The sequence below is a fragment of the Mesitornis unicolor genome, unplaced genomic scaffold (genome assembly GCF_000695765.1).
Source record: "Mesitornis unicolor isolate BGI_N332 unplaced genomic scaffold, ASM69576v1 scaffold23080, whole genome shotgun sequence".
In the NCBI taxonomy this organism is placed as follows: domain Eukaryota; kingdom Metazoa; phylum Chordata; class Aves; order Mesitornithiformes; family Mesitornithidae; genus Mesitornis; species Mesitornis unicolor.
The window spans coordinates 1-58,609 of NW_010157921.1; the positions used below are offsets into that span (position 1 = coordinate 1).

General features: G+C 39.6%; 1 protein-coding gene across 1 annotated transcript; it reads left to right on the forward strand.

The window, feature by feature from the left end:
* Positions 1-54: 54 nt before the first annotated feature.
* On the forward strand, positions 55-57,308 carry LOC104538634 (SRSF protein kinase 2; the record flags this gene model as incomplete). Its single annotated transcript, XM_010181899.1, has 6 exons — positions 55-282; positions 44,639-44,790; positions 50,660-50,768; positions 51,328-51,415; positions 51,648-51,735; positions 57,202-57,308. Coding segments are annotated over exons 1-6 (582 nt in total), but the record flags the coding sequence as incomplete, so codon positions are not given.
* Positions 57,309-58,609: the final 1,301 nt, after the last annotated feature.

The following is a 58,609-nucleotide window of genomic DNA, read 5'->3' on the forward strand; positions in this document are numbered from 1 at the left end:
CCCGCCGCCGTGCCCAGTCATGTGCGCGGGCCGCCCCGGCCCGCCGCCTCCCGCCTCGTCCCCTCAGAGCGCGGCTGGGCCGGCCCTCGCACAGCACCGCGGGTCCTGCGGCCTCCTCCCGAACAAAAGGGCTTAGGGACAGAACACCGTTTGGTTAAAAAGGCTTTGGAAAGCGAGGGCAGGCGGTCTCGGTTGTGAATATTTTCTGATTTTTCCAGAAATCAAGCAGAAGATTGAGCTGCTGATGTCAGTTAACTCTGAGAAGTCGTCCTCTTCAGAAAGGTACGGCTGCATCTCTTGCATGAACGAGTCATGGTGTAGCATTGCCAAGCAGCGGCGCAGGGCTTTTTTCTTTTCCTTGTCAAGTTTGCTAGCATTGTTTACGTACTGCATGCTAGTTTTTGTACCGTATCCATCGAACCTCTCTTTTTGGTTAAGCTTTGTGCATTTTGGAGAGATTTATTGGTTGTTGTTTGTTTTTTTTTTAATGAAACCTTTTAACGGACTGCAGCATGCAAATCATCCTGTACTTCAGCAGGCTGCTGGTTTGTGTGTGCTGGTGTTGCAGACCTCGCTCCTTTTCAGTGTCATGCAAGCAGCATCTCGGTTTCTAAATTCCTTTTTAAAGACCTCGCGTTTTTGTTGTGTTGCAGGAAACCGTTCCACGGTTGCAAAGGTTTCCTTTCAATCTAGATGCATAGGAAATAGAACTTGGCGAAACGTTTCGTGTCCTGTTATGTGGAAAGGGAGTGTCCTTTGCAAAGTAGCTCAGGAATCGCAAATCCTCCAATTAGTCACATTCTGTAAGATAGATGTGATCCTTGTTCAAGTCTGTGCTAGGAAATGGAGCAGTCGCTGCATGCAGTAATGGTTCATGCCTGCAGGTAAGGACAAAATGACTCAGAAGTGTTTTTAAAGCAATTATTTTATCTGTCAATCAGATTATTGCAATTTGAACTAGCTGTTTTGTTTTAAAGAAATATTTCGAGGTACTAAATGCACGTTAAGTTTTCTGTCGTGAAATAATCGCCTGGTGATTATTTTGTTGATTTTAAATGATCCAGCCCCGCTCACTTCTGTTTTGCTTGCGACTGAATTTTAGGAGATATTTTTATTTTCAAAATCGCTTAAATCCAGAACGACATAATATCTTTTTTTTTTTTTTTCCTTCCCCCGGAATTATTTACAGTAATCATTTCGGCTGTATGCAAAAGGCCATCCGAGTGTTCTGTTTTGTCATTTAATATTAGATGTTGGCAAAAGAAAAAACCCTCCTAATTTTAAGCACTCAAACTGTATGTTTAGCTGAAATTATTTAAAGTGGATTTTGTGGAATGGCTCAGCATAGAAAGAATTGTTAATGCACTGAAAGCTGTCTTAAGGAAACAGGCTAAAAGACATCTTTCAAAATGAATGAGTGCTATGTGGCATGCATAGTTATAAGAAAATGAGCAGTTTTACTTGGTTTATAATTATATTTGTGTAAGATACATGGAAGCAAAGTGCATTGCCTTTCACCAGCCGTAATATAGCAAAATATCAGCAATGAGAGACACAGAAAATGGTGGGGGGGAATGGGTTGTTAAGTCACCTTTCCAAAATGGAGAAATATAAGAAGAGGTTTGAGATATATTTTATTTATTTATTCAGAATTAAGAATCATGAAAGAAGATGTTAAATGTTTATTTGCTTACTTCTGTCCCACCCTGATGCTTAAAATTTTTAAATACAAGACTAATAAAATGGTGTTGATAAGAGAGGATGATGGGGTGAAAACAGTAAAGGAAAACAGGTGTTAACTTGATTTTTGGAAAGGCTTTTGTTGCCATTGCAGTGGGGGAGTTGAATATGTAATACAGGTATTTATTTTATCAATACAAATGTTATGAAGCACCCTAAATCTGATCAGTCTGGTTTTGAGCAGAACATGCTCGTAGTTGAACTAATGGTAGTCCTATATGAATAGGTGTCTGTAAAGGATTATTACACATAATTAGAGAAAGATGCATTTGTCTGAGATCCATTCAAATGCCATTCACTAAAAAGTAAGATTTTATTGCAGCATGATGCGTTATCTTGCAATAGATGAAAATATGAATGTTGTATATGCACATAAATTTCTTTAGAGGATTTAAATCTGTGGTACTGTTTACCTGGAGATTGATTTGACGTATCAGTTGCACAATTTGTGGCCAGTTATAAGCAAAAACAACTTTATATATTATCTGAGATCTTTATAAGTAACCACATTCTTTTCACCTAGCTAAAAATAGATGGAATTTTTTTGCAAGCTGTTATGAAACAGTGCTGTCTATCCTATTAACTGCCAGTTCCTTTCAAGGCCCTTTAAAAATGACTGTGTAAGATGTTTTTAAAAAAAAAATAAAAATATAGTGTTTAGTGTCTGAACTGCTAAACTGTCCTCAGTCTGCTGTATAGCAACATTGCAGTGTGTGTGCTCATACCATACAGACATTAAAATGTGCATGTTTCGGATGGACACAGAAAAGGAATTTGTACTTGCATATTTTTTTATTTCCAGTTTTTCCCCTTGCTCCTAGTGGTTGGACTTTTTGAGAAGCTGAAGTTCTCCGGGTGGAAGATCTGAAGGAGTCTCTGGCTGATTGCTTGTTTTCCGCACTAGCAGAGGCCGCTAGACAGTGCTTGCAGAGCAGGAGGGGAGGGGCAGGAGGTGCTCAGAGCATTTACAGAAACTAAGGAAATGAGGATAGAGAAGGGATGAGAGGGAAGCCCATCACTTGCCCCTTGCTCTGGTTGGTTTTTGCTTTTACAAGAGGCTTTAATGTTTGAAGATTTTCCTGCTCGCTTGGCAAGTTCATCACGTTATCCTATCCTAGAGAAAAAAATGATGAGAAAAAAGCTGGAATATAATGGATGATTTGGCTGTTATGGAAGCTCAACGTGTTAGAAATCCTGCAACGTTCTCTTAGTGTGGTGGTTGTTTTTAAGAGTCTTTTAGGAGACATTAGCAAGAAAGTGAGATTAACCCTTTTGTTGAGCATCCTCTGAGATGTTAAAGACATTGCAGCCCTGAAAAGTAAATGAATACAAACCCAAGACATTTTTCATGGTGAGATTCATCCTTCCTTTCCTCTTCCCTCCCTCCTAGAAAAACTGTAATTGCAGATGAGTGAAGATAAGATACCTGTGTTTTGGTGTGCTGTGGGATATTTCATTAAGCAGAATCAGACAACATCTACAAGCCCTAAATTTCTGAGTAGTTAATGCTGCCCGAGTGCATTCACAGCCTATGGCAAAGTCCTGGTCCCTTGTTGATCAGGTAACCTGGGAGCTGCGAGTGCACGTGTGCACACAGATGTTACGGTGGCTCAGGTAACACCTCCTGTGACTCCCTATGCTGAATTGATTTGTTTGGATATCTGAGCTTTAAGTGTACAGTGGAAATGTTTTCCTCCAGCACACTCACAATGTGATGCACACCTGATTTCTAATAAGTAGTAATTTAACTACTGTGTACCCTCATGTTCTTTATATTTCAGTGGGAGCTGCGTGAGGTTTCTTATCCAAGCCTTGCAAATGTCATTAGAAAGCAAGTAGCAGCAGCCAGACGGAGGAGGATGGTCTTTCAGGAACCCTCCAAGAAAGCAGAAATACTTTAATATCTGTTGTGCGAGTTGCTCAGTCTTCTCATGTACACTCACTCTTCTCATGTACAGTACAGTCAACCTTTTGAGCTGTACAGATTTTCTTTTTTGCCTTTTTAAGGTCTTTGTGGAACTCCTTGCAAGTTTCTGTTTCATTTTAAGAAAAGTAATTTCTTCCACCCGGACGACTTTCTACTCTTTAGACTGCAAACCTAATGTATGTCTTATTTTTCCTTTTCATGCATTTGGACAAATAACTCATTATTTTTTTTAGCTCTGATTTTGTATTCTAAATTTGTCATCTTAGCAATGCAGTTTGACTACTGGTAAAGGTTATCGGCAAGGCTAATAGGTCTGAAGTGTTTGACCTGCTCTTTTCCTGTCTTTCTGCAAAAGCTGCATATGCAAGTTTCTTTAAAAGACTTTCTGCTTCTGTGTTGTTCAGAAAAAATAAATAGAACCCACTCGTGAGCAGTTTTAAAGTAGATAAGCAGTGTGTGTATAACTCGATTTTCATTATTTTTGAGAGGTTTTATAATTAGCAGTAAAGGGAAGATGCTTTCAAATGACTGTAGGACAGCAAAGTTTGTATTATTCAGTATGTAGAAGTATTTGGTGTGGGGCGGTGCAGGCAAGGTTTAAGGACAACTGTTCTGTGGTTTTGTTTGGCTCGTTGTGTTTTTTTTAGCCTTGGGCTATATGTACCCCTCTTTCTTGGTAATTTATCTTTGCAGAGCAAATTAATGTATTTCTCAGTGCTTTTACGTGGTTGCTTCATCAGGCCATTCCAGGAATGCAGTCAGGGATGAAGTAAAGGAGGAAGAAATCTAAAATTAGGAGGAGGAAGAAAAAAGATGGAGAGACTGAGTGCTCTCTGCTTCCTTTTCTAAGAAGAGAACTGATTTTAGTGATGTAAGAGTCTTTGTGAAACAAGTTATGACACTGAAGGATTCCTTCAGGTTAAGGAACTGGGATTTTTTTGTTTTGTTTGGGTTTTTTGTGAGTGTGGTTTTGTTTTGTTGGTTTTGGGGTGGGTTTTTTGTTTTGTTTGTTTTGTTTTATTTTTTAAATTTTTTTAATTTTACTTTAGTTGTGGGTGCACTACTTCTCCTAAGGTGGAAATGTCACTTGTAATGAAGCACAGAAACAAAACACATGTTTAAAAGTAGAAGAACCATCAGCTCACAACATTCAGTATGAGCTGACATTGCCGTGTGTCAGATAAATGGTTTGATATAATTATTAGATAATAAGGCATTATAAGATAATAATTCTATTGTTATTTATGTACCTAACATGGAAACAAATAATTACCAGAATAATGCAACTATTTCATCAGTTCCACTACCTTTTAAACATGTTTTAAAAATACCATCTTTTCTTTAGCTGTGTTCCCTCTTTTTTTTGTTGAATGTAAAAGAAATACTGCTTTTCTATTTCAGGACAGTTCACGTTTATTTTTAGCAGTTATACAACTTTTAATTTTTCAGTTTTGTTTAAAATAAAATATGAAAACAATGAACGGTGTATAGATTTTGGTTTATTTGTTTTTTTATTTTCCTTTAAAAAAAAAACTCGCAAGCTAATACTGCTATTTGTTGTATTTTATCTCATAAGTAGGGAGGAAATCATCCTATCTTAATGGGGGCACTGAGCTATTTGTCCAGCGAGGCACTTCATTCCACCACCAAGCTCTTGTTTGGTGACAGTGTGCCTGTATCTTAGACTAGATACTTAATTTTAGGTTACTAAAATCGGATCAAAACAAATCCTATGTTTTGTGTATTATTCATATTAAAGATTTCTCAGGCTCTTTGTTTTAATGTGCAAGGCTGTTATGTGAAGTATGAAAGTGGTGTAGAGACAAGGAATGCCACAACCTGCCATTGTGCTTGTATAGAAAAAAGGAATGGGAATAGCATATGTTGAAGCAGCCACTTGTGGAGCAGCTTTTTCACTCGAGGTGATACTGTTAAGGGACACTGCACTCATAGAGCTGATAGTGCCTGTATCAGTTCATCAGTAGGCTTTGAAAAGGTTTAGGATTTGAAGTGTATTTTATTTTTCAGTGATAGGCTCTGTTTATTTCTCTGTGTGGAATTTCTGCTATAGGTGAGAAAATCCTCTGCTTTGATGTATCATTAGTATCCCTACTATTCAGACGATCTTCTGTTACCTGTGAGGTATTACAGGGAGGTTTCTCATATACCTTCTGAAAACACACATCTCAGGTTTTGGCACTTCCTGTTGGAACTAAAATGAGAGAACTTTGTTTGGGAAAAGGGTAGGTTGCAGGTCCTGGGGAGTTGTATGAGGTTTTCCTGTATGAGAGCTGTTCACTGGACACTGATTCAAGCATTCCAGTGATGACTATAACACAGTGAATGGCTAAAAACCCATGTATGTAAAAAATGGAAAACTGTGATTTGAACAAGATACTTTCTAAGGTAAACATATGTATTCCAATTCTACTTCAGACTAAAATGCCAGCTAAAAAATAAGGGGTCATTTTAAGCAAAGCCTTTAGTATTACAGATTTAGTCTGTTTCATGACTTAAAACTGTTTGCCTAATCACTGTCTTAATCCTGACTTCACTAAAACGTCCCCTCCAGGCCCCATGACAGATGGTAAAGGAACGTTACCTGGTAGATTGCATAAAGCAGTGCGTACCTATCCCAGATGACTGCATTTCTCTTGTCACTGTGCTGACTTACAAGATAAATTCATTTGTGGTTTTCTGCACCTTAAAAATGCATAATAAAATACTTAGATGTTCGTATAATTCAGTAAATTTACTGTGATGTGATATATGTATTTTCATTGATCCACAATTGGTGTAGTTGCCAAGGGATGCTAAGCAACATGTTAAGCAAATGTATGCCAATTTAAGCATTCCATTTTGTTCCGTATTTTGTGTATTATAAGCATGTTGTCAGGAAATTGTGGCATCTCTCAGCTTGTGAGTTGCTGTGAATCCTGCCATACAGCTTGGGGAATGTCCATCAGTCTTTCCATTTGACTGAAAGTGTCCAGAGGATGTTGTGACCAGAAGGTCTTTTGCTAGTTCTATCTTCAGGAGTTTTACACTCCCGAGCCAGTGTCTGCCTCAGGTGCTTCTGTATTTTCTTCAAGACTCACCTTTTGGCTTGGGTAAACTCTTGACAAAATCCACACAGTCACTGTTACCAAAATCAAATATGAAAGTAATCTAATCTAGGATGGCTACCAAGCTCGTGCTGCTGATTGTGAATAGATGGATAGTGAATTGCTATTTCCCTTTCTTTAGCTTTGCTCTTTTTATTCTTTAAATCTCCAATTACAAAGCAAATGTGTGCAGCTCCAGGTTCTGCCTGTTACATATGCTACACATGAAGGAATGCCAGTTCTTTACCAAGTTTGTCTACACAGCTTTTCTCATCTGATTACAGTTTTAGGTCAGGCTGGCTGGTTTTAAGAATCTGGGCTTTTGTTTTCATGAAGCAACTGCCTATGCCCCAAATCTACTGGGATGTCCACCACCTTCCTAGGGTGGCAAGGACTTGTCCTCACTTGTATTGCTTGGTAGTACTGTGCATAGGGCTAGAGTAGTGTCTATCTTTTGGCTGGGGGTGGGTAAAGAAGGCCATACTGGTGCAGAAACTCTTCTTAAGCTACGTGTTTGTTCTGTGTTGCCAGAGCTTAAATATTAGCAGTAGTTCTGGCAGAAACTGGGGGAATTGTTTTTGTCATTAATGCTCCTATAAAGAGACAGTATCATTTTATTTTTTAACCACTGTATCAGAATATCCAGCAGTGATTTAATTTTTTTTTTTTTGATAGAGGTGGAAAAGGGGTCTGAAATTCCTATGGGTTTCAGTGGACAGGTGTTTTGTTAGTCTGTGTCCAGCATCAGGACCTGCAGATTCTCTTCGTCTGTCATCTTCAGCTGCCGTGGCCACTATCCACAGAAACATTTGGTGTCTGCCATGCCCACATACCAAACAGACGCATCAACCTCTGTTTATTCCATGCCATGAACTAGAATGGAAGATGTTTGGGCTTAGCTCTGTTCTTTATGAATCCTTCTATAAAAGGATTACCTTACCCAAAGGAGACCACGTGTGGTAGTTTTCTCAGAGTGGTGCTTTGTCATCTCCAGTATGAGAGTGTAAAGCTTTTCTGACAGCTCCTGTTGCATATGTGACAAGAATCAGGAATTTCCACTGCTGCTTGGTGTCTTAGCTATGAGAGGTGTCTGCTTCTGAGAAGACTGTAATATGGCTTTGGACCAAGACTTCCCTAAGAAGTATGGAAAAGATGATTGACCACAGTGATTCTGAAATACATTTTTATCAATTAAAACATTTCATTCTAATATAATATAAAGAAGAGTACAGACAATCTTTATAAACTTAGTTTGAAGTCTCACTTGGCTCCTTCCCAGGCAATTTAATGTTTCAGTAGAAAGCCAAATAATAACAACACAGCCTTCCTCAGAATGCTTATGTTTCACAACAGAAGTGAAAGATTGCAGAACTTGCAAAGAAACTACTGGTGATCAAGGAAAAAATCTTCCTCTTTCTCACAAGCACTCTTGATGTCTGTGGGTGAGTTACTGAGATGATGATTTAGCACAGATCCTGTTCCTTGAGCACCCTGCCTGTAGTAAGCTGCCAGAGCATGCATGATTTTTTTGTGCAGACCACTAGGTGCTGTTGCTCTTAATGGAGATCTGTTTATGAGTTTCTCCAAGGCAGGCTTCTTAAATATGTTCCTATAATTTAATTTACATATACTTTGTTTCATCTGTGTTTTTGCTTTATTTGTGCTACCCTTCCATTACAGTGATGTACAGTTGAGTCCTGACTTGGAAAGAAAACACAAACTAAAGATCCAGTCAAGATTCCTTTTGAACGTGTTTAGCACACTGGAACTTCAAGGGCTATTAAAAGAAGGAGAGGACATCCAATTGAAGTAGAATGGTGCCTGAGAATGCCAATACATTTTTCTACTGTCATTTAAATACTCAGTGATTTACAGAATGCCTTAGCAAAACTGAATACCCTGTGTTCCAGTGGATACCAGGAAACCTTAAGCAGGCATAGACTTCCCCGAACTCAAATCTGAGGCAGATTCACTTCACCTTCAAAGCATTGATAGCTGTGCTAAGAAATTTGCTAAAGGAGTGTATCCTTTTAGCCGTGCCAGTTGTTAGAGACAGCCACATGTGAAGGGCTTTGGGTCCCCGGGGCATACCTCCTGTCCCAGCTATTAGGTACGTGCAAGACTGCTGCAGTTCTGTGTCCCCAGGGCCAGCCAGTAATGAGACTGAGCGCTTATTCCCAATAGGTGTGCGTGCATGCACACATGCAGAAAATACATACACAGCTGGCCATACAGATCAACAGGGACTCAAACCAGTGCTTTTATTGGCACCCACATAAACATACACAGAGCACTCAAACAAGAACTGGACGGACAGCCCAGTCCTGTTCCTCCTTTCTAGCGCCTCATGATGGAAGCCCACTGGTGGTATTTCCACACAAACTCACATGCTACATGGGTCCCCCTAGTAGCTGGTTTTAAATGGTTTATGTAGTTGCTGACCTCGACCCACTGAGGTCCCCCCGTTGTTGGCATCTAGACCTGTGAACCTTCATGGTTTGTGTTCTCACTCCAGTTGCTGGTACTTGGACCTCTTACCTTCTTGCTGGACAGTCTGGCTGGGAGTTGAATTGAGTTCACACACACTCAAAATAGAAAGTGCATCCACAAAGAAGTCAGACATAGTCTTTAATGGCAATGTAGGATAGACTGTTGTGACTGAGGGCAGAGCTCAGTCAGACAAGTGCACTGACCAGCCAGCCATTTGAACTGGACCTGCCACATTTATCCTCTTTCCTTGCTGTTTTGCAATGCTTGTTTCTCCCTTATCCACCTTTATCTCTGTCTTTTTTTGCCTCTCGTGCCTTCCCCTAGAAGTTTCATAATGTCTTGCATATTCTCAAAATTCTCTACCTGTTGTTTTTCTGCTGATCCTTGCTGGATCTTTTTCTGTTATGGTTAGCCTTTAATCAGATAGCCTAACACTGGTCCCCAGCACCTGTTAAAACTTGATCTAGGTCTCTTTGGATTTTTGGCAGTCTGACAGGGACGACCAAAAGTTTGAGATCAGCTCACGATAGAAAATGCACAATTCCTTTGCTACTACTTCTCAGTCTCATGAAAATTTAATATTGCAGAGTTTTGTCTACTACTTAACTCCTTTCAGTTTATAGACCTGTATTTCTGGAAAGGAGAAGTGAGGTATCTTCTTACAATGTGTTAAATATATCCTCTATGCTTTGGAGATACACCTGCTGGAGATGTTAGGCTCATACGTCTAATAAAGGCAGAGCTCGGCAATGACCACAAGCAAGTAATGCTACTTGGTGATTGCTGCAAAACCTGTTTGAGGTAAGATAGCACAGGGACAAGTAGTAATAGTAAGGAGTTGTGGAGCACGAACCAATTCAGACCAGACATCCTGCCTCTGTGTGATCTGGTCCAGATAAGAGCTGTCTGATAATAGCAATCAAAAAGTATTTCTTGGACCAGTTTAAAAAAGGCAAAAAGCAATCAGACATTCTTGTTTGGAAGGGAGTAATGTCTCCAAGGTGGACAGGAAGGACAGTTGTTTATTTGACCTGCAAGCATCAAGGGATTGCTCAGTTCCTTTGCAAGGTAGCAGAGCACGCAAAAAACAGACCCACAATGTGTATTAGCCAATATTTGACTATCTGACATCTGTATTCAGAAAACCTGGCATGTATTATTTCTACTGTAAGAGCCCAAGAGCTAGCTAATACTTGAGGCTTTGCCAAGTTGTTTCTCTCAGGAAGAGAAATAGATTATGTGATTTAAGGATTGTGTGATTTTTTTTGTTTGTGTGTATGTGCAGTCCTGTTTATTTACAAAGAATGTCAACAGAGCTCTGTTTACTTGCAGAGTAGAAACAAAGTGCCACAAGCAGCTATTTTGCTGATGTTTTTGAGTCTGCCTGTCTAGCATGTACTGTACTAAACCAAAACCCTGAAACCCCAGTAAACAACACCCAAAAAACCCCACACAGCTTCTTCTCCTGAGATCACAGGCATGGTATTTGTTGCTTGGTTTTTTTTCTGCGTAAAACACAGAGGCATATATGACTGCAACAGTTTACCCTCATCCCTTTAATTTCGTAACTGTTATTTATAAAATTCTTAATTCTTCACACACTTTACAGTCTGACTGGATATGATGTTTCAGTGCTTTGGACAGCATTTTTCTTTTCATTTTTTTTTTCTTACAAATGTTGTGTAAAAGACCTAATGTTCCTTTTTTAGTTAGACTAAAAGGAGGGTATTCAGCCCAACCAGCAGCCTTGGTTGCAGCCAAATATGTGAACTGAATTCTTTAGAGAGCAGCTTGATCACATACACTATTCTTTTAGGATAACAATGCCATACCTAAAATATACCTTTCAAAAAAAAACAAACTTTTGCATGCTACAATACATTTATTCACTTTCTGGACTCTTCAGTTTGTTCCCAGGTCATGTTGCCTGGCATCTGAAGACTTTTGCCCTTTACTGCAAATAGCTCTGGTTGGGCCTTTCTCACGGACAGGTGTGAGCTGCTTTAGGATCTGTCTTCTGGGGCTTCTGCCAGTTCCTCACTGGACTTCTCCAGGGCAAAAAACTTTACATCTAGTTCATCCTCTTGTGGTTTTGGTGGTTTGTTGTTTTTTTTTTTTTCCCCCTTGTAAATGATTGCTTTTCCTCTATAGAAGGCCTGACTCTAGGTTACTGCATGATGGTTGACCACTCTGCTCCGTTGGTCTTAGCCTGCATGAGTCAGCTGGAGCTGACAGATGTGTTGCCTCCCTTAACTCCTGAAATTTTCTGAGACTTACCATTTCCTGGCTCTCCAAGCTTTTTCTAAGGCCTCGTTGTTTTGTCCACAACTGGCAGTTCATGTGTGTACTGTTGCCCACAAAAGGCAATCTGAGATTCAACTGCAGTGGAGTTGCAAGCAGGAGATTTATCCCAGAGCTTTCCCTTTACCCCGCACCCCAGTCCTGATTCTTCTTGTCTCTCTGTGTTCAGGTACCATCTGCTCACAGTCCTCTGTCATCTGTTTGCTTTGTTATTCCCTGCCTTTGCTTGTGTGCTAGCTGTTTGAAAATTTATTTTAAAGTATTGATGCATTGAAAGAGATCTGGATTATGTGAAGTGTAAGTTAGAGAAATTAAAGTATGGTAGTACTTCACTTGCTTCTTCATCTATGCATGTTTGACAAATATTTTATAGTAAGTCAGAGATATCAGCTTGTAAAGGTTAGAGTTCACAAGAGAAGTAATAGGATTTATTGTGATGTAGTAAAAAATTACCCAAGTATGTATTGAAGGACAAAAACGTTAGAGGCTTAAGATACTGATCTGCTTTTCATATGCCAAGTAATACAGAAACTTTTCTTGGGCAATCTCATCTTTTTTCACTGATGATAAAACAATCATTTTGGTTTTTGTGGAAACTGTTGTGAGGTAATAATTGGGCAAACTGTATCAGTTTCTTCATAATTAAACACAAAGTTATTTTAACCTATGACTTCTGGTTTTTAGGTTGGTACCAGTTCATTCTAAGTTATAGAATGCAAGCTGCAAGCAATCAAAATTACAGGAAAAAATGAGACACTCAACTCATTGAGTAACTCATTGATAGGAGTTTGGCAATGAAATTAAAATAAAACTGTTGTGTTTTAATGTTAATAGAGATGGGTGAAAATTGATAATTCTGAATGTAATGCAGTTAACTGACAGCATGGATATGAGTGTACAAGGATTTACTTGTAAAATACATTGCAGTGCATTTTTTGTTAGGACAGACACATTATAGTAATTAGTGGGCTATGGTTATTTTTATACAAATGTAAATCTCAGTGAGTTATATTTTGTGTACTGCAAGCATTCAGTACTATTATCTGCAATGTTGGCTCCTTCCTGCGTGTATTTTGTGTCCCCTGTTGATTTGCTTCTTGCATTGATTAGGTAGGATGATCACAGGCAACACTAGAGCAACTCACGCTGTAGCTTTTCAAGTAGTGCTGGTGGCCTGCTGTATGACCTAGATAGAACCGGTAGGCAATCAAGAAAGGAAATGATTCTTGCTGAGTAAAAGTGATTTTTTTTTTTTTTGGAAGCAAGATTATGCAGAGTTCTCAGGGAAATATATTGACAGGATTTCCATATTCAGTCTGCTTGTCCTCCGAGTTTAGTCACAGACTGCTTTGGGGTATAGTGACAAGTGTTTCTTATTTTGACTGTAATAAAATTTATTTTGTTTAAAAACAGATTTGAGATAGTAAATTAAAAAGTATGTTTTGTGGCATCCCTTTGCTTTAAGTTTCTTGTTAGAAACTATGTAAATGGGTCACAGTGAGTGTTGTAATTGATTACTGGAGGAAAGTATTGCTACATCTAGTTTTAATTATTTTTTTTTTACTTCCTTTCAAGTAATCCAGTCCTTTTTTAATCAAGTTTTCCTGAGCTGGACATCAAAGTTTTGGAATTTGAAATATAATTGAAGATGGAAAATCTTAGAGTTTTAGTTTTTCTTTTGGCATGTTTGTTACTGTTCTTAGCATTCAATCCTATAATTGCATAGTAATGCAAAAGTCTGCCTTCAATTGCAGTTTTGTTTCACTGTATGTAACAGAAGTCACTGGAACTCCAGCAAAATAGAGCACAAAAATGTGCTTCCTTGGGCCGGACAGGAGGACTTAAATTGCTGTTGTGTAGAGGTGTGGGTGATGCCAGTGGAGGTGATGTGCTCTGTGAGTCACTGACTGGGTACTGAGGGGAGAACTTGAGAGCTTAGAAGGCAGTTTTTATTTTATATGTAAATTTGACTTCAAAGTGCAAATCTTAAGAGGCAGTTACTGGAAACCATGAAATGCACTGTTTGTGTTAAACTTAAGGGGCAAAAATTGTAATGAAACATAGGAAAGGGTTAGTAATGTTTATACCATTGTAACAAATACGTCCTTTGTCAGTAACTTCCCCCCCCTCCCAAGTTTTATGGGCTTCATGCTAGTGAAGTTTGGCAAATATGTCTAGATGTCACCAATTACTATTCCAGTGTTGCTGACATGAGTAGTTTAATTTTTCTAAAATTGGTTGAGTATACCGTGTTTTGCTGAAGTCATATTGTGCATTGCTTAGGGTTTCTTTTTTATTTTGTTTTCTCAAAGTCTGTCGATTGTGCATGCCTTTCAGCATAACTTAGAACAGTCCAAGCTCATATTGAACTGGAATCCGTAAACATAACTGAGATAATGGCAGTGTTAGGATGTAATTGGGTTCGTTACCGATATAAACACAAAAGGGAAATGTTTTATTCACATGAGATTATAACATTCATATGATTATGATTTGTCTATTTGGAAGTTTTCTTTCAAGGGATTTGATTTTTCCTAAAGACTGGGATTCTCAGTGTGTAAGATATATCTGTGTGTTTCTTCCAAACAGAGATTGCATAGACATGGCATGTACACTCTGAAGACAAGGATTTTTTTTCCCAGTTTTTGCTTTTTAGAAGAAATGATACTTCAGTTTTGAGAAGTCATGTTTAATGACTTCCTGTAAAGCATAAGTTTAAAGGAACATGTAAATGCAATATATCTTTAAAAAATTGTTACATACTTGACTTAGTTGAGTACTTCTCGCCTTTTTCAACAAAAGATGCTAAATTAAAAAAAACACCTAGGTTTCTCTTGCACTTGTTTGAAGTGTTCTTAACATTTCAGCATTGTTTTGTTGACTTTTTGTTGACTTTTTTTGTCCCTGTTGTTAAACCTGCAGTTTGCAAACATTAAAGCATGAGGGAAACAGATACTGCCTGAGGCTGGTAGAACTCTGATTTCAATGAGCTGTAGTAATTTGTACCCTCATTGGTTGTAAATACCTGTCTCCATCTCCTGCTCTTGTTTCTATCTTACTTTTACCGAGGTTGATGGTTGGAACATCCTTGCCTGAGGAAAGCTTGACGTCTCTCCCTCCAGGACTCATCAATGACTGTACTTGACTTGTCCTGAGGGTTTTAGGCAGAGCATCACAAGTCATTTCTTTCCCCCAGGATTTGACTGTGTTGTATCTGAAATGATGCCAGCCTATGGCTGTCAAAGGAAAAGGCCCATGTTCAATTATCAATGCTGTTGTATTGCTTTAACTTCTAGGCCATTTTGTTCATTCTTGAAACCAGTGTCATTTTTATTTTTCCACGTTGAGTATGGAGTTATGGATCAGAGAGGAACTAAGGCATGGTTGTGATGATTCTTTACTATTTTTAACATGCTTTGATTTACCTTTTGATGTGTGCTCCTTTGGAATTTTTTGATGCTACAATGGGAAGTAACAGTTGTGTTCAAGCTTTTAGCAACAGATGCTTTGCTCTGTGTGTCTGCACACCTGTACCGAGCTGAGGAGGTGAGTGTGAGGAGGATTCGGTTAATGTGGCATTGCTGCTGCCCTGCTTGGGTCTACAGAGACTTTTATTGGGGAATCAGTCTCTGGTAGTGCCTGGATTAAAGATGGATTAATTCTGGGTGTAGTATTAGTTGAGCCTGTCCCCTTTTTGTTCACTTCCCTACAAGGAGGCTGATTCCTGGCACAGAAACAAGTATCTAGAGAGCCAGTGATATCTTACACTGTCCCAGCTGTCTCCTAGGTGGATGTTTCCTGGATTTCCAGTTGGTAAATTCTGTAACAGGATTTTGGTACTGGTGACATGACAAGCTTACTCAGATTCCTTATGCTTCTCATTGAACTACAAGGGATAAATGCCTTTTGTGTATGGTTCTGCAAGAAGGGCTGACCTCAGCCCTTGAGTGGTCCTGCCACAGCTTTTCACTTGCACTGGGCTTCCTCTCCCCTTTGCCCCCAGGTTTTTCACCTCTATGAACTGTGTGAGGTGAGTGCCCAGAGCCTGCAAGCTGGGTGGGCGGAGAGAATGTGTGACCAGGACAGTAACTGCGTATACTGCAAGTTACTGAAGTGCTTTTTCTTTTTTTCCTAACGTAACATTAATGTTTAGTTTTTGAAAATTCATGTAGGACTCTCTTGTGTTTGTTCTAAGTCAGCCTTAACACTTCAGCCTTGTTTTGTGGATTTTTTTTATTGTAGTCCCCACTATTGATTCGCAGTTTGCAAATATTAAAGCGCTAGCTGAAAGAAAATGTTGCAACTAAAATTTTAGGAGTTAACAGAAATTCTGACAAAAAAAAGAAAGTGCTGATCTAGATGAATGCTCATTTATTTTATACAGTAAAAATATGGTGTCTTTCAGTGCACTTAGTAATCAAATGTCTAATAGAGTTAAAGTATAATTTCACATAACGGAGTTATTTACTAATTCTTCTCATGTCTGCCTGCTATGTAGGCAGACATTTATTTCCTTAATGATTGAAATGTCTAGCGTAATGCTTGGGTATTTGGGGTTTAATGTACATTAAAATGAAAGACTAGTAAGAAAAAGTCATCAAGATTATTGGTTGTATGGTTCCCACTCAAAAATTACAATTAGTCACTACTTGAAGGTCAGTGTGGAAGAAGAGCTCACCTCCAAAGCACAGGCTCATATGCTCTTGTAGAGCCTTGTCACCTACCTCCTACAGTTTGGGAGGGTGAAAATCGAGACTTTCATGGTTGGTTTTTTGGTGTTTTTTTTTCTGGATCCTAGCTGTCTGATAGCATCATGAGCATGAAATTTTACTACCTCTCTCCAAAAGTGGCTGTCCTTGCATTTTGGCAGTTTTTCATTTTACAGTCTCTCTTTAGCATTAATTAATCCAGCATCTTTCTCATCTTGTATTTCACAGATCAACAGCAACAATTAATCTGTGTTATAAGGCATTTAATTTCTTGTCTTGGGCATTTTTACTAGCAGCAGTGGAGCTGTTAGGCTTTTAAAGCGTTCTGGTTCTGTTTGACAAAGTTTTGAGAGTATAGGCATCGGTATTTCAGAAAATTGTGTAAGGTGCAACAGTGCTACCACTGTTTGGGAACACCTCACGTATTTGGGGAACAGTAATTCTAATCCTCCAGAACAAGCTCTTCGTTCTTGAGAGGGGAAGGAGGCAGGAAGGCTGATGTTAAGGTGTGTGGTCCCATGTTGGCTATGGATTTCAAATGAGGTTACCACTGGTGGTTTAGTTTAGCTATAGGTTAGTTACCAGTGTAGCATTTTCACCTGTGCAGACTGCACGTACAGCACGCCTTCTGTGATGCATTGCCTCTGTTTCTAAAAATTAAAATATTGGTAAGGCAAGGCATTGGTAGCCCTGTTAGAATTCATAGCAAGTAATGATGTATTCTCAGTATAACATCCTCCTTAGCGTATCCTGCATGGAAACAGGTAGTTATTTGTGGAATAAGAAAAGGTTTTCCCATCTGTAATCAATACTATGGCTTTTTTAGACCAATACTGGAGCAGAAAATTCTTCTAAATGTTACTGGGAGACAGGGTTAGCATTTTAAGAAAAGTTTTCTGAATTGAAAGGAGGGGCGTGGGAACCCACCAAAAAAGCTCTAGAAAATTATCTTGTGTGTGTGTTTGCCCATTTTGGTGATCTGGGTACATCAGCTGGGAGCTGGAGATCTAAATGCCATCAAAAACTCATTTTAAGCATGAAAGCACCCATTATAGACCATAACAACCGTTTCAGATTCACTGTGCCCAAAATCTGTTATGTCTTTGTTGCAGGAAAGATAGTTAAGCTTTAAAGTTAGAACAGTACATAGCTAGATCATGCTAGTTTGAAAAGACATTTGATCTAAGGCTTAGTAACCCCAGGAGACAATACTGCCTTGTTGATAGTCCCGTTTGGAGGGAGGAAAGAATATTTACAGTTCTCCAAGCCTTTGACAAGCTCACATAGAGAGAGTGATGGCATTTGCTCTCTCCCGAAACATTTAGAGGAAGAGGGACCTGAAAAATTATAGTTCAAATATCAGTGACTAAAAATATTCATAGAATCATAGAACAGTTTGGGTTGGAAGGGACCTTAAAGCTCATCCAGTCCACCCCCTGCCATGGGCAGGGACACTTTCCACCAGACCAGGCTGCCCAAAGCCCTGTCCAACCTGGCCTCGAACTCTTCCAGGGAGGGGGCATCCACAACTTCACTGGGCAACCTGTGCCAGTGTCTCACCACCCTCACAGTAAAGAATTTCTTCCTAATACCTAGTCTAGATCTCTCCTCTTCTAGTTTAAAGCCATTACCCCTTGTTCTATCGCTACTTACCCTTGTAAAAACTGGGTAAACCCTCCCCAGCTTTCCTGTAGACCCCCTCAAAGTACTGGAAGGCTGCAATAACGTCTCCCTGGAGCCTTCTCTAGGCTGAACAGCCTCATCTCCTCAGCCTGTCCTCCTAGAGGAGGTGCTTCAGCCCTCTGATCATCTTCATAGCCCTCCCCTGGACCTACTTTAATGGGTCGATACCATTTTTGTATTGAAAGTTCCAGAGCTGGACACTGCTCCAGGTGGGGGTCTCACCAGAACAGAGTAGAGGGGCAGAATCACCTCTTTCACCCTGCTGGCCACACTTCTTTTGGTGCAGCCCAGGACGTGGTTGGCCTTCTGGGCTGCAAGCGCACATTGCCGGCTCATGTTGAGTTTTTTGTCGACCGACACCCCCCAAGTCCTCCTGAGGACTGCTCTCCGCACAGCCTGGGTTTGTGCTTGGGATTGCACCTACCCAGGTGCAGGACCTTGCATTTGGTCTTGTTGAACTTTGAGGTTGGCATGGGCCACCTCTCCAGCCCATCCAGGTCCCTCTGGATGTCATCCCTTCCTTCCAGGGTGTCAACTGCACCACCCAGCTTGGTGTCATCAGCAAACCTGCTGAGGGTGCACTGGATTCCACTGTCCATGTCACTGACAAAGATGTTCAGCAGTCCCAGTACTGATCCCTGGGGAACACCACTTGTCACTGGTCTCCATTTGGACATTGAGCCATTGACCACAACTATTGAGTGCAGCCATCCAGCCAGTTTCTTATGCAGCAAGTGGTCCATCTGTCAGATCCACATTTCCCCAGTTTCGTGACCCAGGATGTCATGCAGGACAGTGCCGAACGTTTTGCACAAGTCCAGATATATGATATCAGTTGCTCTTCCCTTATCCACCAAAGCTGTAACTTCATAAAAGGCCACCAAATTTGTCAGGCCTGACGGTTGCATCAAGGTTTGATCAGCCTGAAAACTGCCACAGAGGATGGGGCGAGGCTTTCAGCTGGATTAGGGAGCAACATAGCATAGTGGTGGGAGAGCAAGTGCAGGTAGACAAAATGCCTGGACATAAGCAGAAGGCAGGACAGTCCCTCTCACTGGAAGCATCAGCTTGGATTGGCCTAAGACAATTGTGAAGCTTCACTCTTGGCAGTTTTCAAGAGAATTCTAATAAAGATCACTCAGAAGATATACCAAGTAACAGCAAATCCAAGGGCTCATTACCATTGAAGTAAATGATCCATCTTCTGTGCAGTCTTGCCGCATTATCTTATCCCTGCATTTGCACTCACTTTGCAACTTGTTACAACAGCCTGCAAATGAAGTGAATAAAGGAGTGCTGGAGCTGGTGGAGAGGAGAGAGCAGGCCTGCATGCCCATGACTGAGAGAGAGAGGAGCAGGACTGACTCTTTGACAGCAGCAGCGAGCTCTCAGGTTGGCTCTGTACATTTGACTGAACCGCAGCTCCACTCTCAGCCCCAGGAAAGGAGGAAGCGGGGAGATGAGCTCCCTGCCACCAAAAAAAGTGAGGAAGGGAAGGTGATGATTTATTCCTCCTTCTGTCATGCATATTCTTCTGCTGTTTATTCTGTGCCCTATCTTGCATCAGCTGTGTCACTCGTGGCTCTTCTGTGCGCTACTTTTAACTTGTGAGACAGAAATGTTCACTGGTTTGATTTGCTTTGGGGATTTTTTTCCCCAGATTTAGCAGGAGAGGAGTGTGCAGCTGGAGGCAGGTGAAAAAAATTGGAGTAGAGGGTGTGAGATCCTGCTGTCATCGTGTTAGTACTGATCATATTGATTTGCTCTGGGTAGTAAAATGGAGGGATTGCTGAAAATTTTCAGAAAAAACTCTACAAGGGGGAGATAATGTGGAACTATTGATTACTGTTTCTTTACAGGCAGAATAACAGTTGTGCTGTTTTGTATTAAAATCGCGGAACTATGGTTAAATTGCATATGTGAGTATTGAGTATTGCCATTCCATGGGAAGTTTCTAGAGAACTTGGTCAATGTAGATCACTGAATAAAGTCTCAGGTCTGTAGATAAGGAAAAATGAGCGTGTGTGGGTTTGGAAGTGATCAATAGTATATAGTAAAAATCACAAACTCAGTGTTCTTTTTCTAGGAGGTAATTCTGCAATAGTTCTATATTGTGAAGACTGTTTTGAAATGGTGAATAATAAGTTGTTGAAGACATTTCAAGTGCTAAGCAAAAGGCCATAATTATTTTTTCCCTAAGTGTTATTGTTTTGAACACGCCACGCAGGGAAGAAAGAAACTTCTGCCTTATTTTTGAAACGTATACAGAAGTTATGAAGGTGTTCTGGACTGTTGCCATCCTACTCTTCAAAATGTTTTTGATACTCTCATCCAGCTTTTTACATGTTTTAAATAGAATTTCTAGTCTGGTATCTTCTCTGTTTTGCTGGAGGTTTTTTTGCATGAGTCAGATGTGCATTAGTAGTTTTCACTGTTTTAATTAGAGTGGCAAAGTTGTTGAATCCTTATCAAGGCAGACTGGGGTGGAGGGGCCAAAACGGAATAAACCCTCACATCTCATCTTGATTCTTAGGTTAATCATCCAGAGTGGCTCTAAAGTCACAATCACATCATTCTTTTAACCACCTGCAGAATCTTCTGACATAGGTGGTAGTTTATTGTTTAAAGGAAGAACAAGCAAGAAAAACATTTAAAGTCCAAAATGAAGATGTGTAAGCTTTCGAACTTTGTAAAGAACTTGTAAAAGGAGGGTATGTAATCCTACATCTTCCTGTTTTTAAAGGGAGTTTGGGGTGGTTTTCGTTCTGTTCTGTTTCTCAGGCAGCAAAGTGGCAAGAAGGTGCAAGATGATTTTTGGTGACAGTAGCAAGGTTATTACAGTATGCGTAAAACAGATTTAAGGTTATGGGGTTCACACAAAGCTGGATAAGCTTTTTAAATACCTGTTTTTGTAGTTGCTTTATGTATTCATGGTATACATTTCACGAATATTTTTACAGAAATAGAAGGACTAGAGAAGTACCTACAGAACCAGTGAAGTCATGACAGTGTTTTGGAGGCCTTTAATGTCCCTTAATAGCTTTAGGGTGCAATCCTAAGTTTGAGTAAAAACTTTAAACTTCTTAGCAGTTCTTTTTAGCGGTTTATTCAGTCTTTTGCTTCTGTTACAGCTGAGAAGTTACTGTGTAGCTTGTTCCTACAGATAAATGAGGTCCATGTTTAACTTAAATAGATTCAACTGCTGCTTCTCCTGTTTTCTGAACTGGTGGGTAAATTCCCTTCTCTGGTGCTGGCATCACATCTTCCTCGTCATTTGTCATTTCCCAGCTTAGTTTCCATCTCTCTCACAGCAATTGGGCTGGAGTCATTTAAGTTAACTTAAGTCTTCCTTTGCCATAGTACTGCCATAAATTTTTTAGTTGCACCCACACACTAATTTATTTAGTGAGAGCTGCAAGCCATGTTCAGTGGTACTCTGTTTATCCGGAGCTTTAGGAATATTTTCGAATGCTGAAAATCACCCTTGTATAAAAATAAGTTACACCTCTCTCTTTTTTTGTGGCAAAATGAGAAGGCACTTTTATAAGGTTACTCATGAATTTTTGACATAATTCTGATTAGTGATAATCTGATTGTTTTCTGTGGAAAATGCTACTTTATTCTACTCACTCGTCTTTTTTTGAACTCCACAAGGTTTCTTTTTAAAAAAAAAAAAAAAGATGTGATTGCTGTAAGCTTTAGGAAACAGAAGATTCTTTAAAATCTTATTCACAAGTTTTTAATACTCTTGATACTTCATTTTTTTAAAACACTACAGTATTAATGCAACCCATTTTAGGACCTGTAAAGGAAAAACCAGTATCTCAAAAAATTATGAAGTTGTAACTTTATTGATGGTTTCTTGAACCCAGTCTTGTTTGGGAATCTGGGTTTAAATGCTGTATAAATGAGCTGTAGCACAGCTCACTACAAGAAGGCCTCTGTGAGGCTGTGTAGAAAGCACCACGCAAAGCTTCGCTGTTCCACACATCCCTGACTGCGGGAATTGTGTCAGTGCCAACGGTGCCTCTCGCTCTTTCTTCACGCTTAATAGATACATAGATTATGGGCTTCCTTTTCTTCCTTCTCTCTTAGAAAGGGAAGCCGAAGTATCGGTTGTAATTAGAAACTAGAAATAAGTGTTAAGCAAATTTTTGCCTTGGATGTCACTTCCATTTTTCTCAAGTCTGGATTTTCGTAGATGTTAATAGTTACTTATAGTCTGCTAAGAATTACAGTTCCCTTTCAGCACTATGTACATGCAGCACATGCTGCTTGAATATTACACCCACTTAGCAGTCTAATTTTATTTATTTATTTATTTTTTAATCTGAATGACAGTTCATGAGCGGTGCTCAAGAGTGAGGTTGTACTCAGCCGGACTATTTGCAATTTTGAAGACAGGTGGTGTAACTTTGGATTTAGGGAACTGTATGAGTTGTGTAACTCTGGACTGCAGAGTCTTCCTTCTGCCAGAAGGGAGGGAAAAAAAATCCTCATTAAAATATGGTTTAATTCTTTGTGTTTCATTAGACTCTTTTGCTCACAAAATTCAAGGTTATTTTTAGCTCAGTTTTTACACAGACTGTTCTGCAATGTTGTTACAAAGAGCCTCTTCTCTCAGTCAGCCCTAAGTTGACTGTCAGGCCCTGCAAGTGATGCTCTATTTTAACAGGAACTCTTGATTTTGGAGATAGTACAGTGTATTGGCAAGTGACTTAAGCTCCAGGCTTTGTTGGATATTAGTGTACAGACATTCAGTAACTCTGTCCACGTCCATGCAGTGACCCCGTTTCTTATGAGAACATTTTAAAAATCTGAATACAAAGTGAGAGTTGAAATTAGATGCCTTCACATTATATTTGAGTATTTTTTTTTGCTGCAGTAGTTTCTCTCCCCTCATTTGTCAAGCAGAGAAAGAATCCATAGGACAAGTAGGTCTTTAAAAAGCCCTTCACTTTTTCTGTTTCGAGGTGACATCTCCACATCTCCATTTTTCTGCTGAAGCTCCCTGGTGGTGCTGACAAGGCTGCCAGTACCCCTGGTGGTTTAACCTCACTGCATGGGTAGAGGTGTAATGACAAGACTTTAGGGGGACTTGTAAGGTGCAGTGAGGTGAGCACCCCTTACTGCACTTTTGGTGTGTAGCCCAGGACAGCTGTACCTCATCAGTGTGTACCTGCTCAGGCACGTTCACACATACCATGCTCTTCCAAAATTCCTGGGACCCAGTGCTGGGGAGGAGTGGGGGAATCTCACCCTGCGGGAGGCCAGGGGATGTGGGTGAGGAGAGAACAGAGCCGAGCCTGAGGACAGTGACAGAAGCGCAGCAGCCAGAGCTGGAGTCACATCTGTGAGCTGTTACCTGAAGACTCTGCAGCGTGCTTGCAGGAGGGTCCCTGTGAGAAGTGCACCTCACTGCTCAGTCCTTGTCTGGTTGGATACAGGGTTATCAGGAAGGTGAAATAGCTTTGAAATGGAAACCATTAGCATTACTGAATACCTTATGCTTCTGTTAGACCAAATTACTTAGGAAAAGTGAATGTGTATTTGGGCTCAGAGCTTTTTCCTCAGCTCTAACAAGAACCAACTTATTATCAGCCTTGATGAAAAACTCGAGTGCTAGTCTGCTTTTCATTCCCAATATCAAGAACTGTTCAATAAAAGTTTATTGCTGTTCTTGGCCTTTGCGGCTTCAACACCACCACAGTGTACTTGCTGAGTCCTATAACAACCATCAGGTGACCGTTCTGTGTTTTGAAGTTTGCCTGTCTATTTAAAGTTTGCATGAAGTGGTTTTTTGTCCTACCTTTCAGTGTAACCTGTCCTGTTTTAACTATCAAATTATTTGCAAGGTTTCCAAAAAACTGTAGATTAGGTGGAAAAAGCAAAGGAGATAAAAGGTTAAGAGCTGTTCGTGTTCTGATTTAGTATTATTTTGAAGCATGGCCGATGATGGCCTTTGAAGTTAAGTTTGTAGAAGAGGGTGCCCACATCTCTGAGCTTTCAGTGTGGATTAGACCCTGCATGCAGACGTGTTTTGATTTAACTGCAGTCCCTATCCTGGAAGGATTGAGGGCACGTTCTGCTGATTTGAAAGCAGACTTGCAAAACTGTCACTTGCTGTTCTATTCATACACTTTTGCAGCAGTAGTTTTTAAAATTTACTGTCCTTTCTGCATGCTTATTTTAGGAGAGCAGTTCTGCAAAATATGACCTCCTTTGGTTTGAAGTGGTTATTGAGCTGTAAAAATGGGATCTGCAGAGTCTATCTTTAAGAAAATATTTTTTTAAAAATTAGTTGCTATTTTCCATTTTTTGTTTGTTTTGTTTTTTTTTAATATTTCTCCAAAGACCTACATTCCAGATCTATTTTCAGTATTTTGGTTTAGAGGGAAAATATGGAAGAACGCTTTGTTCGTAGCCACATTCTCTGTTTTGACCTCAGGCATTCTGCTGCTTGTGAAGGCGTCTGTCCAGTCCTTACAGTCACTTCTGCAGCAGTGTACTCAATGACACAATTAGCAAGCGTCCTTTTCATTTCTATTACGGTGATTGTTAGCTTCTGGAAGATGAAATTATTAGTTTTACTTAAGCTCATGCAAGTGTACAATAAAGAAAAAAAGAAATAGAAATTGTGTGAAGTTTTAAATTTAGCAATTATGTGGGGCATTTGGGTGTAGTTCCTAATCATTCTTTGGTCTTAGGTAGAGGAAGGAAGCACACAGAACTGTTGTTTTCTTTTCAACGATAGCCTAACTAAAACTACTGTGTTTCTAGTACCTGCACTTTTGAGGTAGGTTGTGTGGTAAACCCAAGGTTTTTAGCACGGGTCTTAACTGTTTAGGCAGTCTGCTCATCTGTAGGGTTGATCCTTCCCTTGAGTGATTTACTTCCCATGAGTGAATGTCTTTTAGTCTCTTTCAAAAAGCAGAGTTATTTAAGTTAGTAAAAAAAAAAGTGAGAGCATTGCAGGCATTGTAGGGATTTCTCTAAGTCTATATCCATGAAGCTTTTTTAGGCATGGAATCATACGCTCAGTTATTTAGCCTTGCAGAACTGTCACAAGCTGAGAAAAAAAGTCTCAAAACTAATTTCCTGTGCGTTGCTCTGGCAATTTTCGCTTCTGCATCACAAGCACATGGCTTTGCAGGCCTCACCCCTTCCTGCGGTTCTGGCCTGGCTCCTCCACCACTGGGAATGGGGACAGGGCAGCCTGCACCTGCCTTTCGGGTGACAGCTTGGTTTACAATGTGTATGTAAGTAGGAGGATGCTGTAGCTTGAGCTCACTCTGAGATGGAGTCAAATGTAGCACTAAGAGTACGTGCATCCATGGTCTGATTTTCTCCAAAAAATTAATAGATCAAAACAAACCTAAAAGGATTAATAAAACTGCAGTAAGTGGAGCATGGGAAGTACCACAATGCGACAAACAAGTTGTGTTTTTCAGTATTTCCAGTTTTTCCAAAGGAACTGTTCCTGTACAGATATGCAGCCTGACTGCTGCGTTTGAGTTTTAAATTTAAAAGAAAATCCTTCCTAAGCCAGATATGTATAAACAAATAACAAGTAAGCTGAAGAAAATTGAAAGCTGAAAGCTTTGCATTTCCCTCAGACCTGTTTTCAGATATTTTTCTCTGTTTCTTAGAGGACATCTGGAATAATGTCTCATACTGCAGTTCTTAAAGCCCTCTTCCCCAGCATTCATGTGACCCTAAAATCCTAGATTTGTCTTGTAAGGAGCAAAGAATATTTTTTTTTGCCTCAACGTAGAGTCTGTTTTGCTTTGCACATTAATTGTGATGCGAATTACTGACTTATTTATCTAAAACTGTAGCAACAGTCCTGTTCACGTGGTTTCTGGTTCCTGAGATTTCCCTTGACTTGGATATGATTCTGTTGCAAAATTTAAGGATGCTCATGTCATCTACAAAATGAGTTGGGTTATCTTTTGCTTTCGTTAGACCTGACAGAACTGTGCTGAGACTCCTCTTGAGCCTAGAAATTGTGTGGTGACTGTGTATCAAATCTGGTTTTTGAAAAGAAAAAAAAACAACCCCAAATTGCGTGTCTTTGGAAGTGTCTGTGTTGGTGTCCTGTGTGCATGCTCCATTGCTCCTATACGTGTGTATTCTGGCATTAATTTCATTACAGTACGCAGAATGATACTGTATCCTGATCCTGTGTGCATTGCTGATGAAGCTTTAAAGAACCATGTTTTGCAAATGGCTCTCCCAGAGGCCGTTGCTGAGAAAGAATAAATAAATAGAAATAAAGACTGGGTTTCCTATACAGTCAACGTTTTTTTGAATGCAGTGGATTTTGGAAGAGTTCAGGAAATCTTTCCTGAAACATTTTATCCCCCTTTAGAGTTTAATGACTTTCCATTTGAAAGACTTTGAACCTAATATGTGCTGTTGACTTTTTTTTTTTTAATTTTGCATGCCCTGATGCAAATGCAAGGAGCATCTCTGGTGTGGTGACACAGACACCAGAAAATTCGGAGATAGCGTTGTGCCAGGGGCAGGTGCCTTGGCTGTCTTGGGAACCCATAGGTCTATTCTTTAGGTATGGAACAGCACCACGGTAAAGGTACTCGGAGAGAGGATCCCCAGTGCTGCAGAGGATGCCAGAGGAGAGCCTCTGCTCTGGTGGCAGTGGCACTGGTGCATTCAGCAGACCAATTATTATGTAACTTAACCAACCTATACCTTGCAAAACGGGAGAGAGTGCTAATTTTTGTCTACTCTTGACACTTCTTGTGTTACGAAGATTGTGGTTTACTTTCACAGTGATGATATATCACATAAGTAAGTATTAAACACTTGCCATAGATAAAAGCCTGAAATAAATGGCAAAAAAGGAGGGGGAGAGGCTGAAGGGGCAAAAGAATCTAGGTTTGTTTGACTCTCAGCTGCCAAAATCTTTGGCCTTATTATTCTCTCCATTTGCTGTGATCTCCACTCTTGAACCAAAAGCCTTTCTTTGGGTGAAGGCTGAGATAGCTGCAGTTATCTGTCACAATTCAAAACCTACCAAGAAAACAGGAGCTAAGTCACATTTCTGACGTCTCTGTTTTCCTTTAACCGATCTAAATACTTTTCTTAGAGTCAAAAGATAAACAGGAACTAAGTGAATGCCTCTTCCTGTTTATATCTTGACTGTTTTCGGCTCTCGCTGGGATGGGTCATCTGAAGGCTGCGTGCAGGGAGGCTGGAGTTGTCGGTGAGAAAAGCCTTGAGGATGAAGAGGAAAGTTTTCCCCTCAGCTGGCTTTCTCCTAGCTTACATTTGTATTTTACTCTGCAGATATAAAACAAAACAAAACACCAAACCACACAAAAAAACCCCAACAAAACACCACAGAGAAAATCCCAAGAGCTTAAACCCCAAATAATAATAATGATGATAATGATAATTTTCTTCTGGTCAGTGGATATCTGTTTATGAGACAATTCCTTTGGAAACCATTTCAACTAGATGTAGTTAAATGTATGTTAACATATAAGAGAGTGTGGCACTGTTTCCAGTGCGACCTAAGAGTAAGAAAAATAAAGGAAAGTCAGAGCAAACTGCCTGAGATTTACCATAAAATTTGAGTGCAAAGTAATGCTTTATATTTAAAAAGCAGTTTTCGCTTAATGATTGATTCCTGTTCATTTTGTCTTGTTCATGTATTTCTTACACTGATCTTAGTCCTTTGCCCAGTTGATCTTAAAATTCCTGGTATTGTTGACAGACGTGTGCGTTGTCCATGTGCAGTGGGCGATGCAGTTGAGAATCCTGCTGGATATCTGACTGAACAAAGATCACTGCAGTACTGCGCTTCTCATTTGCTCAAATGAGCAGCTGCTTTCAAGCTAGAATTGTTTCATTATTCATTTTTCTAGATCTTAATGATTCATGAAGATATTTTACTTACTTTTTATTTAATTATAGACACAGGTAAATAACAAGCATCTCTGAGACTAGCAATTTGTCTGTACAAAAATAGCTGAAGGGAAAATTACTTTTTTATATTATTGGATTAAATTGCAGCCTGCTACTATTTTAGATTGTCTTTATTTAAACATATTCTTATCAGTTCAAAAATAATAAATAAATAACTTTATGAAGGCCAGGTTCCGTATGCAATCATGGTAATGAAATGAAGATGAAACATACTATGCTGTAAAATTTAATAAACATTTCAATATATGGTCCTGCTACAAACACATGGAAGATTTCTACCAATTTAGAAGTTGCCTGAAGCAACGACTGTCTTCTCTAGACTGCTTAGCCAAAACCTGCTTTGAGCTCGACGCTGACTGGCCTGCGCTGGCCGGGCTGATTCTGGGCATTTGCGGACAGATACCAATGCAGCCCATGTGATTGATTTTAAAATTACTCTCATTTACCTTTCCCTGTTGTCACCATTATATTTTTAGTGCAGCTGTTTCCAGAGAAGCGTTGTTTTTCTGATCAAAACCTAATTTTGTAACATGTTCAGTTCGTTTTATTAATGTTCTGGGAGTGTAAACATTTACTTATCACTGAAACTTCAGTAGTCCCATCTCTCAATTCTAATCTTATCCCCTGCTGATAAAAAGCAAACTCATTTTAAGTTTGTTCATTTATTAATACAGCATTCATCATTCATTTGAAATTAAATACCTGTTTGTACTAGTTACCTAATGTGTGAATTGCCCCTTTTTTTCTGCCGTTGTTGTAGAGGGAGTTGAAGTCAAGTGAGGTTTCTAACAGTCTCTTCACCTTTCTGAATTAGGTGGGTACATTTTATCTCCTGGCCTATGGCTTCAGAATTGTAAAGATAAACACTATTCTCCTCCTTTAGTTTAGTCTGTAGTATCTGGTATTTTCATGTTTATATTTTCTTCCTGTCAAATGCAATTATTTCTTCTTTAAGCCTGAATTTCTATGGATGTGGTGACTATTTCGAAATCCCAGGTTGTACTGATAAATTCTCTATGCTCTTTTCAAGAGAGATGACACCTGGGTAGTATCTTGGAGCCAAAGATAAAATTATCTTAAAGAATGTGTCTTCTCAGCAGTATTTTGTAAAGTATGTTTTATGGAGTTGTCTGATGTGAACTGAAGCAGAGCAAGAGTCTTCGTATATGACTTTGGTAAATATTTGAAATTTCAGATCTCATTATAATTCGTAAATTTCATGGGATACATAATTATTTTTATGGAAAATGATATTTTTAAAGGAAATGTAATTTCCTTTTAGACCTACTGATTAATCTGTTTAATTAATCTATTCAAAGATGTAATAACTCATAGCATAATCACACTCTCATTAGAAAATAATTAGGCAGTTCTGGGCAGTTGCAGTTATATGAGCTGGTCATAGACCTAGGATGTTAAAAACAAGAAAAGACCTGCAGTCAAAACTAGTTCTTCGTTTTCCAGAAGAGACCAGGCAGCTTATTTTGGCTGTATTATCTGGTGGAAGCGTATGCATTTCTTCTTCTTTTTATCTCGGTGGTTCTTGGTCAAAAAGCTGCATCAAGCCTAGTTCACTGTATTCATATCAGCATTTTGGATGTCAAAACAGCAAATGAGATTCAGCCTAGATAAGTGTTAGTGATACACACTGAAAAATAATGGTAACTTTTCCTATAAAGTAATGGATTCTGAGGTGATAATCATCATTTAGGGAATTACCATTGAAATAGGTGTTTCATAAAAACATCAGCTTTGTGATCGACAGTGATTTAAAAAAGCAAATACATGATTAGGAACAAAGAAGGAGATAGCACAGGAGAAAATATCATAATGCCAAAATACAAGGCCGTCATGCACCACCTATGGAGTATTGCATGCAAAGGGTACGGCTGATGGAGTTCACGGAAGAGTGAAGGGGAGGATCTTGATTTATGGAGCAGCTTTCCTGTGAGGAAAGACAAAATTGAGTAGGACTTTTCAAGGCTGAAAAACAGATGGCAGAGGGGGATACAGTAAATGTCTATTAAATGGTGTGCCAAGGAGAGGGTGTCTGCAGAACGATGATCACAGGCACTTTCGGTACGAGAATCAAAGGGTGGCAGTTGAAGCTATGAGATGGCAGATGCAAAGCAAACACAAGAAGATGATCCTTTGGAAAAGGTGTCAGTATGCTCTGGGATTTCATGCAGTAGTATGTGCAAGTTAGAAGTTTCCATGTGCTCAAGGGAGAACTGGATAGATTCGTGGAGGATCAGGTGGGAGTTAGTAATGCATAGGAACCCCATCAGATGGTCTCTGAGCTGCCATTTGTTGGGAACAGAGGACTGTCTGGGGGAAGAACTGCTGTGTGCTTAGCTTGCTTTTATGCTTTTCCTCGGACATCTGCGCATGGCTGTTTTTCTAAATACAGGGTGGGCTGTGTGGATCTTTGATCTGTCCCTTTGAGCCCTTGTAATATCATTGCAGTCAACTTCTTACGCCTACTCCTTTTCTGTGGGATTTCTGTCTCAAGAAAGATAATCCTTTCTAGTTGTTTGTAACTTACAACATTTGATTTGGAAGAAAGGCTGTATAGGTGAGAAAGAGGGTAAGACCTGACTCTAGACTTTGGATATAGGAAAGAACTACAGAAACTTGAAGTAAAAATTATGTCTCGCATCGTGCAGATCAGGGTTTTGAACCTGGCTTTGAGAGTCTTTTGCAGGCTGTCTACATGTAGAGAGTGTGTGTCTCTGTTTCCCACTCTCATAAGTCTAGTCGGAAATTCTTGCAGACCAAAAAAAATACTTAAGACTGGTAGTTCTTTTCAAAATGTGTTATCTTTGAAAAAGCGTTCTGAGAAAGTCTAACAGAGGTGAGGGAAAGGAGACTTCATTTTGTTTCTTCTGTGGTTAAGAGACTGCAGCATTTACCGTCCCTTTAAATAGACTTGAAAGGTATTTTCCATTCTGTCATTCTACAGTAAGCTCTCTAATAAAGTTGTTTTGGTAATGAAAACATTGTTTGGGCATTAACAAGTGGGTTGTTTGTGCTTTAGAAGTTTGAATGTATTTCCTGATCTCATGCCTGCTGTTGAAGGCTGAGCACTGGCACAGGTTGCCCAGAGCGGTGGTGGAGCCTCCATCCTGGGAGAGATGAAGCCGTCTGGACGTGGTCCTGGCCAATTGGCTCTCGATGGCCCTGCTGGAGCAGCAGAGGTGTTGGACCAGACAAACTCCAGGGATCCCTTCTAAGCTCAGCCCTTCTGTGCTGCAGTGAAGGCATTCAGGAAAAAAACAACAAACCCAAAAAAAACCAAAACCCAAAAATCCCACTGGAATTGCAGGGCAGTATTTTTACTGCAATATTATTTTACAGGAAATTTGTTTGAAGGGTGCGGGGAGAAAGAGCAGACAGACATTGCCACCCTGTTAATGGAGAGGGAATACTGAAGCTTGGGTCCTTGGTTTCAAAATCTGTTACAAAAAAGCCTTTACAGTCTGCTGTCATGGCTTTTTGGGAATAAGGCAAAGGAGTTGTCTCATTCTTAAAAGAATAAATTAAGTTCTAGTTTTTTCACAGTACAGTTCAAGAACACATGCTTTTATTTACTTATGAAGGACAGAGCTTGTCAGTCTTTTTGATTGAAAATGAGGGAGAAAAGAATATACTGAACTCCACATAATGGATGTGTTTCTGATGCGATGATTTTGAGGCTAATTATACTTTGAATGTCTGATATAGACAGCCGGAGAATTCTTTAAGCCACTTTAGCCAGTCTGCAGGCCTCTAATACAATCATAAACATTCTCCGTTGCATATTATATAAATATTACTTAAGCTCTTTTCCTGCTTACATGGAACCTGTATTGGCAGCAGAAATCAGGGCCAGTTTCCATGGCAACGCAGCAGCATTGTGAGAAGGGCTGATGCTGTGCTCTGGTAGATATTTTTATGCAAGGGAAGAGATGCAGACCTACATTTTTAGATAGGAAATGTATTTCAAGGCACAAAAACATTTAACAATTTTTATAAATCTGTTGAAAGAGTAGATCCATATAACAGTGGAAATTGAAACCTGCTGTTTGCTGTTTGCAGTAGAAAATTAATTTTTATTTTTAGCATTACAGAACAGCACTGCTAAATATATACACAGTTACACTGCTATATTTGCATGGAAATAGCAAGGGGTCTTCTGTACTGAGGACAAAGGAAGTTTTGTACTGGGGCAAAACAGGGACAAAATAGACTGAGTTTTGGCTTAGTCTCCTAGCTTTTTCAGCCTGGTTTTCACCTTCTGAACTCTTTTAAAATCATTTTAACAAAGGTCTTTGAGGACCCCCAGGAAAATCTTGTTCTTTTTCAATGGCAATCCTATCCCTCTGGTTTTCTTCATTTTCTCTGGGTTTTCAAGAGATGAGCCTCACTTTGTTCTTTCAACTCTCCATTACCTTTCAGTGGCACTTACTGTACCTTTTCTACTTTTTGCATGGTCATAGGGATGGGGAGAGCCCTGATGCTGACTCCTGCATTTTTATTTCCCCCCTCTGTCACTGAGGGTGGTGAGGAGGCCGGGCCCCTCATGCCCCTTAGTTGTTGAAGGCTGTACCGTAGTTCTGCATTATTGCTCCTCCCTCTATACTTTCGCTTGCTATTTGTATATTAGGTGTCATTATTATTTGTTCAATAAATGTTACAACTGATACACAGATACCTAAGGGGAATTCAGATGGAACTGGAAGAATTGTGGACATTCTTTTATGAACTGTCTCCCATGGACTTGGGGAGGTTGCTGCTAGGGGAAGACTGGGACATCAGGGGATGTGTGGTAAGGAGAAGAAAGTGAAGGTTTAAAAAAAGCTGTTTCTTATACTTCCTTAGAAGTTACATTTCTGGAGAATTGAATCTACATCGATGAGATCTTAGTTATTTTCCTTTGTTACCAATGAAAAAGTTAGGAGCAAGGAAGGCAAGATTTAAAGGTATCGGAGAGCTTTCTGGAAATGCTTTATTATCTTTTGAGTGCCAGGAATCGTTAAGGGAAGGGATTGCTAAAGCCTGCAGTTTCTCTTATCTTTGATGGGACTGGGGTGAAGCTTTGCTCATCTCTCTGCATTTCTCTGTGCCTCCTACACTGCCAAGCACTTGCTCCACCTTGGTACGGTGAGATGTTCAGAGACTGCAGAACCATCTGAGGTGGACCTGGCTGGAAGCACTGTTCTTCAGACGTGTGAACGGCTCCATTCATCTCGGTGAAACATCATCTTTCTTTCCCAGCCCTAGCACAGTGCAGTCAGTCTGTATCTGGTGTTGCGTAGCAGGAATTCATCAAATGTCTAAAGGGAACTGATTTATCCTAACGGAGACTCTTGTAGAAATCCAAGCAGATAAAATGTTCACAGAGGAATATTAGCCTCTCCCCTATGTCTGGCACCTACGCTATCAATCAGGATTAAGCTCAAAGGCATTTTACAGCTGTCCAAGGCTTGGCTGCCTTGTCATGCTGATGATTTAAAGATGTCTCACTTTATAGTGGATTATCTCCATGCCATCCTGCAAGCAGCATGTGTTTCAGCTATCATCTTTTCAGAACTTTAGCAAATCAAAGCTCTAAGTGATGGCCCGTGTGCACAGCAGCACCGACTGCTTGTGCACATCTTCATTTAGGACTAGAAACTCAACTTTGCCTCTGCAGTAACTGTAGGTACATAAGGTGAAATGAGCCTGGTGTGCTTTCAGCTCTTCTGAGCTTCGTCTCTTGAAACACAGTGGTTCAGCTCTGAGTTTACTTCAGCTCTTTTCCACCTCTTGTTGCTGATAGTCTGCGTAGCTTCTTGAAGACTTCTCTGAGGCTTGCCAGATAACTGAGCCAGTGCCAGGGTAGACTTCAGCTGGCTTTGGCACTGACTCAGCGCAAGTCAAGGCAGCACATAGCAAACATATGTAGTGTATCTTGGTTTTAGCACCAGTCAGATCAGAAGCTTTGCTACTGCCGTAAGACCTTAACATTTCCATCTTCAGCAGCAGTAAACTTACTCCTTAAATGTTCCTTGGACCCCAGTTTCTGCTTGTAGTATGTTATGGGTTTGTAGTCACGATGTCACTGTCCTTCATTGTCATTAGGACTCGGCAGCAAAGTGTTTGACATTTACTGTGCCATACCAGTTGTCCTGGACATTCAACTTTTGAAACCTGGAATGGCAAAGTTCTTCAGTTTTGCTAATGGCTCTGTGTAGTGGTCAGGTAGCAGACACCGCTGTCCTTCCCCAAGAAACCCTGAGATGGGGTTACCTATGGAAGAGTGGTGAACTGGAGGCAATAGCCTCCCAGTAGTAACAGTTGCTGTCCACTTCCTATTGCAAACTGGGTTCAGAATTTACCTTCGCAAGATGAGCTTCCTGCCCTGACGTGTGCAGTTTACTGACCTGGTGTGGGAAGCTTCGGTCCCAGTGTTCTGGTGTCAAGGTATAGGAGTGGAAAGATCTCGCTCTAGGAGACGGGTGTATCCCCTGGGATGCTATGACAGCTGGGATTCCTTGAGTGCTTTTCCACCATGGATGAGAATCTCTGACTTTTAGAAAGAGGAATATTCCAATAAGTGACTCATCCAGCATCCATGCTGTGAGGTAAAGCACGCCAAGGCTGGGATGACTCAGATGGTCTGATGACCCTTATTCCAGACTTGCTGACACATAAGAGATTCTGAAAACCTCATCAGGAATTGTCCCAGTATTTGGTATTCAGAACTGCCTCATGAAGGCTAGCTGAACCAGCTGGACAGGCTTTGTAATACTGAAGTGACTTCCCTGACTCTCCTGAAATGGCTGCTCCTTGTTGAAGATCCAGTCAAATGAAAGGACCTTCCTTTGCAAGCTTCAAACAAAGTTGAGAGCTCCAAACTGGGCTCTAAAACCCATAAGACAAATGGTTGGTAGGTATAAAGGATTGAAAGGCATTTCCCTGGGAATGTTCAATAGGCAACACAGAGTGTGTTTTGGAAACACGTCGTGCAATTTGCATGAAATAAATAAAAGATGCTGTGTTGTATAAGGCGGTTGGGCAAGAGATCAGCTGTAAATTTTGCATTAAAAAGTATGCTAAGTAAAGTGAAACAAATATTCAGAGATCTAGGCACTTTAAAAAAAGATATTTTTTTTTTCCTCAGGAATTGAAGTTATGGTTTTCTTCTAGATCAGTTTATCAAACAGTTATCCATAAAAAAGTGTTTCTCTGTCTGAACAGTAGTAATTGCTACTGCCTCTGTGAAGACAAGAGGACAGCAAGATCAAGTAAAGGGTCATGAATTGCATGGTGCATTACCTGAGAAGAAGATGAAGGCGGCCTCATTGAGTCACTCTTACTACAGTGTGGAAGTCCTCATACTGGATATGAAAAGTCAGTCTTTTCTGGAGTGTAATTCAGAGCTGAAGAGGGGCCATGTTCTTGATTCCTTTTCTTTGCACTTCTATCAAACTGCTGCTCCGAAAACTGCCGCCCAGACGCAGGAAAGCTCAGCAAAGGCAGAGTGCAGCTGTGAGCAGACAGCAAGAACGTGCTGTGTTTGTGCCTGCTGGCAGCTCATTTCCTGGTCCTGGCTTAGCCATGGGCAGTATCCAGGTTTCAAAATTATTTTCTTGCTTGTGATAACACCAGATATAGAAGAATGGATACTAAAATTTTGTTCGCCTCTAGGGATAGATGCAGCCCTTGAAGTATTTGAAGCCATATTTTAAAATACGGCATATTTAAACCGGCTGCTTACTATTGATCTTATTTGGGTGAGAATGTTTTCACGAAAAACATGTCTTTAATTTTGCCTTTTTCTCATTTTTGACTACTGTTGGATTTTGCAGTCTCTGCTGCTTTTATACACATCTGTTGTGAAAATGAATGCTTAAATTAACATGAGTGAGTAATCTAGAGAGGAACTGAAAGCAGGCATTTCATATGTTGTACTTATGGCCACATATATGATACCCAAAACTGAAGAATTTTAGTAGCTTTTGAACACTGGTAAAATGTTTTTTTGGATAATAGGCATATTTGCAACTTAGGCTTAATATTTAAGGTAAAAGTTCTAAGCTGCTCTTGTTTAGCTGCTTTTTAATTTACTGATACTGCAGTGCAAGCACAGGTATATTCACCAGATCCTAGTAGGAACTGTGAAGACACTTGTTAAAATTCTTGTAAAGAATGTGGAGGAGATGTTACTAACATTTAGAAGTTTTGGGATCCTTAATTTTGAAAGAAATCTGTTAGTGAAAAGGAGTTAGGATTGTTAATGTAAAGAGTTCATGTGAAATGCTCATTCCAGGCTCTGGAAAGCAGGGTTAATGAGGGGCCGTTTGGTATCAGTAGAGTCCCAGCTACAGCATTCAGGATTTATTGCTGCATTGATGCTTTGTATTTACTGCAGCCAGAGAGGTTCCTCTAATTGCTGGCTTAGTCATGCAGCCTTGTTCCTTCAGGCTCTCTTTTCCCCTGCCAGTCATGTCCCATCCAAGACGCGTGTCTGCTTCCCCTTTGCTGTTGTCCTGCAGAGCCGAGTTCCCAGGTGTAATCCAGGGCACGATGCATTTGCACCAACGGGCTGAATGGGTCTTCCAAACATGAGCTAGGCATGGAGGTGAAAAAATGCTTTTTTGCTTTGAGATGACCACATGAAGTCCAGATTACATTTTACTGTTTGTTGATCTACTGCTGCTCATTTTGTCACAGTTGTCTTCATGTGGTTTCTAACACATACAAATGGAGTATATACTTCCTTGTCATGTGTGTATGTTTATATTAACTCTAAGGAAGTTGTTGGCTTGTACTGATAAAGACTAAATCCCATGTTTCGTAATTTGCTTACAAATTCATATTTGAGTCCATCTTTGACTTCAAAGAGTCGTCGACTTAAAGGGTTTTGATGCTAAATTAAGTTAAATCTACTGACTTTTCCAGGGGCAGGTAACGCTGTTGCAGAGCAGAGGGTGCTGCTTCCTTCTCCCCTTCAAAACTGGCAAATTTGTTGCTAGTGGCAACTGTCAGATACTGAAGCAACAACAGCATGTTTTCCGATGATATCTTATTAATAGAAAGACTAGAAACAGTATAATTTAACATGCCAAAGAAAAAGTCAGAAATTAAATACTACGATGTAACATGCCAAAAAGAAAGGCAAGAATTGATTTCCATTTATACACTTGTGAGTCATTCTGTTTGAAGTAACCCATCACACAGCTTCACCATAGTAAGAGGGAAAAGAAGTCAAAGTACAGACAGTGGCTACTCCTGCTGCCACATGTGAGCGTTTCCTGTCAGCTCTTCTCGTTGGTCAGAAGTGGGGGTGCAGACGCAGAGGGATGGGGAAGGAGCCATGCAGCCTGGTAAAGGACCCGTGTCACAGGAGAATTTGGAGAAGGTGGAGCTTCCTCAGTGGTTTATGGACTGGCTTGCTTTTTAACTAGGTTTTTATTGCTGCATTGGAGCGATATTTCTTATCTGACTTACTTCAGGTGGATGTTTCATTTTGGCATGTTAGGATGCATACATAAGAAACTTTATTCTCTGTTGATGATCCCATATTCCACAGAGTTACAACAGCTGTGTTTCTTCTCTTTGGCTTTTAGGAATTTGTACTTTTAAAAAATAACTTTATCAGCCTCTACAACACTTTACTGGTGACTAGAAATCTGTGTAAAGTGCAAGCCGCTGAGTGTACCCCTAGGTATTTCATTTTTGTGTCACCAGCTGGGTTTGCTTTTCCTTTTTTAACTGTTGACTTTTTTTCCCTCTGCGATGGATGACTGGTCTGAAAAGTGGAACTCTGCAAGAAAACAGCATTTGAAGAGGTAAACAAGGTAATACTTTGGCAAGTTCAGTCAAGATTGAGGCTTCCTGGATAGATTTGGCTTCTGGTTTGGTCTGTTAAGAACATTTTAACAGAATTACATGCGTGAGAGAACAAAATTTCATTTGGGACTGACTTTCAGAGCTTGAAGCCAACTACTCTTGGGAACTTGTTGTGAGTCTGTGTCAGAAAAGTCCAAAAGAGCTTTACTTTTGCTTTAGAGCTTTTTACTCCTGTAATGTCAACCTGGCAGACCTTACTGCTTCATGTTCCATGTGATTTGATGTTAGGGTGGGCTGCTACTGGTTCCCCCAGCTCTGCCCTTGGCATGTGCTGCTCCTGCTCGCATCGCTCAGATGTGGCTGCAGAGTGAGGGAGCCCAGATCATGGATTTGTTACCAATCATGGCTGTGTCATCGCTGGATCAGCACCGAGGGAAGGGGGAAGCTCTGTGGTGAGGAGCAGGAAATGTGGATGTCTCTTTGCAGCAGCGCTCTGCTGCTGAGCTGGGGTGGTGGCACAGTAAGACTGCAGTACCAGCTCCTGGCATGGTATTTATTTGTCTTATCCCTTGTTTTGAACAGAAGACGATGGCGTTTCTTGGCATTTTATTTTGACTCTGGGTATATATTGAAGCCCCAGGTTGCCCCTCCAGTAGACTTAATGAGTGAGATGGGAATGAAATGTCTTTCTGTTCGTTTGGGGTTACAGAAGTTACCGTGTCTCAGCCTGCTCCATTCCAGGAGCGGTTTCCACTGGTGCTGGGACTGACGTTTGGCTGTACGATGGTATCTTTCGAAGGAATGTTCACAGTCCCAGGAGAAATAATAATTTTGTTTGAAAATGACCAGATGTGGAAACCGTTTCATGCTTGTGGCATGCTAGCAGTCTCTCCTTTTATTAATGGATTTTCTGGAATTGGAAATTCCAGTATAGTTCTGCACTAGTGTAAGAACACAAATAAGTTTTTTGTGTAAAGCAAAGCAGTCTCTAGAAGTTCACATGAACGATTTCTCAGAGTTAGTTTAAAACATGGCTCCATATGCTCTTGTTTCCTCCTGGATTTACAGACTTTGTTTGTAAAAGCAGTAAAATTACCTCTGGCATAATTAAGAATAATTATAATGTTAAATTACAAATAATTTATCACAAATACTATTAAAATTTAAAATTATCCAGAACTATAACAAACTGAAAAAACCTTATTTGAAACATGCAACATCATTTTCGTTCCTTGAACAAGAACTTTGGGGTTGTTTTGATCTTCTTTGTATTTTAGTTACATGTTGATTGAATTTATTTAGAAAGGCTTCATTTAGGGCTTTCTCTGGTTCAAAGAGCTCACTGTCAGCAGGCACCTGCCTCATTAAGCTAAATCTGCATCTGGGAAAAAGAGCAGGCAAGAGTTCAACTGGTAAAACAGGCACCATTTGGACAAATGAGAAAGAGATCCAAATAACGGAGTCCGTACGCCATTAATAACAGCCGGAAGAAACTTGCCTATCGAGATTTCAGACTTTTAAGCTCCGCAGCACCTGAGAGTCTTGCCCAGGAACATGAAAGATTTTGCCTTCTGGAGCTGGAGAGAAGCTGGAGCTCCTTCCAGATGGACCCACACCCACTCATGGATTTCTTAAAGCTCACATCTCTGCGTTAGGAGGTTCATAGCAAGTTGCTTCTGATCTTTACAAACATCCCCCCCCCCTTTTCTTTTATTTTTCTCTCTTCAGTTTGAAATTCCCCAAAGAGCCTCTGTGGACATGTCAGCAGGTTTGTAACGTTGTTAGACTACAGTTTATTCCAAATTTTATTTTATTAAGTACATGGAAGAGTTGTTTAACTTCCTTTTAATTGCGTTTTCTATTAGCAAAATATTTATGTGGATGTGTTCATCTGAAAATCTTAAGGAGAGTTTTGTTTTTCCTCAAATTGAGGTAATCCTTAGCTTAACTCCCCAATTTTTGCCTGCCTCCCATTTTTTTTCACTTGTCTCAGTCTGTTTTCCTTTTGAGACAGTGCTCTCCTTAAGGTAGGGGAGTCAGATGCATGTTTTAGCTACATTGAAAGTAAAGTTCTGTTTTCCTAAAAGTAGTCTTTAAGGTAATGAATGCCGTCGTTCATGTCTACAGGACAGTGGTCACAGAGGAGGAGCACTCCTGTTAAATGCCTGTTCCCCATGAAGGACAGCATGAGGATTTCTCCAAGTAATTTTGTTGTCTGGCAGTCTTGCCTGCAATGCTTTCTTACTCATTACTTAATAATAACAATAAAAAGATTTTTTTTGCCTAGGAGGGTTTTGGATAAAGAGACCTTAAGTCTGTTTTGGTATTTGGTAATGGAAGTTGTTCATGTGCTGAGGAGAAGGAAGGCATGTCTGAAGGTGAAGGTCGGACCCAAGGTGCAGCTCTGGCAGGAGCAATTGTCTGGGGGAGGAGTGCAGCGTTGGGCCCTGAGGTGCTCTCCCAAATCCACCAATCTCAGGCTGATGGGTTTTGTGAGTCAAAGGTGGTTTTGCGTGAGCTACCAGTTGATTTTTCTTCCATGAGGTCTTCTGAGCACTGTTTGGACTTAGTTAACTTCGCTTATCCATGACATCTGAGGAAGGGTGATTTCAGTTTTTAACTTCATGTTGCATGAGTAATTTTTTTTTCTTTAGATTTTTTGTCAAGTTGGCTCAATTTGTGTGTTGGGAGGCAGTGAGCAGTGATTTCCTATTCACTTTCCCTGTGCTTCTCAAGATTCTGTAGCTCTCCGCTGTCTGTTTTCCTGGATGAAGAGCTCTGCTGTGTTCAGATGCTTCCCATATGAAAAGCATTTCGTGGTTTTTATCGCCCTCACTGCTCTTGTTTTACCTTTTCTGGAACAAAAGAATAGCAAACAACCCCACAACATCAACAGCAAAAAAAACTGTACAGCTTTTCCTAGTTTTCATAGTATAATTTTCCCAGCATTTTCAGGTTTTAATGTTATGGAGATTGCTTTTACTGTTGGCTGTTCCCCAGTTGGAACATGGAGCAACGTGTCCATGACAGAGAACAGTAACGTTGAGTTGTCAGTACTTTTGCATTTCTTAAAGTGGGCAATTGACTTTCTGTAAGACTCCATGCAGCGTTTCTGTGTGTTCTGCTTCAAGTTCACTGTGGAGTGGAAATGCTTCAGCTTTTCTGTTGTCTTTGCCGAAGTGTTCCTTCTAAGAGCAGGTTAAGAGTAGGATTTCATTGTAGTTTGGTTGGACTCTGCTGTATATTTATTTTGGTCTGTCGAAGAGAGGGTAATTAAAAGATAAAACATCTTAGCTAGTGTTTGTTAATTGTTTGTAACACTACTTCCAATACAATTACAAGGTTTGCAGTTGAAGCCTGTGGAGGTGGTCAGTTCCCTGCACACCTACTGCCCCAATGCTGCGAGTCATCTCCTGCTAATGAAGGGGTTATGCTTGGATGGAGGTGAATAACCTGGTAGTGGTAGACCACAGAGCATCAAGTGATTACCTCAGGAAAAACAGATTCGGTGTATGCCTCTGCATGCATGTGTTACCATCATTACATACGTTTTAGGAAGTAATAACTTGAAATAATGCAGCTGTTGAATAGCTTGTTATGTTATGATAGTTTTTGATTATGTTTCTGAAAAGGAAATGGATGTTAATATAGATGTTTATTACTCACAGCTTTCTTAATGGCTGGATTTTTAATGCAAAGATGTTTTAAAGTCCATTTTGAAGAAGAAAATAATTCATTTTAACAAACTCCGTACTGGAAAAATGAAATTTAAGCTGAATAATGTATATATTCATGCCATACATCGCAAAGGAAGATATTGTTAAAACATTCATCATAGCTTATCTTTCCAATTCAATAAAAGAGCTACTAAGAAATAGCAAAACTGGAGTTATTTCTTCGGCTGATGTCCTACCGTACACTCTCAAATTGTGTTTTGGCAGAAGAGCAGGCATCGGTGATGCCAGAATGAGTTATTCAACTTGTAGGCAGAATTTAAGCAGCCAAGTCGAGTGTTGAAGACTTCATCTTTACCTATACCTCAGAAATGTAAAAGTGAACAAAACCCAACAACAGTGCTAAGAATCCTTTGCTAAGACTCCTAAACTGAAGTGAAAAATTGCAAAATAAGCCAATAATGCAGAATGAGCAGTCAGGCTGTTACAGCGCAGCAGCATTTCTTTCTTTCACCCTTCTTCATGTTCAGGTGCAAGCAAAGCTAAAAGGACAAATCAAAGCTCTTCCTTGATTTAAATCAGTGTTTTGTTATTTGCAGATAAAAACATAAATATCTCCAAAAGGAAATAAAGTAGTATCTCTTTCCTTCCTTCCTGATGTCCACAAAGGACAATAAGAAAACCCTCCCTGGATGCCAAATACAACTAGGATTGGAGACAGGAAAAAAAGAACCCTTTTCAAAACAAAATCAAACATAGTAGCTTGGGAAGGACTCAGAAGCAGCTCTATTTTCTTAGTCTGTTTCCCTAGGAATAAATTCAAATATTGGCTTTTTTGAAATCTTGGGTTGTATACTTCCTCCCTCTCTTGGAGGGAGATTCTTGGTATTCCTCGGTGTTTATTTCAAAGTGGGTGACAAAATATGTGATTCTGAGTTCCAGAAATGCTCTTTAAGGGATTATCTTTATCATGTGAAGAAATAGAGCGAGTGGTTGTTTTCTTAAAAGACAAAATCGGCACAATTTTAATGTATTTTTGAACTTACAACGCCTGTGCTGCATTGCCCTAACCTACCCTGGGTTTTGCTGTATTGATACCATCATATGCGACCAAAATAATAACGTGGAAACTTGTGGTCAGAACTAAGTAATACAATTGTACCCTCCAAAATACGAAGTCCAAGCACCGCTGGCTGTGGCTGTGTTACCTGGGACACTGCTTTCAGGTGCACTGGTGAAGTGCCGGCTGTTTTACTAGGCTTTGTTTTTCTTGCTCACCATTAGCATTATTCTGTTCTCACTGTTCATAGTTCTTGACCTGTGTACCCAAAATGGCCTTGTGCCCAGCAGATGAGGTTTCAAGGTTTGTAATGTAGATTTTGATATATGGTTGGTTTGATCAGAGCTTTCTGCCCGTGTCAGACCAGGTGTGTGGGGGCCCTCGGTTTGCTGACACCATGAGCCCAGGCTGTTGGAGCACCATTAGTGTGATGTGCGGTAGGGTTACTGCTCAGAGCGTGTGCTGTGCTGTCTGCTTGCTGTATCAGGTTACTTTCCTTGCAGTGTGCAATACAGAGACATCTGATGGGAACAAAGAGGAAAGAGAGAGGCAAAAAGAAGCATAATTTATGTAAGTAGGAGCACGTGGAAACATATTTATTGTTTATCTACAGATGGATTTCTTCTCTCCCTTCTCCTAAGCTTTTTGTGGTTAAAAATTACATAAATTTATTTACTTGGGTAGATTTCTTATCATAACTTAAACCATTAATAAATTAGTTCCAACTATTCCTTTTTAAATCTGACCATATACTGAACAAGTAGAAGAATGTTATCTGAAAGAGGTAGCAGGCAGATAAATTTGGTATGCGTGCAACTTCCAGTGATGTCCTTTAAAGCAAAGGCATAACAGCAGCTGCTGTGCAGGCGGTGCGTGTTGCCAGTGGAATTTATTTCTGCCCAACCGTGTACTCATCGACTGCAAATGCTCTGTCGTGAGCAGTTGCAGTGTGTAAAAGAAAAAGGGGTGGGGGCAATTCCGAAGAGGAGGGCTACAGGAGCGAGATAAACATCTATGTTTGCCTTTACAGTTGTCACTCATGATCAAGGAAATAGTCGAATCTGAAATTTTAGGAGATGAAAAACTACCAAATTCCTACTTTTTTAATTGTATGAATGCCAAAATATTGTTAATATTGTGTTTTTCAGACAGCTTAGATTTGGAGTTGGTATAAATGCAAATTATAGCAGCTTTTGATGGCACAAATGCTTTAAGTTCCTTTGCACATGTATTTTGCAAGTATATTATTTGGCAAGTATGTATTTTTTTATTTGTATGAATACAAAAAATAACAGCATCAACCTGTTTGGAGAGGGCTTTCTTAATTATTTGACAAACTGGTGTGCTTCAACCCTTTATTTAATTCTTTCTGTATATTGAAAATGCTCAGACTTTGGAAATGTGAGTAATTTAGTTGGTAGGTGTTTAGAAATACCAAGTGCAGCCTTTCTCAGAATAGAATGTAGAACATAGTTCATTCTTTTGTTTTTTCTAAACTGGAGATGCAAGGCAGTCAGAAAAACACCTCTTGGTTCGTGATGTTGGGATTTGGTGGTTTGGTTTTGAATTACTGTGTATTAAGCGTGCTCTCTGTGTTCTGGGAATGTGTCATAGGCTGCCTAGGAAGATTAATTTTTCTCTTTTGCTTCCTAATAGCTGTTTTCAGTATTTTATATAGTGATAGAGCTTTCCATAGCCTTGGCAGCAGCTACAGATGAGAAGTGCATTAAGCCGTTTGGTTCGGGTCAGTGTCGCTAGAAGATTGTTTCTTGCTGTGTGTTAATGAGATCTTCCTTCCTTCAGTGAGCAGGCAGGAGCTTTCGAATAACTTGATACTCTCTGAAAAAGATTTCTTCTCAGTCGTGCTCGAGAAGACAGGTCTAGCATCTCATTTGCTCATCACGAATTCTAAAAGCTCGTCCGTATCTGATTATATCCTTTATATATCTTTTGCAAGCTGTTCCAGCAAGTAAGCCCAAACTCACTTGGGAGCTGCGCTTGGTCTGGTCAGGTGCATCTCTGTCCTTGGCTCCCTGGGGTCCCACAGCTGGTGTGAAAGGTGACGGTGAGAACATGAGTGAGACGCTTCTCTGCTATTTCCAAAGGCGTTTTTTGTCCCCTCTGGAGGGCTGGGTTACTCCATGAGGAAGCTCTGTACTAAATGTGCTCTCTTTCATTTTCAGGCCAGAGCCTCAACAGAAAGCTCCCTCTGCACCTCCGCCTCCGCCGCCGCCCCCACCTCCGCCCCTGCCGGAGCCCACCCCACCAGAGCCAGAGGAGGAGATTTTAGGGTCTGACGATGAGGAGCAAGAGGATCCCGCAGATTACTGTAAAGGTGTGTGCAGTTCAGTGGTGTTGGTGAAGGTGAACACTGTCACGCAAATCTTAACTCTGGTTCTTGGGAGGCTTTTAGAGACCTGATCTCTAATTACAGAATATATTAATACGAGAATTATGGACAACTGCTTATTTCAGGTCCAGATGCATAATACACAAATATTGCATCCCTGTTTTCTTCCTAATGTCCTAGTTACAAGAATAGAGAAGAAACTTTCCTTGATTGATGTTAGTTGTAAGAGAAGCAAATACCCAAACCAAAACAAACAACCCCTCCCACACTCTGAAAGTTTCTAAAATGCCTTGATGCCTTTAACAGCGTGATCTACATTTATTTTTGTATCTTTTTCCCTGTTTTTTCACGTGCACCAGCCCAAGATGTTATGTGCTGCTTTTTTGCATGTTGTCTTTCGCAGCCCTCAGCGTTCTCTGAGGTTTTCTACATCATCTTTTTATCTCTTGATTTCCTTAATTTGTGTAGTTACTTAGATTCATTTTTTTGATATTGTTAAATGCATAAAAATACATGAGTGCAGTGGAACAGTGTCGATACTTCAGGTTGTTTCAATGTCACTGCTAAAGTTACAAGTCTGTTCTCATTAGGGTAAACTGCATACTGTGCTTACATGAAAAACCACGAATAACATGTCTATAACTTTGGGTTATCTATTGAAGTAGATTTCAAGGATATGAACTTATTTTATGAAACATCAAATTTTTATCACTTCAGACTAATATTTTTGAACAGGGGAAAAAGCAGCATATACACATGGACTGTGTCTGGTATTCTGTATTCCTCATACCAAGAAACACTTTCTGTGTCAAATACGATGATGTCTTCTTAATCAGAAGGTTCTGTGCAAGCCTGCAGATGTGCTATTTTAAGAATCTTCTCCCAGCCTGGAACAAGTTGTTTTGTATTTTCAGATTTAACAGCTGAAAGTGACTATTTCATTTTGGTGTAAGAATTTTTATTAATATGTGATATTTCAAATATTTAAGTGGCTTCGTGATACCAGTAGTGAAAACCAACAGTAAACTCGAACTGAACGTTGAATTCAACAGCAGGGAGAAGAAAAACATGCTGTTAAAGCATGCTTGTAATTTTTTAAAAATTATTTTTGTTACTACACATTTGTTCCTTAAGGTAACGCTTCTGCTATCTGTAATATTTTCCATCAGTGAGTAAGAATTAGTTGTTTAAACATCTGTTTACTTGTAAACATCTGTATTTCCCCAAAAGTAAGTGTTTCAAGGCCCCCACTCAATTCTTCCCTGAAGTAAAGGCTGCATTTAATTTCAAACAGTCTGTTGTTGTCTGTGTTCCTTTATCTCTTGCAAAATGTCCCCATCTGGAGAAGCTACATCACAAACCAAACCAAAACCAGTCTGAGTTTACAGCCTGCTTCTAAGTTACCTGTTAACTGGAGTCTTTCTGCCTATAGCAGGTTGGCAGTGAGATTTTTATGCTTTTAAAATGAACTACGTGTCACACTAACAATACTTGCAAGATTCCTGAAAAGTTAAAGGGAACTTCTGAATGCTTAAAGGTTCTTCTGAATCCTTCTGGCCCTGAAGCTCGAATTGTTGGAAGTATATTAAGGGTAGTTCAAGTTTGGGGTCGTTTGGATGTCATAACTGTTATTTGTTTCTGTGAGGACAGTGCCTGTGTTGCTCCAGCAGATGATTTACCTGTTTTCTGACCGTAGTTTTCTGTAAGACTGATAGCTACATTTGCTGCTTCTGCTCTGCTGGGTTGAACTGAAGGGAAGGTCACCATATTGTTTAAGGATCTGAATTGCATGGCCAGATTGGGATGATCTGGGGCTATGCAGACTCTGTTTGTTTATTTTATGTTCAATTTAGGGAATGAGTAAGTTATTTAGTAAAGAATTTCAGGGATGGCTTTTAGAGAAATTATTTCCATTTTTTTGACAGGTATTTTATTAGTTTCAATATGTTTTTCTGTTTTGGGCAGTGTTACCTGTGTTTACAGAGTGGAAGAGAAATATTTGGAAATCATCATTTATTACTGGAGTGTCTCTTTTCTTCTTGATTTTATCTCCAAAATGGCAGTCTCCCAGGATTTTTGAGTGAGGCACAGGGCATACTTCATCTGTCTTAACTCCACTCTGAAATTTCATAGGAGAGGAATTTTGATGAGGGAGAATATAATTAATTTTTTTAATTAATTCAACATTTTACTGGTTAACTGTAACTCCCATTGGCAGGGTATTTTTGTTACTGATTTTACTTTTTATTTTTAAAGGTATGTTAATATGTGCTGGTCTCACATCTTCACAATGTTACATGGTGGTTAGTAAATAGTTATAACAGTATTTTTAATTGGGAAATTGGATTAATTGAAGTAGCAGCTGATGTGAAAGAGACAACCACCAGCCATAGGTGCAAAGTAGAGTAACCTCTGTTCCCCAGAGGCTTCCTTCAGGACCAGTTTAAATCCATTAAATGACTTCTCTTGGTGTCAGTTTATTGACATTAAATGTTCTTCCAATCTTTATTTGTTTAAGGAATGGAAATATCAAAAGTGCAACTACGTGCTTTTTCAAGGGGTACTTAGACAATGAAGCTGTTTTTTCTTCTTTTCTGAAAAGCCTTGAAACACTTGGAGGTTTTTTTCAAGAGCCTGTGGTGTCATGGATGTAATTGGAATTCTTGGCTTCTCTGATCATCTTCTTTACCCCCTGGAGATGTCTCCCATTCATCCAGTTCACAAAGGGAATAATTCCCTATACAAACATAGAACTTGCCAGCCACAATTACCAATACATTCAGGAGACGTTTAGGAATAATGAGCTCATTTTTCTGACCCTCTTTCTTGAGTGCATGTAGCTCGCTGTGAGAGACTTCTTCTGTGTGTGCTGCACTGCGTAGCACAACAAGTTTTTTTGTTGCGTTACCAGTGCCACTTATGCATTGTACATTCTCAACTAGCAATATTGTTTTTCCAAAAGTACATCATTTTTCTCAACCCACTGTTTTTGCAGAGATGCTTTCTTGTCACTACTCTTTAGAAATACTTTTTCTATCACGAAGAACTTCAGTTACATTCTGCATAGGATGACACCAGTTTTTCCAACATATTTAGCTAAGTGTGTTATTCCTTGGTTGTCCACAAGCTGTAAACGAGGGTATTGCTGACACAAATTATCAGGGAGTAACGTGTACAGGAACAGTGATGGATTATTTCCAAAACTGCTCCTGTTGTGGCTTAGGACAGTATCTTGTGCAGTATATATATACTCAGAGAATGTGCTACCGCTATGGGTATCTGTAACATATGATGGTGTATTCCTATTATTAGTTACGAGAGTGCTGTAGGGACCAAAATAACATGGCTTTTACATATATAGTAATGTTATTCTTGCAGTACATAACAAGTATTACCTTAACTTAACAACCCCCAGCTTATTAACTTGACTTCGTTGTCTTGGCTGATTTCCTCTCCAGGGTGTTCTCTCTCCTGTCTGTGATGGGAAGGAACGCCCAAGTTTTAGATGATTTTTGGCCCTTTGAAGCACAAGAATGCCCAAAGCTGTCTGCAGAGAGACAGACTTCTAAGGCTCTTGTTTACCTAAACTATTCTTAGAAACATGTTTACCTGCATTTAAATTACGTATTGTTGAGTGTTATGCTGTTAACACGTCAAAAAAGCAAATGTTATATTTAGTGCAAAAAATGACTTCTGGACGTTGTTTTATATATTTCAAGACCCACTTGTACCCTTCTGGCGGTGCAAAAGAGTGCTTGAATTGTGACTGTTTCCATGTACATCTGAACTCGTATAGTTGTTACGGAATGATTTAATAGGACCAACTGCTTAGGAACATCTCTGTATTGTTGAATTTTAGAATCTGTTTTGCAAACCACAGAGAGGTGTTAAAACTAGGTGTTAAATAGTTCTCGGTTTTTCTAATAAATCTGTTTGCAAAAGAAGTAATGATTATACAGAGAATATCGTTTCATACTTCTCACTGTTTTCATGCATTGATCCATGCAGGACAAAACTCAAATCGGAAGAAATTGTGCAGTGCTAGTGAAGGATGTGGAAGTGTTTTATGTAATTCTAGCTGTCAGGTCAGCAGACTTGATTCATTTCACAAATGCAAACCTTTTCAGTAATGGAAAGGTAGAATTACTCTGTGTTCTCTCAGCCTTCCCCTCACATCAGTCACTTCATCATCCTGGATAGAGTTTTACAAAAGGCTTTACCAAAAAGTATTTTTTGTTGTTGTTGTTGTTTTAAACCAGTCAATAGCTGTCTTAAAATACAATTATAGTTATTTAGATTTTAAAGTATTTTCATCGGGTGGTACTGCAAGGATGGTTAAATAGACAAATGAGTATTTTAGGTTTGTTTTTGTCAGTGTGGTTTTTTATATGCGAGTTTACTCAGCAGATTTTCTATGATGTAACAGCACTAGGCTTGGTCTGCACATGTGCTTGATACGGATTCATTTTGTGAATGAAGTGGCAGTACAATAGCCAACACTTAATAAGTCTGTGTCCTCCTGCTTTCCTGAAGTGTAAATCCAGTTGAGTGTGCCAAAAGTGATCTGTTTTCTCTTTGAAAAGTGAGGAGTGCCCGCTTGGCCTTGTTAGTGAACTTGACACAATTCAGTAGTGAAAATGAAAGGTTATAAATACGTCCGGATTTGATTTCGCTGTTCTGCAGATAAAAAGGAGATAAGAGAGAAGTCCCTGTTTTAAATCCAAGGAATTAAGTGATCAGGTCACGTTGTTGTCCTAACTGGGCACAGTTCTAACGATTTTCAGGAGATTTCAAAACAAACATAGCGACTTCGAGACAGTAGTCTGGGGTTTTCCTCATTTTAAGTGGAGTTGTCAATACCCGGGGATCTTGCCAAGGGACAGTTGGCTGTGAAACTGGGAAGGACCAGAAAGAGCCAAAGAGGTGAATTGTTGGCAGCTGCTGTGAGTCTGCTCAGTCTGTGGTGAAGTCCTGGAGGGTTGCACGCTGCAGCTTTACTATTTGTTTGCAATTTGGGCAAAATTGTGGATGTTGTTGTTACTGTGTTACGGTCTGAATAATCATCTTGTGTGATCACTGTCATCTCTGGTTTTACTGGGAGGAAGAATGCCTCTTAAAATACAAAGAAATAGAAAAACTTCATTACACGTCCTCACACTGCCTAGAAGCTGGAGCTGCAGCCTGCTCTGTCCTGTTGGCCTTGCTGCCTGATGGGGTTTTGAGGACCTGTGCAATGCTGTAAGTTAGGACCGCAACTTGGTAATTAAGGAGCTGTTCAGACACAGCCCATAGCTGCCTGCTCTCCCTTCTTCCTCACTGGAAAAGCCTCAAACATGAGAAAAATGCATTGCTGCTGTGGGTCAGGAGCCGAGCAGAAGAGCAGCTGTAAAGTCTGCATTGCTCTTCACATTTTCTCAGGAAGTGTTTTATTGCTGCCTTTATTAGTAGAAAGCAAATGGGAATCAAAACAGTCTCTGTTGAGATCCTGCAATCATCCAAAATATGTTGACTGGAGAAGCTTCAAATGTGATAAAGAAATAATGTAGATCTTTTCTGTGCTCTCTGTGAAGTGGAAGATAAGCCTGGGGAAATAGAGAACAGATGGTAATATTACCACAAATAAAAGCCTTAAGAGAGAAGGGGGAATAAATTCTCCAGTAGTTACAGGACAGGAGTTTTTTCCCTCCAGGCCAAGTAAGGCAGTATTTTCAACATTAGAGTGAAATTTTCTTTAGACTTCCTATTTATAGCACAGGACAATTTGAAGAGAAAATCCTACACTACACAAATTACTTAAAAACCTGGGAATTGTTGTTTTCTGAACATTCTTTTCTCACTTGTTTTTTCATGGAAGGAGGCTATCATCCAGTGAAAATCGGCGACCTTTTCAATGGCCGGTATCATGTCATTAGGAAGTTAGGATGGGGACACTTCTCTACAGTCTGGCTATGCTGGGATATGCAGTAAGACAACTATTGATTTCCATTCACTTTTTTCTTAATACGTTACTTTATTTTGTTTGCAGTAACTTTTGTTTTACAAGCATGATAAAGTTATGTAAATGTTTGCTTTTTTTTAATGCTGAAAGATACCTGCAGTCTTATTTTGCTCTTGTTTAGGAATGTAATTTATGAAAGCTCTCAGAAATAAGTGTAATCCTAATTTCTTTGACAGATTAGTTTTGCTTACTAAATTTGCATGTTCGTCTTGAACATGAGAGAGTAAGCGAATGTTTTTATTTCTGTTGTATTTTTATTGAAAAAACCATAATTATACCTTGATTGAATGATAAAACGTGTAACCAAATTCCTCTTTTAAAGACATTAGCATCAAGGAAACAAAATATTCAATAAATCAGCCTGTGTACAGGGTACTGTTAAAAGTTGGTCTTAAGTGTAATGTTAGTGTTTTCTGTCAGAATAAGTTAGGTTGTGAAATATTTTATTTAAAATTTTCCAACCTTCAAAGTGTGTCTGTTTTTAGCTCAGAGCCTGTGTTTAAAATGTTTTTGTTCTTTCCAAGGGGGAAAAGGTTTGTTGCAATGAAAGTTGTAAAAAGTGCCCAGCATTATACAGAGACAGCCTTGGATGAAATAAAGTTGCTCAAATGTGTAAGTATCACACGTGCAATACAGTGCTCAATACCAGTAATAGTAGTAGTAATGCGTTCAAAAAATACAGAGGAATATTGTTTTTAAACTTTTAAGTTTATTTTTTTCTAAATAGCATTACCATGATTTCTGAAGCTCCAAAATATTGCTTATCTTCATGTGGAAAGCTAACTAATTAGTATTTTAAAGTGCATTTTTTCCTAAAATGTCAGTGTTTACGTTCTTGATTTAGGTTCGAGAAAGTGACCCTAATGATCCCAACAAGGACATGGTTGTACAGCTCATTGATGACTTCAAAATTTCTGGAATGAATGGTATTCGTATCCTTTTGAAAACGTGGCATCTTCATTAAAAATGATCTACTGACATAAGTAAGCATTTGGCTGTGGCTTTTTTCTAGTTAGTCTTACGTCAGATTTGTAGCATAGAATCACCAGAATGTATGTAAATGTAATGTAAATGTAATGCGCTCACTGGAGAGAAAGCTTAATAAAATTTTAAAAAATCCAGTGAATCCTGTCGTGGTCTGCTACAACTGGAGATAGTTTACTTAAAAGCTGGAGTTTTACTGAAAAGATTTGTAGTAACTGAGGCTTACAGGAAATATGTTTTGCTCAGTACTGGTAAAGAGAAAGCAAGTGTCAATGTCATGAAGAAACCGGTTTCTGTTTTCTTACAGGAAGTGTGAGAGCCTGGAGATTGTTCTCTTGTTTATGTGATCCTCTTTTGGCCAGGTGTTAACCTCTTTCTTGGCAAAGGTTTTAAATCTTTACCTTCAAATGCTTCCTTTAAAAAAAAAAAGGAGAGACACAAAGTAAAATATGACTGACTATTGTTCTCAAGGAAAATTGTGTGTCTGTGAATACTTTTGATTTTAGAGTCGAGCTAAAATGAATTGTCCTTGCTAATTATATTAGACATTTTAGCAGCTTATTATATTTCTGTGCTTTCATTTAGCATTACAACTGTGTATTAATGTGTATGCTGCTTGTGTCTTGGAGCCCTGACCTCATTGTTCACGGTGTCGTACAGCCAGACAAAGTGACAGTTCCTGTTCTGGGGAGCTTAACGCTGAGTTGATTTTGGTGATGTGCCTTCAGTCTCCAACAGATCAGGTTAAGATGCTCTTCACTGACTCTCATCTTCTAGGGGGTGACTGTCAGGAAATCTGAATGCCCACTAGAAAGCATCCTTTCAGGGTGAAGTGTGCAAGCAGTTTTCATCTCATCCCTCTGTCTCTTGACATTAGTTACGAAGCCTTTGGGTTTGTGTTGTGAATGAGACTGTGAGGATGAATATTCTCAGTTACAGAATGGGGGCTTTCCCTTTGGCCTGTTTTTGGTTTGTTTCTTGGTTGCTTCAGTGGTAAGCTACCGTGGTAGAAGGCTGCATAAATGTAGGTGAGGTTAGTGTTTGCTTTTTTCTTAGGTTTTGCCATCAAATTAAAATGAATTAAGATAAACCATACAGTTGCTATTAGTTGTTTCAACCTGAATACAAATCGATTGGGATAAAGGAAACTGTTTAACACAGTGAAGCATAGAATCCTGGTTAACGTTTCTTGGTGCTTCTGTTGTGCTACAAAAAAATAGGTTTTAATTTTTGAGCTGAGATGCTTATTATGAAGTATTTTATAAATACCTCATTGTCTTCACTACATTTAGGAAAATAATAAGTGACCAAAGCACTTGAGGTCTTCAGCTGACAGCTGTACAATTGAAGAACAAAGTTATTTTTAGAAATCCTAAATTTTTACTTGCTGTTTTCCTTGTGAAACACTAACATGAAATAGGGAATAAGAAAATGTATTCGTAACTATACATAAAAATAATTCTTATCTGTTTAACAGAGCAGTTTCCCAATAATGTTCTTAAATTATTGCTAAGATTCACATATTTGTCTACTTCTGTATTAAAGGTGCGAGCTATTTCTAAGTGTGGAGGGTAAATTTTGTTAGTGATAAAAAAAAAGCATATCCAAAGTTTAGCTTTTGAAATATGGCACTTAAGTGGGCAAAGCCAAAAGACACCACGTATTAGTGAAAAATAAAGGTTCAGATAACTTTGTGTTAATGGGTTAAAACTGGACAGCTGGTGTTGATTTATTGTACTTCAGTTTAACCTTCATGTTGAAAGCTCTGGCAGTACAGAAGTTGTTTTACGTGGAAAGCAAATGTTCCTGCCTTACTGAGAAGTACACTTCTCAGCAAGCTGCAGTAGACAGGACGGACTGATATTGGACTCAGATGTAAATTACAGCTGGAAGTCTATTGAAGTCCCAACCACCAGTGAGAACATGGTATCAAGTACCTTATGCTTTGAGTTTTCTTGTGAACGGTTTGTTCCTCCCGAGTTGCATTTGCGAAGCGATTGATTGCATTCAGTATTTTCTCAACTCCTTTTTATCTTCTAAAGGAAGAAATCTTTCGTGCAGGTTCTTTTGGGAGGGAGCAGGTAACTGATTTTAACATTTTGCTGCTATTTGTTTCAGTTTTTAAAATGCCATGTAAGTGCTACTTTAGTGCTATTGAGTTGAACAGGTTGAGAGAAATACATTAACTGGAGAGTTTTTCCATGCTCTGCTGTTTCCAGCTTCCTTTGGGCAAGTCACTAAATATCTGTGCCTTGACTGTAACTTAAAACAACATATGCTTCACAGAGGCTTGATTACTGGTTATGGTATACATTTAAAAGTTAAAGCAAGACAGAAGAGAGGTGGGTGAATCCCTTGGATGGCTAATGCCACCGAATGTCGTGGAGCTTCCAAGCAGGGAAACTTGTCGAGAACTGTGTTAGCACGGAGCTGGGAATGTGCAGAGCCATTGGCCTGCACCGCGTGTCTGAAAACAGTCACATTTCTCCTAGGAGCTGTAATAAGTGTTTATGTACAGAGGGATTTTAACACTGTGCGTTATGCTGCACTAGACTGATAATTTTTCAACTACTTGCACATTTTTAAAAGGTTGCAATTATGATTTTTTCAGGAAATAACAGAATTCTCGATCTTGGGCACTTTGGTGTTTTCCGCAATCTAGATGATTATGTTTGTCTGCATTGCATATTTATCAGAGCCTTAGTAAATGTTTATTTGAGTGTAGCATCTTTTATTAAAAGATTGAGATAATCACATAATGAAACAACTGTTTGAAGAGGCAAGGGAAAAAATAAGAAGGAAACATTCCTGACACAATCGGACATTATAATTGTAATAGATTTCTCTCCAAAGAATATACTGCATTAATTAAACGCCATAGCTTCTAAACGCTGCCAATCCAGAAGCAACTGAGATACATCCGGAAGTGCTCTGTTTTGGTACCAGAGCCTTATTTCATTTAGCTTGACGAGTCTTTAATCCTCATCACATTTCTAAATGCTCCTGTAATGTGTGTTTGTAGATAGACAGTTACAGGTAGGGTTTTAGTCAAGAAAGAACAGTTGTAGGTACTTAAGCCTGTCAGCTGATGAATGTTATGTTTGTCCTCCTTTCAGACATCCTCTGCCGCTTCAAAGAGCGTTTCATAAGAGGCGTTTCTGCTGGGTAGGCTTCAGGTTTATTTTTGCCGGAGGACTTTTTGGACATTCGCATCTGTCAGGGTGCTGGTGCTGTAGGGGGCTTGCAAGGCTGATTTCTTAATAGTTAATGCACAGCTTTTCCCAAACTCTTTGCTGTGGACATTCTGGCTTGCAGTTAATGTTTTTCAGGTCAGGATAGTAAATCAGACAATGGTCACATTTTCACATACCTACTCCAAACACTGAGCCTCCTGTATATCTTTGCCCCATCCCAGTTGCCTCCCCGGTACTGAGCATGCCTTGAGTTTGTCTGAGTGCTCCCAGCACAATGTTGCCATGTTTTTTTCAGGTGGACATCACTTCTCTTTCATGTGACCCTCCCTCTCTTTGTCTGCCTCTGCCATTCCTCCTTGCATCTTTCTTTTTGGTGCCCTTCCCTTGCCTCTCGCATATTTAGTTCCTTACACCCCTTTCTCTTCTGGTTACTGGCGAGGCTTAGCACTTCTGTAAGTGCAAGGAATGGCAAGAATGTGCACTGGAGAGTTTGCAGCAGCAGTGGTCTGAAGGAGTGTGGGCGGGTGTCCTAAATCTCAGTTCTGAATGCTGCAGTGTCTTGCCTTTCTGAAATCTGTGTTGCTGTAGCATTGCAACGTCACTGCGTGGGCAAAGTTAATGAGCCCTGCAGAGCTGATGTGCTCTGCTCGGGCTTTTTGATGGCTGGGTGTTTTACGAGTGAATTCTGTTCATTGGATGCTTGGGTGGCAAAGTAACCAAGAGTGTTTTCTCTTCTGAATGGAACGGAGTTTTATAATAATTGAGTAGACTTGATTGAAATGATTGGAAAATGACTGCTCACTGTCTCCTCTGACACAGGAATTAAGGAACATGAAGTGAGATGTACAGGTAGCAGCAATCAATATGTTACAGTTCTTCACAACGTGCTTTGACCTGTCTTGAGTCCTTTTAACTTTGGTCCAACTCCAGCATAGGGGATGTAGATTTTAAGAATTCAGTTAGGTTTATGCATATAGGTAGGTACTTGAGGAGAATGTAAGTGATAGGCCCATAGACAAAGTAAGTCTCATTTTGACACAAGTTAAGACAATGACTCTAAGATCATTGCCGAGACTCTAGTTAATAAACCTTAGAGAAGTTCTGTTTCTCCCCTAACAGCATAGTTCCCTGTGAATGGTCTCTGAAATAACAGTCTAATTTCAGCCATTGAGATTTTCCTGCAGTGTCTGTCAGTTAATTCAGTTTCTGTTATTTGTATTACATTGCTCTTTGCAAGGTTATGGTATCATGGCATTAAGACTTCAGCATTCTTTCTGATTCCCAGGGACATGGAGGTCATTCTCAGCTCATGTCTGAGGATTAACTTAGTGTAGCGAAGTTGTGTCATTTCTTGCCAGAATGTTGTGGAGGGTATAACTTACAATTAGCTTGACTACCTGAATATTTTCTCAGTAGAAGGATAACCTACCCAAGGTATATTAAGTGTAGAAGCTCTAATGTAAGGAAGCCTTTGAACCATGAGTGACTGAAGGTCTCTTAATCTTGTTTTTTCCTAGTAGTCTTCTCTGATCATCTACTGCTGGCCTCTGTTGGTGGCCAATAGCAGATGCTGGGTCATATTAAAACTTTTTGGTGTGTTTTTTGCATGTTGCTTCTGAGTTCTGCGTTTTCTTTGTTCCTTGTTCTTTGGTGATTGCCGTTGTTCTCTGCAGTTAAAGCCGTAGGTGGTAAGAGATCCATTTTCTTACTACTTCAGTCTTTGTTGTCAAGTGGTTCTTAACTGAGCCTAATCAAAAAGTTGTTTAGTATGGTTCATTTTTTAAAACACTGTTATTTCAGTCTTTTATTGTTAAAACCTTCTATTCGTATCACTTACCATTCATTAGAAACTAGATACAATAGAGCAAATCAGTACTTTTAACTCTTTCAAAGAAAACAAACATGAATTAGTTCATTATTTCTTACGATTACCTATTTCATTGTTCAGCCTAATGCTTCTGTTAACATGTAGCATAACTGACAAGATTTGCATAATTAAAATGTTTTAATTTCTTCTACATTTGGGCACTGTTCTTGTATGTGTTTGTATATGATTATATTGAAATGTAGTACCAAAGCATATACCATGCTCTGCTCATTTTAGGGGGAACAGTTTTCCCTCTAAACAAGGTGATGATTGCTTTAGCCAGTATGCAAACAAACATTTATGTTCATCTCATCAACAAGTTTATCTGGAAATTATCCTTAATTAAATCCCAGATGTCTGTATGGTCTTTGAAGTACTTGGACATCATCTCCTAAAATGGATAATCAAATCCAATTATCAAGGCCTTCCAATCCGCTGTGTAAAAAGTATAATTCGTCAGGTAAGATTTGTTAACGTTGAATGAGTTTTTTCCACCATTGTCAACAGTTTGAAGGTTGTAATGATGATATTTCAGCTGAACCTTGTACTAATGAGTATCTAAAATATGATGATTTTACTCGTAATCCTGGGGCGGATTGCAAGAGCATCGTTCTGGATAGCCTGTGTTTTCTGCATGCTGGGGTTTGTTGTTGTTTTTTCACTGGTTATTTTTGTTTTTTCTTAAGATTTCCAACTGATAAGGCAGCTCCCTGAGCTGCTTTAGAGAGTGAAAATTTGAAGCAATGACTCTTTTGTAGACGTAAGGATATTCATATTCAGTTGCAGTTTTGGTTGACATGACGTGCTTCTTTATAAGATCTGGAAAACAAAACATCAGAACAGTGGGAAATTATTATTATGAAACTGAACAGAACTTGTGTCTCTCTGAAAAATAGGTTCTAAAGGAAGAAACTGGTCTTTGAAAATTGTTGTCTGTCTGTATTTAAGTTGACTCTGGGGACACCTTATAGCAGCCTTCCAGTACCTGAAGGGCGTCTGCATGAAAGATGGGGAGGGATTTTTTGCAAGGGCATGTAGTGACACAACAAGGAGTAATAGCTTTAAACTGGAAGAGGGTAGATTTAGACTGGATATTAGGAAAAAATTCTTTACTTTGAGAGTAGTGAGACACTGGCACAGGTTGCCCAAGGAAGTTGTGGATGCCCCCTCCCTGAAGTGTTCAAGGCCAGGCTGGACAGGGCTTTGGGCAACCTGGTCCGGTGGGAAGTGTCCCTGCTCATAGCAGGGTTTGGACTGGATGAGCTTTAAGGTCCCTTCCAACCCAAACCATTCTGTGATTCTTTTTGTAGTCAGAGGGCTAAATTGAAAAGGAATTTTTAATGCTATGATTTGGAAAATATTTTTGCCATTTTTGAATATTTTTGAGTATTGGGACAAAACCAGGCTTACTGTCAAATGCAGCTGAGAGTTGAGCTTCTTAGTAAGAAATTTCATTTTGGTTTTAAGCAGTTTTATTTCCCCAGGGTAGAGTTATATGAACTGTCATGCAAGAGAACAGTGCAGGATTGACAAAAGAACTAGTTGCTGCAGTTCCTTTTTTTGCAGTAGAGATGATTGGAAGTGTCCATTTATTTAATTCTGGAATTTTTGCTTAGGGTTGTAAAATACATAGCATCGGTGTCTTTTGAGAGGGTCGTTTTCTGAAACTGATGGTGAAACGAGCATTGTGTATTTGATCAAAATTTTTCACTTTTGTTTTGTTTTATATAAGGGCTGTGCTGTCATCCAGCGAGATCTGGA